We start from the raw sequence: 72089 nt of genomic DNA on the forward strand, positions 1-72089 counted from the left end.
TATTTAGGTATTTCTTTTAACTATGGGGTACCTACTGTCATTTAAGTAATACCTGTATACCTACTTTTACCTAATTACATTCCACCTACCTTAATATAATTATATTGTTTTACCTATTGGAGTAAAATTCTAACTTTCATGCATCTGTTGAAAAAGTGTTTTGGGAATATAAAAGAGTAATATTAAGAAGAATTAACACATTTTTAAATAAATTTGTGTTGTTTCACAATTAATTAATTACAAATAAAATGTGGTATATTTGCGATACGTTCCATATTGGAATATACTCTCTCTTGGCAAAAGACCACAATTCAGAATTGAAACGTTGCTTGAAATGGCTTTAGCCATGTTTGGTGACCAAATCTGAAAAGCCTCACAGCATATTCCAATTAGGGATGCCTTAGTCTCACTGGCTCCGTGCGGTCGAGGAGTAGATGGTACTATCGTGCAGTATTCACTTTGCAATAATAAGATATTATGAAGAAAATTTTGGTTTATCTTCATTGCTATTATTTATTATTTATCTTCATTACTCATCATAAAAATAGTCGTTTTTAAAGATTTGTCTTAACACTGTTGAAGGATGCTTAAGAGGAAGCTACAAGCCAAATATGTGTTTATTCTTGGTATACCTTATACTATAGGTAATAGGCATCAAAATCGCTTGACAAACGGAGTCTAGAAACGTTTGATTTCAAGCACAAAATTGGTTTTTATTTATTTTGTAAATAATTTTATAAGAAAGCAAAAAAGTTAATCATGTGACACTGTCGCAGATAATTTTAGCCATAATAATTTATTTTTCAAAAGTTGTTTCCTTTACGCGTTCATACATTTTTATTGAAAAAACTTTTTTTTTTGTAGTTTAAAAAATCGACCCGTTCCGTAAAACACATCTAATAATACAATAAACCAAATAATGTAGTTTGTCATAAAATATATAGTTTATTAAAACCTCTTCTTATTCACGTATTTATAAAGGTATACCTGTGACTTTATTTTAAATCAAATAAACGAAGAAAAAATGGTTTCTGTCATTTCTTGCCAAAAAAAACCTGGGATTTCCCGGAACGCATCTCTATTCCAATTCATCTCTGTTCGGGTTGATTCTATCCTATCTTATTACTTATTACCACGGATACTTGAACTAGACTGCTTATCTTGTCATTCTTATAGCACACACGGTTTAAACAACACTGCCTACATTAGGGGAGTGATTTATTTATACAAGGAAACTTAAAATTTCTTTTCGTTGAATGTTGTACTGTGTTATTAATTTATTGTATTATATATCGATCCGATTTGATTTTCAACTTTTGGTGAGAGCAGTTGCACTAAATATGAGTTTAAAAAGAGTTTAATCAATCTGTGTGTAATCTTAAATAATCGTCAACAAGTTTTTGTTAGATTAAGATTTTGTGAAGTTTGATTAACATGAAGGTGAGTTTTTTCTGGTTTAACTTCGGAAGACAATTTTTTTAACTGGTTCATCTTTTATGGTGATTTAATTATGGAATATTATGCCGTGTTGCGCTACCTTCTTATTTATAAAACGTTTCGGACAGTATTACAGTCTCTATCATCAGGGCAGATGTGTCCTGATTGTGGACACTGTATCGACACTGTATGGAAACTGTATGGACACTATATGGAAACTGTATGGACACTATATGGAAACTGTATGGACACTATATGGAAACTGTATGGACACTATATGGAAACTGTATGGACACTATATGGAAACTGTATGGACACTATATGGAAACTGTATGGACACTATATGGAAACTGTATGGACACTATATGGAAACTGTATGGACACTATATGGAAACTGTATGGACACTATATGGAAACTGTATGGACACTATATGGAAACTGTATGGACACTATATGGAAACTGTATGGACAAATCTGCCCTGGTGATGGACCCTGTAATGCTGTCCGAAATGTTGGCCTAAGAAGAAGGTAGCGCAACACGGCATGATACCCCATAAATAAATCACCATAATTCTTTTGGCCGTGAAAATCTCAAATCATATCTGGTTTATCTTTATTCGATAGAATTGTAACCAGTGTTCGGAATGCCATAACCGGAAATCTTTTGTTCAATGATTTTAATTTCAGAAAACTTTTAATACATTAGAATTTGATACGGTTTTTGTTAGAAAATCAGGACAAAGTGAAGCTATCAAAAGTATCATAAAACATTATTTATTCATTATAATATTATGCGTTGTGGCTAAAAAAGTGATACTTCAAGAGCAGTTAACATGTGAAGATTTTGTAAAATCCGCTGTTTGGAAGTAATATATATCTCGTATATGTTGCAGTCTAAACGGGTTGTTAGTTAGAACGCATTTTCTCTAGTTAGAATTAGTTGATACTGGCATGTTTTGATTTTTAGATAAAACAAATTTTAAGTTTTAGATAAAAAATAGTGAAAATGCGTTTTGTCTAGTTAAAACTAGTTTTAACCAAAATTAATTTTTGATCAGCAGTAAAATATAGTTATAACAAAAGTATTCACTGTAATCTAGTTTTGACTAGTAAGAACGCGTTTATAATTAAAATTTATATTTATTTCAGTGAAAACCCGTTTATATATCGATTTATGTGTTGATTTACTACTAAAATCTGTAAATACATTACCTTTCTATCGGGTAAAAAATCATTTGTAATGTTTTATGAATAGACTTATTTTTGAGTCACTTTTTTGTCACTTGTGAGCCCTGAGGTGAGAAAATATTGCAAATAAATCATTAATCATAATAATAATTATAATTCTGTTTTAGTTTTGTATGCGTGACATATTGTAAAATATTATATTGTATCACCGAAAAAACAAAATCAATTAGTGAAAAACTTTTCAATTTTCGACGATATCTACTAAATAATGTTTTTTTATTCCTATATATACAGGGTGTTAAGAGACGTGCTTGACTTAAGTTAACCAGTGATTCCTGACATTATTTGGAGTATAAAATGAAAATGAAATTTTTGTCGCCGGTGACTTTTTTGATGTTTTTTTTTTCAAATTTAAATATATTTAAAAAAAAAAAATTTTTTTTCTTCCACATCGACCCTAGCTATCCAATTCTTACTGATTTTCTATGTTTCTGATAGAAAAAAAAACATAAAGAAGTCACCGGAGACCAAAATTTCATTTTCATTTAATACTCCAAATAATGTCAGGAATGACTGATTAAATTAATTCAAAAACGTTCCTCAACACCCCGTATGAATTTTTAAAGATAAAGTGACAAAGTGTAAGGAAATTTAATACTTAAGTCTTTCAAGAACCAAAAGGTTTTTAGCGAAATCAAAACAAATACTTAAATTTTTTATTATAAACCGAACAAAGATTCATGTCATTACGGACCATTATATATAGTTTTTATCTATCTTTTATATTATCAATATGCATAATGTTCGGGATTGCACTAACCTCCCCACATCCTGGGTTAAAAATAAAAATAAATAATTATTATCATAGTATATTAACAATGCTAGTGGCATTAATGGAAAACATTGGACTATGTGAACAGTATTTTTTAGTATTACTAACCGATCAAATTCCTTTCTTCTAAATTTAAGTTAGCCGTGAACCTTAAGAACGAGCGTAACGCATAATCACATTACCGCAGAGGCTCTCAAACATTGAAGTTAAGAATTTTATTAGAAATCTATTTTTCTTTCATATTCGTCTGCCGAAACAAAAAGGGAGATTTATTTTTAATGATAAAAAATGTTTAAGAGACAAGATTATTTATGCATAGCACTAAGAATAATGTCGGCTTGTTCAAAACCCGCCAAATAGCGCAATTGGTAGAGCACCTGACCGGCAATCAGAAGGTTGCGGGTTCATTTCCCATCGGCGCCATGCATTTTTTTTCGGAAGATTTTTTAAATTTATTCAGGCTAATATTATTGCTTAAAAATAATATATTAAGAATCTCTTCAAATTTTTGGTAATTGGTTAAGGGCCTTTAACGAATACTAATTACTCAAGATTTAACAGGAAACCTGTTAATTCATTTGTTAAAGGACTGCCATTCCGTTTTTAACCGGATTACCAATAATTTGAAGAGATTCTCAATAAATAAGGAATACTTAATTTTCTCCGTGTGACAAATCACTCCTTGTCAGGAATTTCAAGAAAGCAAAACAATTTAATATTTAAATAAACCAGATGTTTTTTTCTTATTAATTGAAATCAATCAATTTTTGAATGAAGCACTTAGAAGTTTTCTGGAATATAGCTCCATTATTTGGGCCCTTTCTGAAACCATACCCTAGAAATAGAAAAAGTACAAAAGAGGTTTACGCGTTACCTGTACATGAAAAAAAATATATGTACTACCCATTTCTGTATCCATCCTGGTTCTTAACAGGAATGCTCAGGAATCAACAGAGTGACTCAACTACAAATGATTCTGGATTGACCATCGACATTTTCAACTTCAGTTTAGCAACTATATTTTGACTCATGTTACAAAACAGTTAAATTGCCCCCATGACCTTTTTATACTTGTGAGTACCTAAAATTTGTATTATTTTCCGTAATATATTTGTGAATATTGTTGTCCGCTAAAGCTATATTTTATATAATTTATTGAATATTTATAGCGTGGTTTTTGATTCATAGGCACTCGAATATTTTGGTTCTTAACTAACCCTCAGCCAAGTGGGGGAGTAGGTAGTACTCAAAATTACTATCCTCCTTATATTAGCTTAAATACTTGACATATAATTTTAGTATTTTGCGTATTTTTACGCAAATATATAAGTTACCATTAATAAATGTTGAATAATTGGGATTTCTATAGTTTAAAAGCCAATAAGAGAGAAAATGCATGGGGTCATCGTAAGACCCACTTGGTTACATTTTGTTACGTTTTATTTGGCATATTGGCTTGTCAAGAGTTGAGTAAGATATATATATAAGTTGTGATGGTAACTTTTGCGTACTGGGATCATAGGAACGTGTACATTATATATTAGCTGTTACTTAACGAACTATGTCATAAGTAAAGCAGGAATAGAAACAAACTGATTTGATAATAGAGAAAGAAATTGTTACGTCGCAATTAAAAACACAATTTGGGAACCACTGGCACCGAAAATACCTACAATGACAGCTGATGTCAGGGAAATCTTGCAAGTAATTGTGTTCACACTATTTAAAAGAAGTAACAAAGCACGCGATTATGACGATGCTTTTCAAATGTAGTTTTATGCAAATAAAAATTCAAGGTTCAAAATCATCCGTACTTCCCAAACTCACAATCCAAACGATGAAAGCACTCGCGTGAGGTAGGTTCATTTTGAAAAGAGTAGGTAGGTATATTGTTGTCTCTTGTAATATTACGTCATATTTTGTCATAGGCACTATGTACGTGCATTGCACATCACACGTTAGTACACATGTATATACATACAAGAGTTCGACTGCCTCCGTGGTGGATGGGTAAAGCTCTCGACTAGCAAGCCGAAGTTCGCGAACTTAAATGTTATTATTTTTTTTGTAATTTTCCTAATTTATTATTTAATAAATATTATATTGTATGCTTGCGGCACTTTCCAGAGTGGAAGATACTCTCAGTATCTCCCTAGTGTTAGACCAGCATTCAGAACTGAAACGTTGCTTTAAATGGCTTTAGCCGTGTTTGAGGACCAGATCTGAATAAACTCCACCTTCCTTTTCCTGATCTCCTTCCTCTCCCCACTAGCTTCAGCCTCACAACATACCCCAATTGGGGATGTTATAGTAAAAATATAAATGGAATCCCAAAAAGTTGATCAAATTGCAAAAAACTTTCTACACAGTATTGCTGATTTATTAAAAACCAGTAAAAAACGGGACAGCATGCCGTTTGCTATTAAACTTTTAGAACATTCATAATATATCGAAATACGTGGTCATGCACCTGGGTTGGTTCAGATAATAAGTTCACAATGACGAAATGCGAGAATATAATAATTTTTATGAACACGTGTTCCGACATCGCCATAACACATTCGTGTTTTACTGATAGTTACTGACAGGCAACCTTTCAAGTCATTCGTTAAAGCCCTGAAGTCCCGTCTTTAACTGGAATATGAATAAATTGAAGAGATTCAGAGAGATCAGTAAAATAAGTTTAATCAGTAAAATCCTATATTTTTCAGATCATCTGTAAATTGCATTGGCAGTTCATCAGCACAATGCTTATATTAGAACTCTGCTCAGCTCAGCTCCGCCAGGATTTAGCTTGGTTTCACAATTTGAGAGACATGGGCACCAAAATCATTGGCAGAAGTTCAAGGGAGCCGAAAGTTTTACAGGAAGCCATGCGATGTAATGTGAGTAAGTAATTTTTGTAAAACATAAATTATATTAACAAAACGATAGATAGGGGAAAACGTTAGTTATGTGATTCATAAAATTTACAAAATAGTTATTCGAACGATAATTATATTTAATCGCTAGCATATAAATACCACTTTCTGACTTATAAAACGAAAAATTACCCACGCAAACCTATCCAAATCCTAATTTAACCATATTGACCGGATATATGTAAAAAATATGTCACATTAAATTAATTGCTTTTGATGGCGTTATTTACGCTAAACACCGAATTATAATTTCCTACTGTTTTTTCGGATGAGTGGAAAAAACCCCAGATGAAATGAGTCGTCACTCATTATTATATGTAGTCATTATAAAAAGAATTGCTTTGCTTTTCTATCTAGGTAATATTATAATTGTTAACGCAACTATTAATCTTCCATTAACATTTTCCTCGCAATTTTTCCCATCCTATTTTACCTACAAGTATCTGTCAATATCCGACTGTACCCACGTTTTTGTGTGACATTTTATAACGATAAAAGTAAATGTCAAGACAGTTTATTGATGAAGCCTGTTTGATGAACATCTCTTTGTTATCAGTGCTGTTATTGATATCAACTCAGGGTAGAAGCCTGTGCAGTGAATTTATTCGGTTTCCTCAGTGTCTTTCTTATCCAACCTGAATGTTATGGAAACTTGTGTGTGAAATAAATCAGATCTGCTGTGAGTGAAACCATCCATCAACATCTTTGAAGAACATCAAAGGGTAAGTCGGATTCCTTCCTTACTCCATGTTCACCATCTCCAATCATAGATGTGTCAACCTCAAAATTCACAATTAATTTTTACAGTTCACTCTTGATTCGCCTATTGCGATTACAATAATCGTTCAATATTTTAAATTAGTTAGTAATCTCATAAACTTATTGTTTTGTAGCTTATAATAGTATTTTATCTATTTGAAGTCGATATAAATCTGTAGTAGACTGAATGCCGTGGAAAAGATCTCTGAGGTATGGTAAGACTTTGTATGACTGTAAAAAAATTAAAGATCTACAGAGAATGCAAGGTTGTTTCATGTAAGCCTAATAGACAAGATTAAGAAAGAAACGCTTAGATTTTTGGATATGTAGAGCAAATGAACGAAGAAAGGAATATAAAAAAAGCATCAAAATGATCTCAAAAAGCGAATGTAAGGACCTTGGAGTCTACGTAGATAGTAAACTTATATTTAATACGCACATTTCTTCAATCACTGCTAGATCTTACAAAATGTTAGGTTTCATACTGCGTCTGAGTAAATTATTTAAAAATCCACGTACGTTAGTAATGCTTTATTCCTCACTAGTCAGAAGTACACTGGAATATGCATCGCCTGTCTGGAATCCCAAATACACTTACTATGTCAATAAGATAGAGCGCATACAAAAGAAATTTATTAAGTACCTAGGTTATAAATACAACAATAATTATATCTGCACTCTCCAATCCCTGAAATCCAGGCGAACGGTAGCTGACATGACATTTCTCCATAAAATAATACACAACGAAATAGACTGCTCAGAACTTCTATCCCAAATAAATTTTAACACCTCATCTAAAAGAACTCGACACACCAACCTTTTTTACACAACTAGTAATAATACAAACGCTGCAACCAATTCCCCTATTTCTCGTATCCTTCAAACATTCAACTCAATTCAAACAAGCACAAATACCGATATATTTTTTGATTCTCTCCCTCTATTTAAGAAAAACTTTTTTAGCACATTGAATTCGCCCACATAACACATAAAACCACACACAGACACACATGCACACGTACACACACACAAACACTCACACACACCTCTCTCCTTCCCCAGCACACTAATTAACTTAACTTAAAAATGTAACTTAACCGTAAAATGTATAATATACCTCATATGTAAATATGTCAGCGACATGTCATTGGTACCAATTATTGTACAAACTTTTATAACTTTGTAACTATTGTCATCTATGTAATTATGTACTGTTTGTTTCTGCAATAAACAAAAATAAAATAAAATAAAGAGAATATCTATGGCACGATCAAGCGATTCAAATACTTTAGTCGCGGCGTGTTGTAGAGTCAGAAAAACAGAAGAGCATGTACGAGAGAATATATTAATATTAATGAAACTAGATGTGTGTGCTACGACAGATGCGTTTTGCGGTCTATATACCGTTGGGGAGAAACGGCCTAATGTCTTGTTAGTTAAATCTGCAATTTGTTACCCAGTGAGGATTTTATAATCATTACTATATTTTCCAATATTCAGAGAATCCAGGAAAGAGTTCCTCCATCAACGGAATTTCCCTGCCGTTTCATTGGACCAAAAGGCGCACCGACCAATAAGAAAACGAGAAGTCAATTAGGGTGGACATCGAGCAAGGTTTATAATGAAGAGCTTCCAAGAGCCAGGTCTGAAGTCAGACCAACGTCAGTCCACCGCCTAAGACCAGGAGACATAGACATAGTTGCAGCTATGGGAGACTCAATAACTGCAGGAAACGGGGCGGTTGCATCTAATATTTTAGATGTTTTTACAGAAAATAGAGGCATGTCTTGGTCTATAGGTAATGTAAAAATCGACAGAACCTATTTTTATATCTGTCGTATGTTATAAGTCTTAAGTTTTTAAGTTTTAAGTAATTGATTTATTGAAATGCGAAATTCCACATTGAAAAATATTGTTAACCGGTTACGTGCCACAAGCATGTTTACACAGTGTTAGTGTAAACGTTCGTCGCCGTAAACATCCACCTATGCTACGCGTTCTTTACGCTAGCGTTTGTTTTAACACCTAGCTAATCGTTACTTTGGTTGGAGAGGGTTCTAACTTCACTTTACCTCAGAGATACGAGGTGTCATGGTTTGCAGAGACAAATAAAAAAAACATTCCGAAAAACTCATTATTATTATTTTATTTTATCCTAGTTATGGAATTTTTTTGTTCTTGTGATTGTGACTACAGTATTTCATACCTACGAAGACGTTTTTCAGGTGGTCAAGGGACTTGGAGGGAATATCTTACACTGCCCAACATTCTGAAAGTGTATAATCCGAACCTCATCGGTTATTCATTGGACGATGCTAACGGCTACCATCTAGCCACGCAGTTCAATATCGCGGAGATTGCTGCCAGGTCCACGGATATTATTTACATGGCTAAAGAACTAGTCAAAAGGCTTAAGAGAGATCGAAGGGTTAATATGAAAAGAGATTGGAAAGTAAGCATAAAGAAACACACGACAAACTTTTTTGCTCTGATGACTATTTTAAACTAAAAAAAAACTGGAACAACTTTGTTTTTAAGGTTATACCCATCAATGTAATATATCATTGAAAAATGAGATAATACTAATAAATATAAACGAAACATGAAACAGAACAAGACACAGAAAATAAAAAGATAACGGTAACACCTAGGAATCGAACTCGGAATCTCTTGTCTTTCCGAGACAGCGTCTTAACGACGAGTGACAAGTAAGACACGAGATCCCTGGTTCGATTCCTACTTGTGACCGTTATCTTTTTTCTCTCATGGACGGATCTATCATATGTAATTTTAATTGTAACAAAAGCTCCTGGTTGCGAATGTGTTAATGTTAACACATTCCAATTGGTCCGCCCACGGGAATGATCAGCACTGATCAGTTAAGGATTTTTTTGGCTATTACGAATATATTTACAGTGAAGAATATAAACAATGTTTCGAGAAAACGGTTCTTCAGTAACCGGTGGACCGTTTAAATGTATTTAATGGTTAAAACAATGAATTACCTTTATTTCACTTACTAAATCAAGTCAAAGTGTAACCGTCGTATAAGATTATGTCACAGCAATACTATGAACTTCTCTTATGTTCATCAACATTTTAATTTTTTTATTCCAGCTCATTACAATCTTGATAGGATCAAATGATTTCTGCTCGGATATTTGTTATCGCAAGTCACCGTTCAAGGAGCTCGAGAAACATCGGAAGGACCTGTTGGAAGCTCTCCTTGTTCTTAAGAACTACTTGCCGAGAACCTTCGTGAACTTAGTGCCATCTCCAAGTATGTGGTTAAATTTTATTTTAAAACCCTTCGTCTTCTGCTGCATTCAGACGACCAGCTTAAGGCATAAGTTTTCTTTCATTGTCTTCAGTGTGTCAGACTCTTATGCTCGCAATCATCCGAGGTCAGCAGTTCTCTTTGTGTCGCTAGCTCATTTGATCTGTTGGCGTACTTAATGTTGCAGATTTTTTTCTTCGTTCCCCATACTGACCGTTTGATTCTTATCACAAGATCCAGGTTTGATTACTAATCTTCATTAAAGTCCCCAGCACAGTAAAGATAACATAATTCCTGCAGGATCTCCTCTGTGGATAAGGTTACAACTTTTTTGCATGTATATCTTTCAATGATAAACGTCTTATTCTGTTGAAAATTATCCACTTATCATCACTGGATTTCTTGGAATTCTACTATCGGTTTTATACTGTATAATTCAACCGGTGTGTAGAATAAATTCATGCTTTCTAGACTTTACTAGTGCTGACCGTTTACCCCCAGAATTATAAGCAGTGGCGGCTCGTGACTTGAGTGTTCTAGAGTGCTAATATAACAAAACATATTTTTCAAAAATTCAATTTTTTGTATGACGATTTTCAAGTAATCTCTGCGGCAAAACTGATATTTCCTGAAAATATTCATACAAAAATACAAATTTTCGAAAAAAAAAACAAAACGTTTTCAGCTACAACTACATCAATAATGCCATTTTTTGTAATATTAGTACTCTAGAACACTCAAAAGTCACGAGCTGCCACTGATTATAAGGCTGTCATAAATAAGCTATTTATGAAAAACTGTTTTTTTTAGATTTGGCGGTAATCTTCAATAAATTCACAGGAACTCCCCCCTTATGTGCTTTAACCCACGTGTTGGAATGTCCGTGCTTATTTGGACCCCGAACACATAGACAAATGGAATTGACTGAAGTTGCCAGAAGATGGCAGCAGATTGACATTGAGGTAACAAAAATGTATTTTTTTAAATAAACACATATACGATTAGCTCATTAGTAGTTTAAGTTCATAGAAATAAAAGTAACAATTATGGAATATGTAATTTTATGTTTATTATGTGACCTTTGTTTGTATTTATAAAACAAATATTCCAAGTGAAAACATAACATGTATTTATTTCAAACAAATAAAGGCTAACCCAGGTAAGGTAAAAATACATATTACGTACAGTGTCTTAAAAACGTTAAAATTCAAACTCATTTCAAATTATTGTTCTTATGAGCGGTGATAAAATTTCAGGCTACTCATTTAGTGATACTTCACCTTTGTTGATTTACTAAAGTAACACGTAAGTGTTGGTGTTTTGATAATGACTCTTGTAATTTTAATAATATGTGTATATTCATCAATCAAAGATTTTTTATAAACTATCAAAGAAAGCAAACACTTTGTGGCTTTTCATTATAATGAATTTAATTTATAAAAATTGTACAAATGAAAAATAAGACTTTGTTTAAAACCACTTTTTTTGATTTATGGACGTTGACCGGTTTCGATTGATCTCAAGTTTCATCAGGACAGTAAACATATAAACTAAATAACAGTACTGTCAGTAATTATAACAAAATTAATGATACATAACAACAGAATCTGTAATAATATACAATTCCTCTAAATATTTACATTCTCACAATACAATTGAAGTGAATACAAAAAAAGGCTCATCGTTTTTTTTTCTGATGAGAAGTAATTTCAATGCTTATTTATGCAACCCTCTGCAACATGGGTTTAAACAATGAATACAGTAATCAGAAATCCGCCGCTCGATAATTACTATAATCCGCCGATATATTTACTTGTTTAAAACAAAAAATTACGAACATTTAAAAAAAAAAAAACAAAAAAAGTAATAATTCATTTGTACACGCTTTGCAAGTATTGAAATACCGTGTTATTGTTACTGACGATACTATTGTCCTCTCTTTCCATTACAAGCGTTGTTCACATGGGCTCCCCCAGGGGAAGATGGTGGGGGGCACATCCCCCTCTCGATTGATTGAAAATAGTCAAATAATGTTACTTTTATTTTAAATCACTTTGTGTTAGTATAAAGAAAGTTTGGATAGACAGAACGTTGGCCAGCCTAGAGCAATATCATTGTCAACTGGAAGAATTTTGATTACATACAAGTGGAAATACACGACAGGCTGCACATCAGTTATATTGTTCATCAAAGTCCAGCACGTCACTAAACACGGCTAAAAAAGCCGTGTTTAGTGACTAGATCTGAATAGCCAGGTACTTCCCCACCTTCCTCTTTCCCTTCCCCACTTACCTTCAGCCTCACAACATCCCCCAATTGGGGATGCCATAGTCTCACTGGCTCCAGACGGGAGCAGTTGGGACTCTTGTGAGGTATTCACTATAAAAAAAAAAAAAAAAAGCACGATTTTATTTTGTCTCAATATTTTTTTTTTTTTTTATTTTTTTTTTTTTATTGAATTTTTTTTTATACATACATGGTTACATAAAATATTGAAAAATGTATAAAAAATATTGAAATAAATGTACATAATTAAAAAAAAATCCCACGAAGGCGAAGCCTGAGTGTGGGTATTATAAGTATTTTTATCTTATTTCTATGGTTTAAGTGAAGATACAATATTAAATATAAATTTAAGTTATTTTAAAAGAGTTACTGTAGAGATACAATACAAGAAACTAAATCATGTAACATGTAAAAGTTTTAAAATAACACAAAAAATAAGGTAAATACTAGTTTTTGAAGACATCTTAAAAAGTGAATTAGCAGACAAAGCATTACAAACAATAAAATATATCCGCTGTTTTGTATGTATGTGAAATAATAAAAAATAATGTATACATTGATATAAATGTTACAGATAGCTTTGCTAAAACTTATAAGAAAAAAATATCTAGTTCAGTGTTTTTTAGCCAAGATTTGATGTACTTTTTAAAAGATTGAAGGTTTACACATGTGTCACTTTTAAAGGTTGTACATAAAGAATTATACATTTTTGGAGCAATAAAACTAATATGCCTTTGGGCCAGCCTGGTTTTGCAGTGAGGCACAGCATATTCACAAGCGCCATGTCGTTGGCTGGCACGATTTGAATTTTTAATAAAGTTGTTTGGTCGCGTATAAATAAATTTAAGACATTGAGCACTATAAGTCTGCTTAAGGTCCAAAATTTCAGTTTCTTGGAACAATTGTTTAGAGGGATAGGATTTAGTCTTTTGGTACATTATCTTAATAATTGATTTTTGTGCAATTTCTAGTGGTTTTACATGATTGTTGAAAGTTCCGCCCCAGCCAATTATTCCATAGGAAAGAGATGAATGAACTAGTGAGTCATAAACTAGTTTCATGGTTTTTATATTTACTACATTACTCATTCTTTTAAAAATATATTTTAGGTATCTCAATTTGTTAACAGTTTTTTCAATATGGCTGGTCCATTTAAGTTGACAATCTATAGTTACACCTAAATACTTAATAAGTTTTCCAGATTTCATCTCCTCACAGTTACAGAATGTGTTTGGGTTACAATTTACGTTATGAAACTTCAAATTAAGATTGGTTTTAGGAGCCGACTTCTGTGTGTTATAGAAAGGAATACAAATAGTTTTATCATAATTTAGGGTAAGTAGGTTTCTATCTAGCCACTCTTTGACAATAGTAATACATTTGTTAGCTTTATTAGTAGTATCTTCCCATGATTTTCCTTGGACTGTTATTGCAGTATCGTCAGCAAATGAGAAAATTTTACCAGGTATTTTAATATTACATAAGTCATTTATATATATTAGAAAGAGTAACGGCCCCAATACAGTTCCTTGTGGTACACCATGTTTTACTAAATCAAAATTGCTCAAATATGTTCCAATTTTTGTGCATTGTTGGCGATTCAATATATAATTTTGTAACAGCATGTAATGTTTCACCTTTTTGGGTGTGAGAGTAATTTTAAATATTTCTTTTTTTTTTTTTTTTTTGTTTAAAACAATATAGAATTTTCTTCTCTCTTGGCTATGATCGATGTTTAATTTTTTTTTCTAAGGCTTTGCATATGTGTTCGCAGGGATGGAAAATTCCTCCCCTACAACACATAAGCCTCCATGAAAATTGGACCCTTTTCTTTGATATCTACAGAAAGCTACTTAAAGCTCTCTTGTACTATATATCTTCATAGACATATGTACTCAACTAATTAATACGTTATTTACGAACTTGAACGCAAATAATTTTCGTATTTATATTGTAATTAAATTCCATCAAACGTTGTGTAATTTTTTGATTTATGATATAGGATTTTAATTACCTTCATTTTGTGGTAACCCCCTTGGTTCTGATCGAGGTGTTGAGTTTCACAATTTAATTGGTTTTTCCTTTGCAAACCTAGACTTAAATGAATTCCCTGAATGAGCTAACTTTCCTATTGTAATTATTCTGATTCCCTGCACCCTAACAAAATCGTAGTTAAACGCTGCTAAAAGATATTATACATGTTTATTTGGACAGGTAATTTGATATAACTCAAATGGTTAATTGTTAGTAAATTTGATTTTGGTAAACTCTTGTGTCTGTGGGGCGCCACTCCTTTATGATTCTGCTGCTATAAGGTACATGTAAAGATTGATTTAGTAGGTTAATGTAATTAGTTAATTGCATATTTGACGAACTCGGAATAGCCCATTTGCTGGCATAATTTGGCTCCAAATCCTCCTGCAAGTAAACGAGATGATCGTGAGTCAACAAGAAATTTGCACAATCCTTTGACACGGCTCTTTGATTGATACCTAAGTTATCTCGTCCCAAAAAGCCTCCCACGTCATCATGTGCAGCCTTCAAGTTTCCCCTCGGGTCTCGATACCCCCAAATTCCGACCCCTCCTTGGACTACAATTTACTTAGGGCGAACCGGTTTCGTCCTATATACAATCATATACTCACGGTTGGTGTGGACTTACGGGTCGTGAATCCTCATTCCACGTTTAAGAGAAGATGCGATAGTGGTCTATTAGACCTAAAATGCAAGCTGTATGCAGGTCCGCATCCTCCAGTAAACAGTACATACGAATAAATATATGTATACATACAGTTTGGGAAAGGCTTATAACTCGCAATACGAGGCTATCTACCTCGCATCCCGAGCTCGGATCTCGCGCCAAGAACTCTGCGAAGCTCTAGGTCTGGTAACCGAATATATACGTACTAATAAGGTGATACTAATAAATACTAGTAAAATAAGATCATATTTGATAGTTTGTTTTGGAGAGCTATCGAACTCCAGGCTTTTGTTTGTTTGGTTTTGACGTTTTTATTTAAGAGAATCGCCATCTCTATTGGATTTGGTTAATGGTCTTGTTATAGGAGCGACCACTGCCTCCTATTGATGAACTGTATTTGTTTTAAATTTTACCTCCAGGGTTCAACATTAATTTTTGTTCATCCTATCCCGTGATTTTCCAATTGTTTCAAGTGGTTGATTGCCACATTAGAGAGTACTCGACCCTCAAATATCTCAGGCAACTGATGGGGTTTTGTATGAGCACCCAATCAATAAAATTCAAATGTTTCGTATAATTATTCGATATAAATCTTCCTAACCCGTGATTTTTCAATTGTCGTTTGTGATTGATAGGTATTTGAGCGCACGCAGCTTCCAGCTGGTTCAGATAACTAATAAAAATCTATGCGACTATCTAATCAATGATATTTAAATGTTTCATGTAATATTTCGATATAAATCTGGCTAACCCGTGATTTTTCAATTGTCGTTTGTGATTGATAAGTATTTGAGAACACGCATCTTCCAGCTGTTTCGGGTAATTAATAAAATCCTTTGTGACTAACTAATTATGGCCAAGGTCGTTTTCAAACTATGCGGTTGACCCAATTCTCCAGTGATCCTTTGTTTTGTAAACAAATAATATAAACATCTCCTGACACACTAACCTAAATGTGAGATTTGTTTATTTTAAAATTCCTTAGAAGTCATTTGTGCCTCTTAACTTTTATTGTGCACTATTAATTAAAATATTTTTAAATCCTTTATTGAAGTTAAACTATATATTTCATTTTCCGAATTTAGTAAATTTACTAGAAGTTAAGTGAAAATAATATAAATATATATATATGTACACATATCTCTATTGTCAAAATATGTTAAAAAAGAGTACATATATTAATAAATAAATATAAAATATATGATTCTACATAGTCTGGAATATTAATAAATACATATTTTCTTTTCCAATAATATAGATATGTCCTCGGGTAGGTATTAAAAATCGCTACCATTTCGATGTTTCGATTAATAAATAAAATACATATATATAATTACATTACTCATATATATATTCTTTATATACAATATTTTATTTTATATTTATAAATATATATACAAATATACAATATACATATATTAATGTGTAATTCTTTGTTTTGTTGTTTTAATTTAATATTCAATTGATATACTTCCACTTCACAGCCCTTCTGTGTCTCCTGGGACCTGAAAATTATTTATAAAAGGAAAACTCACCCACGTCAAGGTATTTCCGGTCGGGTAGTACACAACAACCTTGATGAAGAAATCCTACCTAATTAATTGTATTTTTCAACTAATTTCAAAATAAATCTTTTCGACTATTTATTCCTATTTAATATTTTATTCTCGCTTGAATCGTATAAATTAGCTGATATTTAATTTTTCTTCCGAACGAAATCCTAATTCAGAAAACCCGTTGATTTAATAACACCTTTCTAGTTTAGGCTTTTGAATGATAGCTGTTTCAAATTCTTTTTCGAAATGATAGACTGATGATTAAAATTCCGGTTAAAACGACAAACACTTTTAAACTGTCGCTATACGCACGATGGATTTTAATTGAACAATTTATTAATTCTAAATTTCTTTTTATATAAATTGATAAGAAAATTTATTCCGAATTGTGCAAACTTTTAATTAACTTCTTAATAAATTAAAATTTTTTCCTCTTACTATTAATTTTAGAACAAAGGTTTAAACGTTTATTATTATCGAATCCTTTTTTTTTGTTTTTGTGTTTCTTTTAACCTAAGATGAAGTATTTATTACTATTATTATTATTTTTTAACCAAATTGACGTTAAATTATAATCTATTTTTAAATATCAATACGCGATCACGTTCACTTTAGATTAACGATAACAAACTCTTAAATTTAATTTGAATGTTTTCACTTTGAATGAAATAATTATTTTTAAATTTTTAATTAATTCACAATTCACTTTTTGCACTTCACTTAACACTTTTAAGCACTGAGTTTAAATTATATTTATTTCCACTGTTTAACCAAATTAAACTGATCTAACAAAACTTCACTGGTGGGGTTTTCAGAATTTAGAAACTGAATTTAAGACTTCTTACAAAACTTTCTAAGTCCAGGTACTTGTTCAGAATTTAACACTTAGATTATTTCACTAGAATTTTACCAATAGACGTAGTACTGCCATGTAACAACTTTTCAAACCCTCGGCGCGACTGCCTCCTGACTGATGAGTTCCATCTTTTATACCCCTCTCAGGTTCCAAAAGACGTATCTGAATGTCTCTTGATGCTTAATTCTATCTCCTATCAACTCGTAAATCCAAACACCCCTTCCATCAATATCGAATGTGCTCCCATAAGATGTTCTGCTTTCCGGCTCTGGGCGGTAGTTAGTTTTTATCTCACAAATCTAAGTCGATAGGGTCCGAATTGGGTAAGTCTGTGTTAATCGCCCAAGCTTCCTTTGTCCTGTGTTCATACAAAATGTAGTTAAATTCTCATGATTTTGTGTTCCTTTTTTTTCTCAATTTGCGATAGGTCCGTCCTCAATAATATATATATACATCTCAATTTTACGCATCTCGTGTGAAAAATACCTAAATCCATGTTGAAATCCCTACTATGCAGTTTAGAATTTCGATTTATCTAAATTCTACTCAATTTTATTGTCACCTATATGAGCTTTTCCATTTTCACCAGTACTTTCTCTCTTAATGCCGCAGATTTGAATTTTTCCTTATCTTTTGGATTTTCTTTTATCCGCGACGTTTTCTTGCACAATTTTCTTCTTTATTCTTATGTCATTTCTCATAACTCTTTAACTAGTTATTTTCCAAGTCGTATTTATTTATTTCACGGATAAATTTGAATTGTATCACTTTTCTCCACTTGGATTATTCTTTATCTCCGTTCTTTACCCTTTCTTTCATCTTTTCTCCACTTTTCCCGATGTGTGTGGTCTCCAGGAAAATTTCATACTTCATCTATTATTAATTAATATATAATTTTCCACACTTCTATGGGAGATATACCTAATTAGACTCTGGGATATCTGTCATTTTTATTGCCTGACCCAATCTCCGCCCCATCCTCCATCCCTCACTTACAAGATTTCACATAAATTATATGTCTGGACACCTGTTTACGTTTAAAATTTTGGTACCAGACTCGTAAATTTAGTTTAATTTCAAACCTATTAATTTTTATCTCTTTTGACTAATCTAAATACTTCATAAGACCAACGTTAAAGTTAATCGCTTTTCCAATCGTTTATTACCTTAACGTAAATAAAAATCATGTTCGGATTTCGATTGTTTATTCTTCAAAATATACATGAGACCGCCAACCTTTTATCTTGGTTCGATCCCTCCGTAATATTGGGTAACTCTAATATATATCTAACCTAATAATCATGAAAATGTCTACTTTTCCTGAATCTAATCTATCGATATATGTTTAATTTTACTGTCTTCTTCTAATACTCAATTTTCACGTCCCTAGAACCTTCGTAGCAGCTAAAATCTCTGTATTATCCTTCCATTCGGTCGCCGCAATTTTCTAAAATGTCTATTTTTTTTGCGAGATTTTCATTCAAAATTGATTTACCAATATGTCCGTTTCATCTTAAATTGATAACGATTAATTTCCATTGTTTCCAACACTCACTCCTCTCTTTAGTACGATTTTTATCGAACATGACACCCTCCTTCTATCATAAATAATTGCACTACAGTTGAAATTCCGCCAGTAACTTTCCTTCGCTTTTCCCGCCCCTTTTTTATACTATCACGTTTATAAATTTTCCATTGCATTTTCGTGCGTGTGTTTTTCAATTTGTAAAATCTTCAAAGCACTCGATTTCAACGGTTCGCCATCACCTAAATGTCTCGGTTATTGTAAACATTTCCTAGAGTTTGTCGCCTTGAACGTCAGTGTTTATGCCATAGTGCGTTCACCTCTAATTTTTGTGGGAACGGAAATGCAATTAATTATCTTTTTTAATGTCGGGTCCAAGGTTCAATCCTTTGTCTTTCGTAGACACACCCCCCTTCGTTCACTGATTGGTTACTCAAAATTTTTATAGCTCTTTGTTTAGATCTATTGGTTGACAACCTTCATTGTTTATTTTTAGGCCTAGAAAAGGGGAAGCCCTGTCTAGTCCTAGACGATTTTACGACCTCTCTGCTTTCGTCTTAGAACCTCGATATAATTTCAACTATTACAGGAGCCTACCGCAAGCAAGCTGGATCAATTCTTTCTCCGCCAGATGTCGTTAGCATGTCCGTTTTCATAAATAATTTGCATATTTTCTTGCAGCTATGGTTTATCTGTTTTTCTCTCACTGTGATTTAAAGCCTTTCATCACAGTTCCCCCCTCTGAACTCAATTTGCTGTGGCTAACGTTGTATACTACTTTAGACATCGAAATTGTGTTCAAAATGTAGTCTAGCTTTTCTCCCCCCTTCGTTCTGTTATTCCCTATCTCTCTTTCCATTCTGTTATTTCCTTTCTCTACCTCACTCTATCATTCCCTATCTCTCTCTCCATTCTGTTATTTCCTTTCTCCCCCCCCCTCATTCTGTTATTCCCTATCTCTCTTTCCATTCTGTTATTTCCTTTCTCCCCCCCCTCATTCTGTTATTCCCTATCTCTCCTTCCATTCTGTCATTCCCTTTTTATCTTTTCATTCTGTTTGGATTGTTAACAACCTTGACTTTGAATCACATTGTATTTTCTATTTTTTTTTTCGCGTAGATTTTATTTTATGGAATTTTCTCTAATTTTGATAAACTCAAAATTAATCTCTTTTTTTTCTGGGAAAAAAAACACGCCCCTCGACTCGCGTGTTTAGGTGGTCCTCAACCTGGTTGGACTAAGACCTCCCTCACAATGATTCATATAAAGATTGTTTGCAATCTCGCGGTCTATTGACCAACTGAAGGGCGGGTGGTCTCTTGGTGTGCAAATAATTGTTTGTTTTGGTTTTGTAAGTATTATATTTTTGTGAAATGTATATCTTTGCACGACCTCACCCAATCCGACAATCAGTGGTATACATGTTTCATTTAAACTTTTCCAGCATTTTGTTTTTTTTTTTTTTTTTTTTTTTTTTTTTTTTCTCTTATTCGCTAAAATTTTTTTTTGTGTAATTTCTAATTGTCTTTTCATAGATCATTCAAACAAGTTGTTCTAGCCTAGGTGTTGTCCATCCTAAATTTTTTTTTTCATAAATGTTCTTAACTAACCTCCAATTTTCTCATCGTTCCTGTTTCCTTTTAATTTTTTTTTTTTTTTTGAAAATTTAACCTAACCATATCGTAATTTCTAATGTTCCCTTTTTATCTTTACCTAATGTCTACTCTAAATCTATAGATAACCTTATTTCAAGTTTTCAAAAAAGTTCTAACTCTATGCATTGTCAATTTAAAATCTTGTTTTATAAAACGTACCCTATCCTATTTATAATATATATATATATATTTTTTTTGTTCCTTTTGTGGGTATATAACTCCCATACGCTTTCCTTCTGTGTTCTTACTTATCTAACAAAATTTTCCTACACACTAACACACAAAATTTTTTTCTAAACTAGAAAATCAATATTATCGAAAAATTTTCTCTTACTCTATTAGTAAATTAGAATATGATTGTCGCTTATTAAAAAAAATTGTTCACTCAACCTTAAAGACTTAAGGACGACCCGCCCCTCACAAACAAACTGATAGTCTAATATTTTAGTAATTTTCTTTCTCCCTCCCTCCTTAAATTATATCGTATCCTAACATATTTTTATTTGTATTTCTCAATCGTTTGTTTATTTAAAGTTTCAAATATTTGTAAATTTCGCATTTTATTCGTTGATTTCCACTATCTCTAAACTCGGTTTTCGTTCCTTATTACATGTATAATATTTCGCTAAATGAATTGCGCTATAATCTCCTTTTATTTCCCGAGTTACCGGATCAATTAGCGTATACGTGTTACTATAAACTTCTGACCCAATTACATAAGGTCCATCGTAAAGCAGATTGAATTTTTTTATTTCTTTTTTGAGTAGGTTTGATTGTGTAAATTTTTTCAACTTGACCAGAGTCCCAACCTCATAAGTTATTAATCTTTTGTTGAGATTATAGTATTTCTGTCGATTTGCAGCGCTTTTCTCTAAATTTTTCCGTGCTGCTAATCTTATTTCATTTATTGTTTTCGTAGATTTTCCGCAGCCTTGAGTATACCTGTCTAAACTATAAGTTGGTGATTTCCCAAAAGCTATTTCATTAGGTGAGAATCCTGTTGAACAGTGTATCGAATTATTGTAGGTTTGTTCTATTTCTTTAAGGAAAGCCGCCCACTTGGTATGTTTTTCGTGACAATAAATACGGAAAATTCTACCTAATTCTTTATTCACGCGCTCTGTTATGTTCGGTCCGGGATTTCGTATTGAAGTATGTACGATTCGTATGCCCATCCTATTTAAATTGTTTTCCCATTTCTTCGACGTAAATTGAGATCCGTTGTCAGTTAACAAAGCATCTATTTGTATTGTTTTATTAAAATCCTCTACACAATTTAACACGGTCTTAGTACTTGCTATCCTCAATTTATATAATTTTACAAATCTACTGAATGAATCTTGGATCACGAAAATGAATTTAACCCCTCCTATTCCTCTCGGTAAAGGTCCGTATAAATCTGCCATAGCTAATTGTCCTACTTCTTTGGTAATTATGGATTTACTCGGCCCTACAGTTGGTCGAATTTCGCGCTTCGCCAGCTGACATAGGTGACACCCTCTCACTATGCGTTTTATATCTCGGTGCATGCCTGGCCAATAATACCTATCTCCCAAAGCTGTCCCTGTTTTAAAAACTCCTCCGTGTCCAATTTCTAAATGTATCATTTTTATTAGTTCTTCAGTCAACTCTTGTGGTACTGCTAACACCGTTTTGTTTAGTCCTGTTGTGTAATATAAAGTCTTGCCTATTTTTTTGTAATTTTTCAAATACCTATTAACATCTTTTGTCGGCGGCCCAAATTTTCCCTTGCGCAAATATCCGGAAATTTCTCCCAAAAATGTGTCTTGTTTTTGTAGTTCAGTTATATTTTCTAAGTGTTTTCGAATCTGTTGTCTACCTTTCACTGCAAAAGCTGCTATCTCTGGGCACGTGTTTTTCTCCTCCTGTACATTTTTTGCATCACAAGAATAACGAGATAAAATATCAGGCCCTATATTTTCCTTCCCTTTGACGTACTCTACAGTGAAGTTAAATTGATTTAAATACAAAATCCACCGTGTTAGGCGGCCACTGTACATCTTCCAGCTCTTTAAAAATGTCAATGCTTGATGATCCGTTCTAATTATTAAGTGTACTCCTCTTAAGTATGTCTCAAATTTATGTAAAGCATATATTATCGCCCATAACTCTTGTTCTGACGTGGTCCATTTCAACTCCGGTCCTCTTAAAGCTTTGCTAATAAATCCAATAACGTGGTGATTCCCTTCCTCATCCAACTGATATAATTCTCCTCCTATGGCGAACCCCGAACTATCTGTCTGTAAATAATAAGTACTATTTGGGTCATGATGATGTAAAATAACTGTCTCTAAAAATAATGTTTTCACCCTCTCGAATGCGCGCTGTTCTGAGTCACCCCATCGCCAGGTTCTATTTTTCTGAAGTAAATCGCACAAAACCCGTGTTGTTTCCCCATATTTATTCGCGAATCTACGGTAATAATTACAAAGTCCAAGAAAGGCTCTAACTTGTTTTATTTTCTTGGGTACCGGAAAATTTTTTATGGCGTCAATCTTTTCCGGATCCATTTGAACTCCCAAAGGCGTTATAATATGTCCTAACATACGTACTTCTGTGAATAAAAATTGACATTTTTCGAGTTTACAAGTCATGTTTGCTTCCTTTAACCTCTCAAGCACTGCGTTTACATGTTCAAAATGATCTTCTTGACTACCACACGTATATATTATTAAATCATCTAAGTAATTAGCGCAGAATTCCCTCACCCCTGGTCCTAGAATTTTGTCCATTCCTCTTGAAAAACTCCCTACTGATGTTTTTAACCCCTGCGGTAATACCTTGTATACGTAAGATTTTCCATTGTATACAAACCCAGTATACTTGCGACTTTCTGGACTGATAGGTATTTGAAAGTAAGCTGAATTTAGATCTATTGTGGTTATGAATTTTACACCATGAAAACGCTGTATAATTTCTGAAGTTAATGGTGGTTTTTCTACTTCCGCCTGCATTCTGGTGTTTAAGAATCTAGCATCTAAGAGTATCCTAACCGTCCCATCTTTTTTCAAGGTAAATGTTAGAGGACTAGAAAACTGCGTGGCCTCTCTACTGATGATTCCTAATGACTCCAATTCTCTAATTTTTTCATCAATCTTATCTCTGTAAGCAAATGGTACTGGGTAGGATCGCTTAACGAAAGGCGTCTCGTCCGTCATTCTTATTTCGTGAGTGTACAAAGTAGTTAGACCCGGTTTGTCTATAAATACATTCTTATGTTTAATTAAAATCTTTTCTAACCCTTCTTTTCCTTTTGAATCTAAATTTAACTCGGACACAAAGGTCGTTATTCTACGCTCGAGGCACGCCGTATTATTTATTTCAGGGTTTAATTCAATACTAATTATTTTTCCACTTGTGAAATTTTGATTTCTAACCTCCTGTTTAGGTTTCCTATGAATTACGGATGAATTTACTAACTCTATTTCCTTCTTCCCATTTCCTGTTTTTATTTTTAACTTTCTGTTCTCTCCACATTTAAATTCAGCTGTATATTCGTCTAACCAGTTGATACCCAATATAATTGGCCTAATTAACTTTGGTATTATTAAACACGGCGTATTTATTATAACATCTCCAAATCGCAACGGTACTAGAACCAACCTAGATATTCTCTGACTTTTGTGTCCTATCGCTACTTTAATCTGTATAGTCGTTACAGGCATAATAGGATAAATTGTTTGATCATTTAAATAATTTTCATAAAACTCTTGAGAAACGCACGTGATTTGACTTCCGGTATCTATTAAACAGTGAACTTCCGTGTTATCTATCTGTGCTTTGGCTTCCGGTAATAACGGTAAAGTGCTACCCTTTTCTACTTCCTCATAATCTCTGTCTTCGAAAATGTTGTTGAACCCACTAATTTCCCTGCTTGTTTTCTCTTCGTTCACTTTCAATTGATTCCATTCATCCGTTATTTGTTGTAAAGAATTGACACATACTTCCACATCTATTTCCGCTTCCGTTCTCGTTTCTTCCGCTCCATCCTTTCGTCTTCTCACATTCTTTTCTGCTTTTATTGGAACAGTCATCCCTTGTTCATTTCTTCCCAGTCCTTTCATTGGATTCCACCCCCATTTCATCATAATCTTCAATGCAGTGTTGTGTTTTGGTGCCGGCGTCCCTCTCCCTGTGTGAGTCGTATTCATGAGGGCTAATGAATCAACCCTCGGCCGTTTCCCGAATTGTTCGCGATGACTAGCTCCTTGCCGCTTGTAGTTATTGTAGAACCTCCCTTTGAAGATGTCGTAGTTTCGGCACACTTGCTGCAGCTAGCGCCTCCTTCCACACTCTCTATTGCGTGAATTCTCTTCTTTATAGCGTGGTAACGGTCACGGTATTTGTCCTTCTTGGCGAACTCCTCCCCACTCCTTTTCTTTGTATTCCGTTCTTCCGGTGTGCAAACCATTGTATCTAATTTTCGAAGAAACTCAGCAGCGACAATCTCATCTCCTGACTGCCCTGAAAACCATAGCGATTGAACTTCTTTAGGGTAATGTCTCATAATTTCGTCAACTACGCTTAACGGTGCCTCTGTGATTTTTAATGCTTTCGCTAAATCCCAATAATTCGCGAAATGAGTGAGCATGGATATATCTCTCTTGGCATCATATACCCCTTCTGCAAGACGACGGCGAACCTCATTCTTCTTTATGTCTCCCCAATAGGTAGCTAAAAAATCTCTTTCGAAATCCAACATTGTTTCCCATCGCTTGTTGTATAGTTTGGCCCACGTTTTTGCTTCCCCTTTCAAATTCTCCCGCACGACAATTAATGGATCTGTACGTTTCACTTTTCTAGTGTATTCTTTTATATCTTCTAAGAAACTTATGGGGTTTTGATTTCCACCGGAAAATGAAGGTCGTTCTTGCTGCGGTAGCATTTCCACTACTTGGAGAACGTTTTTCGGCGCACTATCCTCTCCTGTCACCGCCACTGTTGTTGGTCTTCCTAATTGTTTCTCAAGTTCCTGCATTTTATCAACAAGCGGTGCTAAAGCTGCTTGAATTATTGTAGTAATATCTCCGATGTTCACTGCTGACGTCCCAGCTGTAGCATTTTCCTCGATTGCCGTCACTAAAGCTTCTGTTTGCCTCCCCATTCCACGTTTTCCCGCCATTTTCTTAGCTCTTCCGAGTGTTACCGGCTTATGTATCTATATTTTTTTCTTACTAAGCGACAACCTTAATATTCCTATTTTAACTTCCTTAATTATTTATATATATGTTGCCTTTCTTATTCTTTATATCTTTTTTTTCTAATTTTCTCGTTTTTCTTATTTTTTTTGTTTTTTTTTTTGTTTTTCTAGATTTTTTTCTGTGTTTTGTCACCTGGCTGTTCCTGTAAAATTTCAAGTTCGTTTATGATTTTCACATCACTCTCTTGTATACCCTCGTCTTGTTTGATATCCGAATATGTTCTAGCCTCCCCCTCTGACTGACCCATATTTTCAGGTGCCTTCAAATTCTCGACTTGTAACGAACTTTTTCGCGATCGTTTGAATATTTCTCTTAGTTCATCAACTATAGGAACTGTCTCGGTGCTTACCTTCGCGTCATCGAGTTTTCTTTTCTCTGCCATATTTATTTATTGTTGAGTTCAAATCTATATTCAATTTGCAAAATTTGCAAATTCTATTATGATTTTTTTTGAAATACCTAACATGATTTTTATAATACCTATTTCAGATGTTTCCTCTAAATAGGTATATATATACACATATATATATCTCATCATAAACATTCGTCAACGACATTAAAATCTCGAGCCAACTCTGAATTGTTTTTTTTTTTCTTTGAAATTGAAACTCGAATTCTCAACTAACACTTTGTCTTTTCAAAACAACGTTTATTTGTTTGGCCTATACTTGAATTCTTTATCGAATCCATTGACTGAGTTCTCTGTGTCTTAAAATATGTTTTAATAGTCAACAACCTGATCCGAATGTCAACAAAATTATCATGAGTAAATCTTACGTTATTTCAACTTACCCGTTTAGATGGTAAATTATATTATGTAAGATTAATCTTACCTCACAAAACAAAACATCAAATGTTTCACCCTCATTAATGTCTCTGCCGATTATCGAGATTTGTGATCCTGACAACAAGTATCTACATTGGCGGCACGTAGCGCGACCATTTGAATCTAACACGTGGTCCTAATGATTAACTATGATGTAATACAATTACACTTTTCTATTTTGATATTATTGTTATTATAGATCTATCTATCACATGATATGGGTGTAATATTTCCGCTATTTATTATGTTATAACATGATCCTAATAGATTACACCCCAACATATCAAAATAATTGTTTTTCTTTTGTTTTATAATGATATTGATGTTAATCAAAAAAATATATATATATTTTTTTTTGTTAATCAATTGATATTAATCAATTTTATATTTTCCGTAATCATTATTTTTGCAAAACCAATGATATCTAGTAAGGTACATTGGGTGTTGTAAAACATTAATCAATTTAATTTCTCTAAACCTTTCTATCCTCCTCATAATTCTGTCGAATGTCTAGCGATGAAATAATAATTTCTTTTCCTGACTTTGTGAATAATTTGTTAAGTACCACGGCCCGCCGCTGGTCGGATATAAGATAAACAATAATTGTTTACGTTAATACTTCACGATATCCAAATGCAATGTTTATGTTATATTTGTTCCAGCTATCTCGTTTTGTGTCATTGTTTATTTAATCTCGACGTTTGTTATTTAATTTTTTGTTCCTCGGAGTGATACGTATTATTCAACGATGTTTCCGACTTTTTAAAATCTCGATGTTTATCTTATCAATTTTTAGATGTTCTTTGATGTCCCAATAAGTTCGATGTTTTTCGGGTTTGTCTGTTTATTAAACTTGCTTTATATCAACATTCCGATTTGTTCGATGAACCCAAAACATAAACAATGTTTTTGTTTACGGAACGCATTCCTCTCGAGTGAATGACATCATTAACCTACTTCTTTCATATTGTTTATATTATCGTATGAAAGGTATTTTTATTGACTCTAAAGTTCACGGTCATTTGAATTAACACATTTTTATTTATAAGGACACTTTTTGTATTATAAGATTTATTCGTTAACACTTTCTTTTTGGATTTATTGTTTGTTTACGTTAATCTATTTATTTTTAAATTTCACTGTATATTTATGTAATGTCGCACTTTTCTGATAATTTTTTTTTTTTGTTTTGTTAACTCTTTAATTAATTTCGTTCTATTTATTATTATTATTTTCTCCGTTTTTGCAATAGGTTGACCAATAACTTTGTTTTTTTTCTCTCAAAACTTATAAAACCTGAACCTCCTGGACACGGCTATGCAGTTGTAATGTTTCACCTTTTTGGGTGTGAGAGTAATTTTAAATATTTCTTTTTTTTTTTTTTTTTTGTTTAAAACAATATAGAATTTTCTTCTCTCTTGGCTATGATCGATGTTTAATTTTTTTTTCTAAGGCTTTGCATATGTGTTCGCAGGGATGGAAAATTCCTCCCCTACAACACATAAGCCTCCATGAAAATTGGACCCTTTTCTTTGATATCTACAGAAAGCTACTTAAAGCTCTCTTGTACTATATATCTTCATAGACATATGTACTCAACTAATTAATACGTTATTTACGAACTTGAACGCAAATAATTTTCGTATTTATATTGTAATTAAATTCCATCAAACGTTGTGTAATTTTTTGATTTATGATATAGGATTTTAATTACCTTCATTTTGTGGTAACCCCCTTGGTTCTGATCGAGGTGTTGAGTTTCACAATTTAATTGGTTTTTCCTTTGCAAACCTAGACTTAAATGAATTCCCTGAATGAGCTAACTTTCCTATTGTAATTATTCTGATTCCCTGCACCCTAACAAAATCGTAGTTAAACGCTGCTAAAAGATATTATACATGTTTATTTGGACAGGTAATTTGATATAACTCAAATGGTTAATTGTTAGTAAATTTGATTTTGGTAAACTCTTGTGTCTGTGGGGCGCCACTCCTTTATGATTCTGCTGCTATAAGGTACATGTAAAGATTGATTTAGTAGGTTAATGTAATTAGTTAATTGCATATTTGACGAACTCGGAATAGCCCATTTGCTGGCATAATTTGGCTCCAAATCCTCCTGCAAGTAAACGAGATGATCGTGAGTCAACAAGAAATTTGCACAATCCTTTGACACGGCTCTTTGATTGATACCTAAGTTATCTCGTCCCAAAAAGCCTCCCACGTCATCATGTGCAGCCTTCAAGTTTCCCCTCGGGTCTCGATACCCCCAAATTCCGACCCCTCCTTGGACTACAATTTACTTAGGGCGAACCGGTTTCGTCCTATATACAATCATATACTCACGGTTGGTGTGGACTTACGGGTCGTGAATCCTCATTCCACGTTTAAGAGAAGATGCGATAGTGGTCTATTAGACCTAAAATGCAAGCTGTATGCAGGTCCGCATCCTCCAGTAAACAGTACATACGAATAAATATATGTATACATACAGTTTGGGAAAGGCTTATAACTCGCAATACGAGGCTATCTACCTCGCATCCCGAGCTCGGATCTCGCGCCAAGAACTCTGCGAAGCTCTAGGTCTGGTAACCGAATATATACGTACTAATAAGGTGATACTAATAAATACTAGTAAAATAAGATCATATTTGATAGTTTGTTTTGGAGAGCTATCGAACTCCAGGCTTTTGTTTGTTTGGTTTTGACGTTTTTATTTAAGAGAATCGCCATCTCTATTGGATTTGGTTAATGGTCTTGTTATAGGAGCGACCACTGCCTCCTATTGATGAACTGTATTTGTTTTAAATTTTACCTCCAGGGTTCAACATTAATTTTTGTTCATCCTATCCCGTGATTTTCCAATTGTTTCAAGTGGTTGATTGCCACATTAGAGAGTACTCGACCCTCAAATATCTCAGGCAACTGATGGGGTTTTGTATGAGCACCCAATCAATAAAATTCAAATGTTTCGTATAATTATTCGATATAAATCTTCCTAACCCGTGATTTTTCAATTGTCGTTTGTGATTGATAGGTATTTGAGCGCACGCAGCTTCCAGCTGGTTCAGATAACTAATAAAAATCTATGCGACTATCTAATCAATGATATTTAAATGTTTCATGTAATATTTCGATATAAATCTGGCTAACCCGTGATTTTTCAATTGTCGTTTGTGATTGATAAGTATTTGAGAACACGCATCTTCCAGCTGTTTCGGGTAATTAATAAAATCCTTTGTGACTAACTAATTATGGCCAAGGTCGTTTTCAAACTATGCGGTTGACCCAATTCTCCAGTGATCCTTTGTTTTGTAAACAAATAATATAAACATCTCCTGACACACTAACCTAAATGTGAGATTTGTTTATTTTAAAATTCCTTAGAAGTCATTTGTGCCTCTTAACTTTTATTGTGCACTATTAATTAAAATATTTTTAAATCCTTTATTGAAGTTAAACTATATATTTCATTTTCCGAATTTAGTAAATTTACTAGAAGTTAAGTGAAAATAATATAAATATATATATATGTACACATATCTCTATTGTCAAAATATGTTAAAAAAGAGTACATATATTAATAAATAAATATAAAATATATGATTCTACATAGTCTGGAATATTAATAAATACATATTTTCTTTTCCAATAATATAGATATGTCCTCGGGTAGGTATTAAAAATCGCTACCATTTCGATGTTTCGATTAATAAATAAAATACATATATATAATTACATTACTCATATATATATTCTTTATATACAATATTTTATTTTATATTTATAAATATATATACAAATATACAATATACATATATTAATGTGTAATTCTTTGTTTTGTTGTTTTAATTTAATATTCAATTGATATACTTCCACTTCACAGCCCTTCTGTGTCTCCTGGGACCTGAAAATTATTTATAAAAGGAAAACTCACCCACGTCAAGGTATTTCCGGTCGGGTAGTACACAACAACCTTGATGAAGAAATCCTACCTAATTAATTGTATTTTTCAACTAATTTCAAAATAAATCTTTTCGACTATTTATTCCTATTTAATATTTTATTCTCGCTTGAATCGTATAAATTAGCTGATATTTAATTTTTCTTCCGAACGAAATCCTAATTCAGAAAACCCGTTGATTTAATAACACCTTTCTAGTTTAGGCTTTTGAATGATAGCTGTTTCAAATTCTTTTTCGAAATGATAGACTGATGATTAAAATTCCGGTTAAAACGACAAACACTTTTAACACTGTCGCTATACGCACGATGGATTTTAATTGAACAATTTATTAATTCTAAATTTCTTTTTATATAAATTGATAAGAAAATTTATTCCGAATTGTGCAAACTTTTAATTAACTTCTTAATAAATTAAAATTTTTTCCTCTTACTATTAATTTTAGAACAAAGGTTTAAACGTTTATTATTATCGAATCCTTTTTTTTTGTTTTTGTGTTTCTTTTAACCTAAGATGAAGTATTTATTACTATTATTATTATTTTTTAACCAAATTGACGTTAAATTATAATCTATTTTTAAATATCAATACGCGATCACGTTCACTTTAGATTAACGATAACAAACTCTTAAATTTAATTTGAATGTTTTCACTTTGAATGAAATAATTATTTTTAAATTTTTAATTAATTCACAATTCACTTTTTGCACTTCACTTAACACTTTTAAGCACTGAGTTTAAATTATATTTATTTCCACTGTTTAACCAAATTAAACTGATCTAACAAAACTTCACTGGTGGGGTTTTCAGAATTTAGAAACTGAATTTAAGACTTCTTACAAAACTTTCTAAGTCCAGGTACTTGTTCAGAATTTAACACTTAGATTATTTCACTAGAATTTTACCAATAGACGTAGTACTGCCATGTAACAACTTTTCAAACCCTCGGCGCGACTGCCTCCTGACTGATGAGTTCCATCTTTTATACCCCTCTCAGGTTCCAAAAGACGTATCTGAATGTCTCTTGATGCTTAATTCTATCTCCTATCAACTCGTAAATCCAAACACCCCTTCCATCAATATCGAATGTGCTCCCATAAGATATTCTGCTTTCCGGCTCTGGGCGGTAGTTAGTTTTTATCTCACAAATCTAAGTCGATAGGGTCCGAATTGGGTAAGTCTGTGTTAATCGCCCAAGCTTCCTTTGTCCTGTGTTCATACAAAATGTAGTTAAATTCTCATGATTTTGTGTTCCTTTTTTTTCTCAATTTGCGATAGGTCCGTCCTCAATAATATATATATACATCTCAATTTTACGCATCTCGTGTGAAAAATACCTAAATCCATGTTGAAATCCCTACTATGCAGTTTAGAATTTCGATTTATCTAAATTCTACTCAATTTTATTGTCACCTATATGAGCTTTTCCATTTTCACCAGTACTTTCTCTCTTAATGCCGCAGATTTGAATTTTTCCTTATCTTTTGGATTTTCTTTTATCCGCGACGTTTTCTTGCACAATTTTCTTCTTTATTCTTATGTCATTTCTCATAACTCTTTAACTAGTTATTTTCCAAGTCGTATTTATTTATTTCACGGATAAATTTGAATTGTATCACTTTTCTCCACTTGGATTATTCTTTATCTCCGTTCTTTACCCTTTCTTTCATCTTTTCTCCACTTTTCCCGATGTGTGTGGTCTCCAGGAAAATTTCATACTTCATCTATTATTAATTAATATATAATTTTCCACACTTCTATGGGAGATATACCTAATTAGACTCTGGGATATCTGTCATTTTTATTGCCTGACCCAATCTCCGCCCCATCCTCCATCCCTCACTTACAAGATTTCACATAAATTATATGTCTGGACACCTGTTTACGTTTAAAATTTTGGTACCAGACTCGTAAATTTAGTTTAATTTCAAACCTATTAATTTTTATCTCTTTTGACTAATCTAAATACTTCATAAGACCAACGTTAAAGTTAATCGCTTTTCCAATCGTTTATTACCTTAACGTAAATAAAAATCATGTTCGGATTTCGATTGTTTATTCTTCAAAATATACATGAGACCGCCAACCTTTTATCTTGGTTCGATCCCTCCGTAATATTGGGTAACTCTAATATATATCTAACCTAATAATCATGAAAATGTCTACTTTTCCTGAATCTAATCTATCGATATATGTTTAATTTTACTGTCTTCTTCTAATACTCAATTTTCACGTCCCTAGAACCTTCGTAGCAGCTAAAATCTCTGTATTATCCTTCCATTCGGTCGCCGCAATTTTCTAAAATGTCTATTTTTTTTGCGAGATTTTCATTCAAAATTGATTTACCAATATGTCCGTTTCATCTTAAATTGATAACGATTAATTTCCATTGTTTCCAACACTCACTCCTCTCTTTAGTACGATTTTTATCGAACATGACACCCTCCTTCTATCATAAATAATTGCACTACAGTTGAAATTCCGCCAGTAACTTTCCTTCGCTTTTCCCGCCCCTTTTTTATACTATCACGTTTATAAATTTTCCATTGCATTTTCGTGCGTGTGTTTTTCAATTTGTAAAATCTTCAAAGCACTCGATTTCAACGGTTCGCCATCACCTAAATGTCTCGGTTATTGTAAACATTTCCTAGAGTTTGTCGCCTTGAACGTCAGTGTTTATGCCATAGTGCGTTCACCTCTAATTTTTGTGGGAACGGAAATGCAATTAATTATCTTTTTTAATGTCGGGTCCAAGGTTCAATCCTTTGTCTTTCGTAGACACACCCCCCTTCGTTCACTGATTGGTTACTCAAAATTTTTATAGCTCTTTGTTTAGATCTATTGGTTGACAACCTTCATTGTTTATTTTTAGGCCTAGAAAAGGGGAAGCCCTGTCTAGTCCTAGACGATTTTACGACCTCTCTGCTTTCGTCTTAGAACCTCGATATAATTTCAACTATTACAGGAGCCTACCGCAAGCAAGCTGGATCAATTCTTTCTCCGCCAGATGTCGTTAGCATGTCCGTTTTCATAAATAATTTGCATATTTTCTTGCAGCTATGGTTTATCTGTTTTTCTCTCACTGTGATTTAAAGCCTTTCATCACAAGCATGAGACATTTGTGTTGAATTCCAATGTTGGATATTTTCTTTAAGAGAGTTCTATGGTTGACTGTGTCAAAGGCTTTCTTTAAATCTAAAAAAATGGTTAAAGTTTTGATGTTTGAGTCCAGGTTAGAATAAATGTTTTTGGTTAAATTAAATAAAGCATCATCAGTACCTAGTTTAGTTCTAAAGCCATATTGGTTAGGTGTATTATTTCGCAGTACTCTGTCATACTGGAACCAGTTACTCAGGCTGTTCAAGTTGATCTTCCAGAAGTCCAACTGCAAGTTCAAAACCTGTAGTAAAACTTCACCGAGGTGATTCCGATAATTTTTTCAGGGATATTTTAAATAGATAGAACTGATTATTCCAAGACAAAAAATTTACATTCCATACATAGATTCTCTAATTAACTCAATGAATAGTCGATTTTGTGAAGCCAACAGTGAACAATTTAACTTAGCGTTGCTACTCGTACATCCTTCAAAATTATGCGAACTGAATCGTCAATAGTTTAAGGAGATAATGTCTATTATTAATCAGGTATACCACATTGATAATTTTGAAACTGAAGCCTTGAGCTGGTTTGATTTTTGTAAAAAGCAAGAATACAAAAATATCCAAGATTTCATCAACTTTTTTTCACAAAGTTTTATCCGAGTGTCAGGTATGCCTTGCTAGTTTTGCTAACATTACCGGCAACAACATGTACGGTGGAGCGATCGTTCAGCACATTACTTCGTGTAAACACATGGCTAAGATCCACAATGTCAGATGAACGTCTGTCTGGATTGTGCATGTTAAGCGTACACCGAGTCAAAGTGAACTGCAACAAAAAAGACTTTATGAATAAAATTGTAGATATGTTTGGTAGCGATAACAGACGACTCCATTTCTTGTTTAAAGAATAAATTATATTTTAAATTTATTTTGTAATATTTTTTGTTAAATACATATTAATATATTGTGTTAATAATTTTTTTTTGCTACAGTATACCCTTCATTACTACAGTGTTTTGTCCGTTCGTTCACCATACGAATACGCTACAGTAAATTAAAACTACATTAAAACATTACTAAAAATATTTTGCCCAACTCTAGAAAATTTTCTGCGGGCGCCCATGGTTGTTCATGATAAAGGTTTCAATCAGTAGCAGTTAGTAGGGTAAAATGAGGAGGCAAAAACATTTTGAACATATAGGTACCTAAAAATTACTCTGAATACCTAATTCATAATTATAATAATACAAATGTGCAAACGTGATCAACTTTATTACTAGATACATAAACACAAGAAAGACCATAAAATGTATATTATTAAGTACCACTGCGTACATTATCACATATCACAAAACGAAACAAATCTGTCACTAGAGCTAGTCGTAAATGTTCAGTTCTAGTCCAGAAGCGTTCGTTGTTTGAGGCGCGCCTCAAACTAAACGACGGGCGACCATGTCAACTTCCATTCCATGTGACTTCGCCACCTCCCTATCTCTGTCTCACTAGCGTGTTATTGTATTAATTTGTGTAGTAGCTGGTATTGCTATTCGTATGATGAGTTCCAGTACTAGAGAAATTCAAAAATTGGGTAGTATTTAAATTGAAATAACCTAAAGGTATATACAATTTATAAATTCACTGTGTTTATGTTGAAGTTATTTCAAATTTTGGATGGATACGTGCATCTATTTCTCACTTTTCATCTACTTTTTTAAAAGAGGCACAGTCCCTTGCCTCATTGCATGAACCGCCACTGGTTGCAATAGATCTATCAGCGGCATAAAATAAAGTGTATTTTGTTACAGATGGAAAACGCCCCAGAACTCCACGATAAAGAAGACTTTACCGTAGTCCTACAGCCATTTGATATTGACCTCACTTTACCTCACAAACCTAATGGGCTAACAGACTTCTCACTGCTTTCTGCCGATTGTTTTCATTTTAGTCAAAAGGGAATGGCTTGGGGTAAGAAAAACTATATTTTTTACTTTGCTTACTTAGAAATGATCAAAACAAAATAAAATAAAATAGTATGACCCCGATGAGACCAGCATGGTATACAGGGTGTCCGGGGTCAAAGTGCAGTAACTTCGGGAGGTGATTCTACATGATGGTAGGAGCAAAAAAGACAAATAACTTTTTCCGAAATTCCAAATTTTTTTTCCATACAAAAAGACATACCTTCTAAAAATCTTTAGTGGAGGTACAAACTTTCCTGATAAATTCGCTGTGTCAGGCCTTCAGGCCCTCTAACCCATTATCGAGTTATGTAACCCACATATATAGTGAGTACATGTGAGGTATTTGTTTATAATATTTATTTAAAGTAAACAAATCATAGCTAAGCTGTTACCAGCTTTAAGCAGCGGGAAGGTGGGTAGCGGGTGTTAGTTATAGGATCGGCCGGTCGATTTCAAATGATCCAAAAGCAATAATAATGCAGTACGCACACGCCGGCGCAATTTTTCGTTTGTAGCTGAAAAGTACATCTAAAAGGTGAAATTTAAAAAAAAAGTTATTTATCTTTTTTACTTCTACCATCACGTAGAATCACCTCCCGAAGTTACTGCACTTTCACCCCGGACACACTGTATATATTTAGGCACCGTTACTTAGAGCAGTGCTCCGCAACCTTTTCTCACCTAAGTCACACTAAAATTCTTCCTGGAATTCCGCGGCACACCAAAAGCTAAAATATATAGGTATTAAATTAATACACATTTTTTTTTTGTTTTTTTTTATTTGAATTATATTGTATACATACATATAACTATAAAATATTAATTAATTATTTAATAATTATTATAAAATAATAATCAATTAATGTGATACCTGCACATTTCAATGAACACAAAAGTTTTATATTCGTCTTGATTTTTGACAACACGATATTTAAGCATGACCGCATCATTTTTAATTAATACAAACGTTGAAAACTTTGTTCACTTAAATATGTCGTTGAAAATGGAAGTCATGCTAAGATTGCTGTGTCGAAAATGCGAGGATATTCGTATAGGATAATTTAAATCTAGAAAACATCTAATGGAACTTCGGAGAAGTGAAGTTGTTAAGACATGTCATTATATAAATCTGTAAATTCCTCTCCAATTATATAGAGGCAGTGCTTACGTAAAAATTATTGCATTGGTTGCAAAAGGATTTCGAATCCAATCTTATTGTTCCGTAATAATGTAACAAAAATACAGATCAAATTTGTGCTGAAGCATACTTAAATGTTGTTGGGCCAGATCCACAATTAATTGCTTATTTTCAATTGTACTATGGTTGGTCCTTTGGTTTAAGTTCATTCAAATGCTCAAATATATCAGCCATGTATGCAAGTTCAATCAATCAGTAATCATCATTGAGGCGCTGATACAGTTCATGCATATTTTGATTTAAAATAAACTCACGCACCTCATGACAAAGCTCAAACAATCTAGCCAAAACTTTGCCTTGGGATAGCCAACGATTTTCAGTATAAAACAATAGGGATTCATATTCGGTTCCCATTTCAGTATAGAATATTCCAAAGATTCTATAATACATTTTGAAAAAGAGACAATATTATGAAATATAATTTGTCATTGTGTATTATATACATAATGAAATATTGTAAAATGTCAAATACATTGAATTTGACCGCGGCACACCTGTAACCAGCTTACGGCACACCAGTGTGCCACGGCACACCGGTTGCGGAGCACTGACTTAGAGTATACATCAAATATTTCATAGATGGCGCTAATTGAATTATTTTAGGAAAAAAATACTTTTTGCAAGTTATGCTCTATAACATTTAGATGAATTATTGTTTGCGCCCGTACATACGCAATATGAATTTCAATAAATAGTAATCAAACTCGATTTTTTTTTATTTATATTAACTCCACACAGGAGGCCCTGAAGAAAATAATTTCCCTCAGGGCCTATGTTCTTTGGGGATGCTGTGTGGAGGGTCGATTCTTTTGAGGAAGGCATACAGATCCAATATTGCATCGGTGATTCAATTTAATATTGTATTTGTATGCCTTTTTTTGAAAGAATTGAGTTTGTATACGTACAAAACTATTTATTCATATTCATCTTAATATTTTGAAAAATCATGATGTGCCAAAAGGGGTTTTCCTTTGCGTAGAACAAATTATGAATTATTTTAAGAATACCTTAAGACTGAAAATCTGATAAATATTTGAAGTGAACAGTGGGAAAAGCAAACACATAAATCATAAATACATCGTGCCACAATTTATTTTTATTGAAAGAGGTATTTTTTTACACTCTTTTTACGGTTTGCTTTTTAAAAAATAAATGAAATTCGTACTTTTTGGTTTTGTTTTAGAAATTAATAAATAGCGTAGTACTAAATGTTGCTATATTTATTTGAAAGCATACAAAGATATGTTGCATTACCCATTTGTTGTTTTTCTGTTTGTTTTTCATAAATTTTACTCGTTATGATTAAAAAATCATCTACATTTAAGTCAATTCAAGGCCTTATGTATTATGGCTCCTTAGTTAATAAAAGAAGAATAGATTGTTTTAAAAGTAGATTTGTTAGAGAGAGAGAGCAAAGTTTACATTTCACAGGAGTAAGTAAAAATAATGCGTGACTTATTTAAGCCCCCGGATATACCGATTTATAACAAGTTAACTCCTTTAAGTTTTTAAGTTCCAAAAAATGTTATTTTCGAAGATAATATCCATACACTTGTCATGCCGAAACGCTAATTATATGAAATTCCCTCGATAAAAAAAAATCGGAAAGTAAGCTCCGAAAATTATTTAAAACTCGTTGTGTTCTGTTATTTAATATTTTATAGGCATCAAATCGCAGTTTATCTTTAAATGAAACTAAAGCATTTGTCGAGAGATTTTTGCTCTATTTAAAACGAGAAGTGTTATAAATAATATATAAAAATATTTTCACCATTTTTGCTTAGTTATTATCATTCTTTTAATATTAGCGCGCTCCCTTTAACATTCGTATTTACATATCTCCCTTTCAAAGCATCTTTGAACGCTTACTACGGGGCCTTAAGAAAGAGAAAAAAATCTCTACACGGATGTCTTAAGTAGTATTTGAAGAAACAAGAACAAGACGTGTTTTTTTAATAATTTCTTGATTTTTTTTCAAATCGTAAACGCATAAAGAATATATTTTCAAAAATATTTCTTTTTTTTTATAGCTTAAATTCTTAAAGTGTTCAAAGGTAGTATGTATGTTATAATGCTGAGTCTTAAAAATGTGTACCTAATAAATCCTTACTGTTGTTGCTACCGATATTTTATAGAAATAATGGAAACATGGTCTTACGCTAATTATTAAAATATATCATTTTTTCAGCTGCTAACGCTCTATGGAACAACATGCTACAACCTCCTGGGAAAAAACAACGCACATGGAATGGAACTTTCACTAACTTCCTTTGCCCGACTGTCGCATTTCCCTACATATATACATCAAATAATGTCAATGACTTCAAGAACACTACTTAATGTACGAAAATAATTCGAATACAATTAAAAATAATATGTGAGAAAAACAATCATTTACACAGAAAAGTGCACGCCTGTATTTAAGATGTCTGCAATAGTCATAACATGTAGTTCAAGTAGAAGAAAAATGAAGGCGTTGAGCCCTGCATGCAGTTTGGTATTTTTTGTTGATTATTGTTTACCTAGCATATCGATAATTCTATTCATACTATTGTAGAAAATCACACTAACTGTGCATATGTTTAAGTTTTATGTATTTTGGTAGATCTATTTTCTACGGCTTCTAGAAAATATTTTAATGAACTCCGTGATAAAATAGCGACATCTGTGGTTTCAAAGACAAATAAAAATAATTTAACATCTAATGCAGGTGGTTCTACACAAGTATAAATCACTATACAGGTTTATTTTTTTTGTTTATTTAGGAAACAGACTTGTAAATGTGAATTAATTTTACATTTAAGTTGAATATAAAAAAACCAATTAATTTCCATTTACAATCTTTTTATTGTTACAGGTTAGGAAGAAAGTAGATATTTAAAGTTATTGGTTAAAAAAAAAATTGAAAAAATAATAGACGAACAATAAAAATAATCGTTTGGATTTAGGTAAATTGTAAGGTTAATTTTTTTAAAGTTTTTAGCGTACAGAGGAAAATATTAATATCTCTTAGGGTATAAGTGCAGATACGTCCGAGTAAAAAGTTTTGGGCGTACCTTGATTGTAAATGTTGTATGTAAAATAAGGTATTCGATCTAGTATTGGGTCCGAGGATTCCAGATGACCGATGCAAACTCGAAATGAGATCTTATGTATACCATATATAGTTGTTCAAGTGTAAAAGGTTTATTGAATGGTTTCGTGATGCGTAGAATGAAGGCCATTTGTAAGTGGGCTTTTTGTAAGATGTGTTAAATATGACATTTAAATAGGAATTTAGAGTCAACTAATACTCCAAGGTCTCTCATTTTTTCAACTCGTTGAAGAGGAATGAGGTTCAGGTGGTAAGTATGGATGATTGGGTGATTTTGACGTGAAAATTCTATCGCATTACATTTATTTATGTTTAGAAATAATTGATATTCAATGGTAAATTCATAACTTTAAATAATAACCTCTTAGAATTTTTTTGCAATCATCTACTGAGCATATGCAATGGTATATTTTGATATCATCAGCGTAAAGAATAAAATCAGAAGGACTGATGACATGTTTGATGTCATGAAAGTACAAAGTAAAGATCAGGGGCCCTAAACGGAAACCTTGAATTACTCCCGAGGGGATACTAATTATCTGTGACATGTATCTTTTTAGGGCAACAGCATGACTATTTTTTATGTAGGATGAGAACCATCTGAGAATATTTCTACATAAACCAATTTTTTGGAATTTATTATCATGATTCACCTTAGAAAAATGAGTATAAATAAAGCCAACCTGTTTCTTTTTATCCATAGAATTAAGACAAAATCGGTGAACTGCCCTAAATTTAATTCTACAGATGTGTCTTGAAAAAAACGTGTTGTTGGGGGTTGAAAATTATGTTTTTACTTAAATTGAAGTGATGGTCATGGATGTCACTGAAGACGGGTAGTTTTGATATAGGCCAATTTTTTAATGGTTCCATGATAACTCAACACAGTGACTATTCAACACACGTTTAACAATTGATATAAAGTCATTGAAAACGACGAATTATTTTTTTGAACCTAACCTAACCTTACCTAACCTAACCTACTTAACCCAATTAATAAAGTTTTTGTTTCATCACTTTCCATGACTTTATATAACTGATAAGATGTGATAAATTATCACTTTGATGATTTAGCCGGTCACCACTGAGAACATATTCCTCTCTAACCTAACCTAGACTAGTCTAAACAATTTGAAGTAGTTTTTTCGTAACTTTTCATGATTTTTCAAAATTATTCTTATTTGTCTCTGTTCTGTATTATTGGTGTACAATGTAGGTGCGGGACAAACATATATAATTCGAACATTGCTGATGGCTAGCTGTGGTTTTAAACTAGTTCAGTATGTATACAGCCAGACACGTTCCAACATTCCCATTGCAAATCCTTTCGCTTATCACTTACAGTATCATAAAATTCCTCAAAATATATTGAGCCACACTCCGACTGGCACCTGGCTGTAAGGACATTACCTAAGCCATTTTAACACCACAAAAAGGAGAATTGTAATGGGATTAATTTAATTATTAATTTTAATGGTGAGCACAATTAGTCTTTATTTTGGTACAATCAATTTGCAAGTATGACATGTATTTATAGCCGTTCAACAATAGTAAGACAGTGTAACAAACTTAAACAACCACTCTATTGGTTCACTGAGAAAACAAGTCACACCTGTATCGTTCCTCCCAACGGAACGTAATATGTTCCCTTCTCTTAACCATTTGTTCTACCTAAAGTGGTTTCAATGAGTATATTCCATCTCTGATCTGCGAAGCCGACGATTTATGAAGCGTCGCTGGAGTCAGTCCTGCCAGAGGTAACAGAGCTTAGGTAACTTAACTTTCTAGAACAAAATATGAACTTTTATGGGTCATCACCTCACGAATCATGGTTAAAGTAAATCACGTCCTTTAACACCCTGTATATTATTTAAAAGGTAATAGGTAGCTGCTATTAAGAACCATCTAATCCACAAGTTTGATTGCAAAAATACTCGATGGATAGTAAAAATGCAGTTTTATATCGGAGTTTCGAAAGAACTAATACATAAGTAACAAGAGATGTGAACGTAATAAAAATACGAGATTATCTCACGATGCGACCTCTTTTGAAATGGGTACAAAAGACGTTAAGAAAAAAACAAAACAAAAAATTATGTTTTTTTTTCCTTTAGCCAAAACTGGTGTTATATTATATAACATCAGACCTCAGGCATATTATTTAAAGGTGACTGACTAAAACTCATATTAGATGATATTTTGTGAACTTTTTTCTTAGATTATGATCGCATTGTTCAAATATCAAATGCTGTTGGAGAAAATATTTTATAAACTTGTAGCCTACTTAAAAAAAACAACGGACTACTTACTGTTTCATGATTTTGCATCTAATTAGATTTTTTCTGAATCTGACATTTAGTAAGAAATTATAAAAAAAATAAAAAATTACCAATTCTAAGGACAAGTTGTTTCGGAGAATTTGAACAATTCATCAAATTTCAACGATCGTTTTCGGGTTCTGTGAAAATCTTTTTCAAATTCTGTTATTATATCATTATAGGCTAATTGCTCGAAAAAACTGAAATAATAACAGAACTTAAAAAAACTTTCAAAAAATTTGATGAATTGTTCAAATTCTCCGAAATAACCCGTCCTAAGAGTTCATCCGAACATTTTATTTTCTGTTTTATTTTTTCAACAGGTCTTTCAGAGCGCCTCTGTCGGCACACTTTACAAAGAGGCAGCGTTTTTTAGTATTATTTTATACACATTTCAAAAGTGCCCCTATGAAAAAGTGTTGATTGAAAACGTCATTTTGGAATTCGATTTTGCAACAAAATATACGTGAAATATTTTGTCTACATAACCACTGCAACTAATTTATTAGTTTTAATATTATGCATATTGTATTGCAATGAAATCCCACATTGATTTAGGTTTTTAAATAATTTGATAAAAGAATGTGTTTATTAGGCGGGTATGTTGTAACTCATTTTAGATAACTCAGTTAACCAACATTTTGTTTATGTTTTATTAACGTGAAAAGATTGCAGGAAAATAACTGAATATATATATTCCAAACTGGAAGCTATAGTTTGATTTTATTGGTTGTCACCTATTTAAAAAAATTGTTGAGTTTACAAAAAAAAGTTACCCCAGAACCCTACAAACATAATGGTTTTTGTTGTTGAACCACACAAAAGCGTCGTCTGTACGGCATAAAGACAGGGGCGCGTGTCGCCAGCCTGGAGGACAGCGTCGTGAGTCGCGTTAAGGTAGGGACTATAGGAAGGGATTTGTTAAAGCGGAATGAAGATGAGTGGATTGTATGCAGGACGAAAAACTGTCAATTAGCGCTAATCGTCGAGTAACGCATATTTTCTGTTTCACCACCGCGAAGTATCACTACCAGTCAAATAAATGCCTGGTTTTAACTAAATTTTAATCCTGTGATTAAAGTTATTTGATGAATTTACTCAAAGGTGGTGAAATAACCTTCAAAAAAACAGAATGCTGCATGAAGTTGAAGCGACCGATATGACATTTACACCAAATGGCTTTTTTAAATGTGAAACTGCAGAATAGCCTCATCTGCTCCCAACCGTATGGAACCAGTGAGACCATGGCATCCCCAATTGTTGTACATTGTGAGGCTGCAAGTAATGGGAAAGGGAAGAAGATGGGAAAGAGAATGGTGAGGAAGCACCTGTAAATTCATATCTGGTCACCAAACACGGCCAAAGCTATTTCAAGCAAAGCATCAATTTTGAGTGGTGATGGTACTTAGAGAATCTTCCACTCTGGGACGTGCCGCAAATATACTATATATTAGTTTAAATGAGTAATTCGTGAAATATTTCAAATTAATCAAATAAAATTTACTTGCGCACGCCTTGATTTGATCTCGCGACCTTCTGCTCGATTCAAGAGACCGCTGAGACTCTTTAAATGTAACTCACCTTAACTTACTAAAGTGCGCACTTCAACTTAAAATTGAGATCAAGTCCAACACAAATACGAAATAATTATTTTAGAGAGGCGGTCATATATCTACATCGGAACAACAACAATCCTCAATCAATCCATTTTTTATGTTTTAATAGACAAATAAATGTAGGTATTAAAGTTAAATAAAACTTTGATTATACGAGTTAATTTTTTAGAACCGAATTTTGTTTTAGAACTGTATTATGCCGTGTCGTGTAACCTCCTTCTTTAGCCAGCATTACAGTGTCCATCATCAAATGTGATGTGGCAGAAGGAGGTAGCGCAACACGGCATACTACCCCAAAAATAAAGCAATATAATACTTTTTTTGGCTTTGAAAATCATAAATCGTTTATTATTATGGGAGTTCACTGCATAACAGAACAGGATATACATAAAGTCTTTCAATTCTAATAAATAATTCAGATAAATCATAATAGTGGCGCTTCAGCGGTTAACAGTGCGAGCGTGTAAACTTTGGGAATCTGCCATCAGGTATGCAGCGACTACGAGTATTTTGCAAGAATCAATAGATTTTACGTTCACAGCATTCTTTGACTTTGCCATTTATTGGATAACCAACACCTCTACCATAGGTCACCCCAAATGGTTCGCTGCGTTTGGTGATTTAGTAGGGGTGTCCGGGTTCATCGGGGGAGGATTACCAGCTGTGTGGCTTGCCGGATCGGGAGAGGCTGGTTTGGGGAGATCCTTTGACCTCTACAACTGGTCTCTTTTGACCCATCACCTTGCGCCGCAGTAGAGGGGATCGATTATAAGTCTGTCACTCCTGGACACAATGAAGTATAGATTCCTACCCATCCCTCATACTTTTTTCTTCCCAGATCTTCCTCTCCTTCCTTTCCTTACAAAGACTTTGGAAGATGACTTGGCCCTGAGGGAAGTTATTTTCATCAGAGTATTGTCATTATTGTCATTGTCATTCCCACTAGCTCCGAGTAGTTGAGACTCTTGTTTATCTTGTTTAGTTTAAACTAGAATTTACGGCCCATATTCAACAAATTGTGAATAAGGGTATGAAAACATCAGGTTTTATATTAAGAACAATTAAAAACTTTGAATCTTTACAAATCATAAAACTATTGTACATATCCCTTGTTAGAAGCCTGATAGAACATAACTCCATAGTTTGGTCGCCCTTCTACAATGTACATATTCATAATGTTGAAAAAATTCAAAGAAAATTTCTACGCTTCGTCAATTTTAAACTTAACATCCCTTTAGAACACATAAATTACCTGTCATTATTGAATCTTTTAAATATTCCGACATTAGAAAACAGAAGAAAAATAAATGACCTAACCTTTTCATTAAAATTATTGAATTCGATTGTTGTGAACTCCTGCATTTAATAAATCTACACATACCTACACGAACAACTAGGCAAATATCAACATTTTACATACATACATTTCATTCCAACTATAGTTTTCACTCTCCAATACAACGTTTACACAGTCTTGGTAACAAATACTTAAACAATATAAATGTATTTGACAATAATTTGAACTTGGCAAACTTTAAACGGAGTATGTGCGAACTATTTTTACCTAATTTGTAAACTATTGTTATACTTTCTTATTATCATTATGGTTGATTTGGAGGATTTTGGCAGATTTTATATTTTTCGTCTCACTTATTTGTACTTTATCCATACCTATATTTTTTAAACTTTTATATTTTATGTAACATATTTTGTTAACTCTGATATTTTTTTATGTAACCTGTATTTTGTTAACACTGTTTTTTTATATAATCTGTATAACTAAAAAAATTAAGGTGTACATTATTATAAGTAAAAGCCCAATGGGCGTTTAAATACAATAAAATAAATAAAATAAAATCTTATTTATAGAACAAGGAGTAATTTTCTTGAAAAAACGCAAGCAAAGTTTGGTTGTGTTTCTGAAATAGTTTCATAAATAAAACCAAACATGTTTTTCATAAATATTAGTGTAGGATGATGAAAAGTAAGCTGAATTACTGAATGACCAAAGAAAAAATATATTTAATGATAATTGAATGCTTCAAAGGGTCCAGAGCACAGTAGCTTTCAGCTATTCATTTGAGGTCATTGAATATTATAATTAGGTTGCAGATACATGTCTGAATAAAAAGTTACCATATTTGGCCATCTTCCGATTTTTTAGCAAATTAAATCAGAAATCCGGTCGCGTATCACTTCATTAAGTAAGAAGTCGTAAGACCTAACGATTATAGGCTATTTCATAACTCAAACTCACCTATTCCAACATATACTACCTAACCCAGATGACTTCACCGGAATATTCATATTTTTGCACTATTCATAAAATGACACAATTATTTTTACGATCTTGTGTGTCACGTAGGTATATTATTTAGTGTTGGAGAACAGATACAATCTACCAACTCTGCCTAGTGTTATAAATACCTCAGTCAAACTATTCGGGAAGTTTTACTATTAAATAGTAACACACGCTAAGTGACACATATTTTAGTAATTTTTCAGTAAACATCTCGAATTTGATCATTTGATTCCAAAACTATCACAATTACAAAAATAAATAACATTTTAAAGTAGGTTCTTTGTTGGATTGGTTTCGCCTAGTAACTAACGTCTTATCTTGAAATAAGGCAATATAATAACTGATATAATCTTCGTCAGCTGATATGATTTTCGAATGCATTGACATATATTTTGATTTGTTCGTTTACGTCTTCCTAAGATTCCAAATTCCCTAACATTCCAAATAAATAGAACTGTGTTCAAATCGGACGTTTACCTGGAAATTTTATCATTTTTAAACATTTATTGAGTGCAATACTGAAAAGTGATGAAAGATTTTTTTAATATATTTTTACGAACCCTGCGTTAATTCGTTTCCTAATTTTTTTTCATTAGCTCCACACAAGAGGCCCTGAGCATTTTTACCCTCAGAGCTTATGTCACATTTGGGGATGCTGTGTGGAGGCCTTTTTATGGAAATGAAGTAGAGAATGTTCCGGGAAGTGAAAAGATATGAGGGGTGGGTAGGAATATGGGGTCAATATATCCAGGAGTGACGGATGAATGAAACCATCCCTCCAACTACGGTGTAAGGCGATGAGTCGAGAGAGTCCGGCTGGATAGGTGAAAAAGTCTCCCTCTACCAATCTTTCCTGACAAGGCCAGCCACACAGTAGGTGGGCAAACCAATCCACCGCCAAGACCTAGATAGAATCCTGGCTAAGTCACCAAACGTAACGAACCACTTGGGGGGACCTATCGCATCGAAACCATTAAATTCCATTGGTTCAACCTGCTTTTAACTTCATATCGAGTGGCAACATTGTACACTATTTGTAAAGGCACTCAGGTAATGTAACTCAAGAATACTTCCTTACAGATTTAAAACATTTCCGTGTAACTAACTAAGTAATGGTAATGGTAGGTACTGGAATGGTCTTATATGATAACATCACTTGGCTAAGCAAATTGGTTTTAGTTCCTTTGAATGACACTTCGGTAAATTTTCTCTTTCATATTATTTTCTACCTTTATTTGATATTTTTATTACTGTCTTGCTCTGCTATAATATAAGTTAGTTAATTTATGTAAAACATATTGTTAAAACTTCGTTTTTTTACGATTTAACACGATATTATATTATTATATAAAAAAATATTTATGTATAGTATATATTTATTAGTAAATAAATTTGAAAAGGAATTGTTCATTTATGAATAAATATTTAACTAAATAAGATTTTTAGGAAATTAATTTTTTTTGACATATTTAAATAAATTTACGAACTCCGCAGTCAAGCAGTTAAGATCCTCGAATATGAAACCAGAGGTCACGGGTTCAAATGCGTGCACAAATAAAATGATGTCGTAGATACTCTTAATATCGCGTTGGTGAAAGATCACAATTCGGACTCGAAACCTTACTTTAAGTGGCTAGCAGTGTTTGGTGGCCAAATCTGAATAGCCAGGTACCTCCACACCTTCGCCTTCCCACTCTCTTTAATCTAACACCAAAACTCAAACACAATGAATTGGGACAGTCGGAAGCAGTCAGGATTTGGGATATATTCACTTAAAAACAAGTTTCTGTAATTTAAATAATATATATTTGACCCAGTAAGATTTTTGTAAATGTTAAATTTTTTGAGGCACTGAAATAAATACGTCCTCGATTTCAGGCCTAAGCAGTGTTGCCAACTCAACTACTACAAAATATGCTAGAGTGATGGGAAAAATATGCCAGAAATATGCTAAATTCCTTTAAAAAATGCCAAAAAAAGCCAATATAAATTTAACTTTGTATTTGTTGAGAAATAGAGTGATGGGAAAAATATTCCAGAAAAATGCTAAATTACTTTAAAAAATGCCTAAAAAAAGCTAACATAAATTTAACTTAGAAATAAAATCAGTGAAATAAAATATCAATATCTTCATATTCATCTTCTCCATTAACAGCAGCTGATGTGGAAGGCTGAGAGACGGAGTCGTAACTTTCTTTTGTCCCAATGCAGCGTAGTACTTCGTCAGGAACAGTGAAAGAATAACAGCACTTTCCTACTCTCTTTAGGCCAAATCTCACGTACAAAAAGGCATTCAGGGTTCTCACCGCCAAACGATTTCGAAGTTTTGTTTTGACCAGACTCATTTGGCTAAATACGCGTTCAATGTCCGCATTTGAATGCGGCAATGTTAAAATAGACATTTGCAAACTGACATAAATCACCGAAGGGGTTATTATTAACTGCATCTTTATATTGCATGACTTAATTCCAAAACTCTACAGTGGAAGTCAAAGATTCCCATTAAGGCTGGCCGCATACATACGTTTTTCGTATTCGATTTCCGAATTCGTTTTCCGTATTCGGACATCCGAATGCACGGAATCAGTAGAAAATACATTAACTGCCGCACACGTTCGTTTTAGTTCCGAACGGAACAAATTCCTTACGCACGTTCCGAATGCGAGCCGGCGCGTTCGGAGAAACCGAATGGAAAAAACCTAATGACGTCATGTGGAACGCAGCTATTGCATACAGTTTGTTTGTGCCGACGCAAACGTACGGAAATTCCCGTTCGTAATTCAGTGTTGCCAACGGATCTTGACCTAATATCGCCGTTTCTCATACATAAGGTAGCGTAAAGTAGCCGAATTTGCTGTTAGGTGGGACATGTTTAAAATTGATGTTTTTACGTGAAAATAAAAATTTCGTGGGGGAGGGGTGGCTAGAGAATTTCAAAAAAATAAAATTTGTCCCCAGAAAATAAAAAAAATTCATGGGGGGGGTGGCTAGAGAATTTCAAGAAAATATAAAATTTGTCCCCAGAAAAATAAATTTCATGGGGGGGGGGGGGGGTGGCTAGAGAATTTCGGGACATGTTTAAAATTGATGTCTTTTTGAAGTAGCTTAATTGGCGACCAGTCACCTTTTAGATTTTTTCGGCGCCGATTCTCGCTCTGAGTAGCCTAAATGGCGATATATCGCCCTTGTTGGCAACACTGGTACTGACGTTTATACATTCCGAATGAAGAAAAACGAACGTTTGCGCTAGTCTCACGGAATTCCGAATACGGAAAACGAATTCGGAAATCGAATACGGAAAACGTATGTATGCGGCCAGCCTTAATGTGAACTATGTTTCTCCATTGAGACACCAGTTTTTCAATCGATATCATTTTTGTTAGTTAAAAAATTGGTTATTATTATTTTCATGTTTTGTAAAAATAAGCCAAATAAATATGCTATATGCTAAAAGCATAATAGTTATGCTAAACATTGAGTAATTATACCAGATTTAGCATATAATATGCTAACTTGGCAACACTGGGCCTAAGCACTCACAAATGTCATAATTACTGTCTTCGAGACTGCTTATTACTGTTTCTGTTTTGAAATAACGGCACAGTTTCAATATTCAGAAGAATCCAACACATTATTGTCTCTTACGCCATGGTTTTATCCAAAAGTTTGCAATGCATGTGTCAATATATGGTTTAGTTAGATGCCTGTGGGTAACATTATGTAACAGTTTTACAGCAAAAAAATATATCGCCTGTTGTTTTGCATAATTTTTGACCCGACCTTCACGGACATGAAATGAGGTTTAAAATTATTTCATGTTCCGCGGCTATTGCTAAGTTAGTTGCAAACCTAATTTTTCTATTAGTCATTATTTCATCAGGTTTGTTTGAGAAGTTAAATTAATATGGTATTCATCGCTTTAGCGTCGGTGTGATTGATAAATTAATTATTCTGTTTAGCTACGCATAGAAAAGTAGCCATATCTTTCTTTTTTTATCTTTCGGGTGTCTCAATTGCAACATACAAATGGTTAGACGTATAATAATGATAGAATAATTGATTTTTTGTTTTAAATAATAATGGAACACTTAATTAGAGTTGTTTCACAGAATTTGAAAAATTAATCAAATTTAAGTTAATTTTAAGTTCTGTGAATGTTCAGTTTTATTAAAGTTTTGTGAAGCAATAATAACAGACTTTGAATAGGATTTTCACAGAACTTGAAAATTAAAATTGAAATTTGATGAATTTTTTAAATTCTGTGAAACAATCAGTTCTTAATGTGCTGAAGTAGACATATTCGTCGATAGTTTATACAGTTTTAGAAAAAATGTCTTACTATTGTTCAAAAATGTGTTACAACTGTTGGGATGATTATATTATGTATCACTTGAGTTTCTGTGTGTGTCTTTTGTGTATCTTGCTTTTATTTGTATTATTTGTCATTTTAGAGAGTTTACATAATTTTAGTTTTGTAATGTCTTAAAGATATTATGTATCCTTTGACCTAGAAGGTTTTTGTGTTTAATGTTATGTACATATTTACATGGTTTAAAGTCAATGAATCAACATAGATTTCACCACCCATCCCATATTTTCAGGTATTAAAAATTTGCCATATTATCGCAAGCGATCGCTCATTTTGTGCGATCTAACATGATATTTTATAACACAAATAAATTACACAGTTTAACCACTGTCAACAGTGTTCTTTTATAACTAATTAAAAAAACATTATTTTTTGGAATTATTATTTCAGAAGTTTTTTTTGTTTGTTTGGCATCTCTGGTAAGTAATTTGTTATTTAAAAAAATACTAAACGCCTTAGACCTAGATAATAAAAAAATACAATGAAAATAAAAATAATCTTTACAAATGGGAATAAAATATTATGAGCGTTTTTAATGTACTTATTTATTGTTTATAAAAATATGTACAATTTAACTTAAAATGTACTTTAGTAATGGGAATATACTGTTATTATTTAATACAAGCATTTTAAATGTACCTACTTATCTATTCTATTTACAAAAATAAAAATAAACTCTACCAATGGAAATCCAAAATTGTTATTAAAAATAAGTGTTTTTAATGTGCTTATTTATTCTATTTACAAAAATATGAAAATTAAAATCAACCCATCAATTGGAATTCAAAACCATTATTTTGATACGCGTTTTTAATGAGCTTATTTATTCTCTTTACAAAAATATGAAAATTAAAATCAACCTTATCAATTGGAATTCAAAACCATTATTTTAAATAAGCGTTTTTAATGAGCTTATTTATTCTATTTACAAAAATATGAAAATAAAAATAAACCCTATCAATTGGAATTAAAAACCATTATTAAAAATAAGCGTTTTAGTATATTTACAAAAATATCCTACGAAAATAAAAATATATATTCTTTACGAATTGTAAAATGTAACTTAAGGCGACACAAGACGGCGGTGTGCTCAAGGCTCACATTTTAATTAATTCCGACGAATTCGTAACGAATATATATATAGACCGATCCAGACGGATGTAAGTTATTTGTATTTGAAATAAAATAAATCAGTACCTTACCATTAAAATATTTTATATAAAACGGTGAAAAAAATTTAATAAAACGTTTTTCAACTATAAAATTAGCGGTAAGTACTAGATTTTATTTTTCTAGACAATGAATCAGTAACTTCCTGATGGATTCCTCTAGAAACATCTGAGATTTTAGTCATACTTTCATCGGAAATAATTTTAAAAAACCCAAGGAAAGACCGATTTTCTAAGTCTGCTAGGTTAAGTACAACCGTAGGTCCATCCATTACTCCGGGTAGTGCGTCGAATATTGTTTATACACGACTTCATCACTTACGTCTTTAAGATTCCCATTTCATTCGCCAGTAAATGAATGTGTGACACATTGGCCCAGAGCCAAAGATCTTATAAGTGAAGGAAATGTGGGACAGCTGAATAGACTACACAGGTACTTACTTATGTATGAATTCGAAGCACGAAAAAAGGAACTTCGTAACCGTTTTTCAAACAATCTTATTGTGTGCAGGATCGATCAGTCTTTATAAGCAGAACTGAATTTGAGTCCTTACACAATAAATATATAACTGGTAGTTTCTACCCGGCTTAGGTCGAGTTCCAAAACATTTAAAAAAAAATCATTCAATAATAAAACAATGAAAACAGAAGAAACAATTTATTATTGTGTTTTATTGGCATTAAAACTATTAGTATTTCAGGATGAACCCAGCATTAAATTCAGAAATAAAAAAATGCATAAGCTAAAAAACTACAGTTAACAGTATAATTAATAAACAAATACTACGATGTTGTTGATATATTTAGTACGTCAATTTCAATATATAAGCATACCCTATTGAAGTTTTTTCATCAAGTAGTGGAATATTTTAATAGAGGTATTTAATTTGATTTGACTAACATATAATAATTTTGTCAACTGAAACAGAAAAAAATATTTTGGATTTTTTATGTTTTGTGCCTGCATACTGTGTATATCAAGTTCAGTGATATTTTGACTTCATAGTTATTTTTCTGCAATTGTTTTAAATAGTCGTTTTCTGCACTATTTTCATGTATAATTTCGTAAATATTTTTTTATATATATGTATGTAAAAGCCTTAATAGGCGTGAAATAAATAAATAAATAATACAAAAATTTCGTTACGAGTTTTTGCAGCTTTAGCATTAATTAATTCAGATAAAAAAGTGTTGTGCATGTGAGTGCATTTTTAATAATTATTATTAAATTACTTGTATTACTGCATGCGCCGTTTTTGTTTGATTTTTCCTACGAATTAGAACATCTGTATATTATATATATTGACATTTCTTTCGTGGCAGTCATTGCGATTTACACAAAAAAATTGCATTGCAAATTTATGTTTTCACATAAAATTTATCACCCTAAAAAAGACTTTATATGTAGTAAATAATTGCCTCTCATGAAAAAAATATTCGTTTTCAATAAAAGTAGATTTGATTAGGTTGAGTTTTTAAATAAACCAATTAAGTGAATTAAATATTGGAATGCTCCGCAAAAGAAAGCGATCGATAATATCCGATTGATCAATTGAAATTAGCAACGGGACCCACCGGGCACGTAATGATGAGCCGCGTTCGATTTAGAGGCGAAGCACGCGAGGTAAAAAAGCTAAACGGTGTCGCAATTGAGTTAATTATAATTTATAGTGCGTCCGTCATTTCCGATGCCCAAATACTGTATCACTTTCGCCACAAGTAGCGTTACGAACCGTCGGTCGCACAGTGGGCCAGGGAATGTATTTAGAAGAAAATAACTACTAAATGTTTATTTTGTTTTAAACTCTAGTGACTATCAAACTAGGCATATGCCCGTGTTATGGGAAGATAAACACTAAAATTTAAACAGAAAACTAAGTAAAACTAACTATTTGGTTGAGAGGAACAGTCGTCAATTAATCATTATTTGTGATATTTTCCCCATTTTCTGTCGCTCATGGATGAATGCTTAATGGCTATGATGTTATATTGTTAAATATGAGATTGTTTCTTTAAAATAAACATATTAATTTTATTTATTTAAACATTAGATAGTGGTGTATACAAAGTTATTTAATTGTATTTTATTAATTGAAGTTGGTTTTAATTTGTTTCCACTTAAACATATATTAAACCTATATCAAGTGCAACAGTTGGCAAATGTGTGACGTTTGAATGCTTACCAAGTGTACCACAGAGAAAAAATAATCTATTAATTGGGATGTAGTTTCTATAGCACCATTTGAAAAAATATGTATTATTTTACTAGTAAGAATTTTCCCCTCTATTTAGAACTCGAATTAGATTATTCTCTTATGAAAGCTGAAAATTCTAACTAAAAGTACCATAACTAATTTTATGTAAAATTTACCCAAGTTACTAGTCAAATAAAACTTAAGCAATTTGTTGGAGTCTTTGCACTAATGAAGATTTATTTTCATAAGGTAGAAGGCGGCTTTTCCGACTGCAAATCTTGCAATTTGACCCACTGTGCGTTGATTGACTTATAATAAGGATTGGTTGACTTATACGGTTCATGTACTTTTCTAGGGCGAAATACGTTTTTTCACGTTTCACATAACGAGTTTCAACTGTTCGTTCGAGGTGTAATATTGCCTGTGACCGGTGTGTAAACAAATTTGTTGAATTGCGGTTGCCCTATTATACACTAAGGATGGGTTGTTTCGTAGAATTTGAAGAATTCATCAAATTTCAACGTTAATTTGCGAGTTTTGTGTTTGTTCCTATTCAAGTTCTGTTATTATATCTTTATAGGCCAGTTACTTAACAGAACTGAAATAATAACAGAACTTGAAAATTAACTTTGAAATTGAAGAATTATTCAAATTCTCTGAAACAACCCGTCCTTACATATCTCGCGATCATTAGAAAAAAATCATAAAAATTTAAAAAATATTTTTAATAAATTGGTACATGTTTTATAAAATTCTCAATAAACTGTGCAATAAAGAGCCGGGGAAATAATCAAAATCGATGTAGTTGTTAGGTTTGAACTAATAAAAAATGTCTAAAACAATATGCGTGATTCAGTAAGATTACTCGAGTGAGTCACATAGTTTTTTTTTATGTCTGGACTTTTGAGGCCAACACAATTGCTTTCAGAAATGTCATTTTCATTCAAACCTACGAACATTTTTTGAGATCTTCAATTTTTTTCTGTTTCACTCGTACTTTTCAAAGGTTCAAAAGATTTGCATTATTATTTTTTTAAACTCTGTCACTGCTGGGTTTATGGTACCTACCTATTATTGCTTAGGTAGGTGTTGTTTCTATTTTTCGGTTTTACAAAATTTATTTTTTAAATTGTTTTGAGACAATACCACACTTAACAAATAAAATAAGATTTAATAAGACCATTAGAGATTTATTTTCAATTTATATCTAAAATATTGCCTAAATAAAACAACACAAAACATTTCCATAACTTTCATTTTTTGTTAATAATTCTAACATCGTTAAACGTAGAAATGCGATGGATATCTGCACAGTAACAAATTAATTTTGATTATTGAATACAATATTAGCAATCACTAAACGAATATTTGAAACAGAAAAATCAGAAAAAGATACGGTTACATCTAGGACTCAAACCAAAGACCCTTGCCTTGCCGGAGCCCAAATATTCTTTTAGAAATTATTAATATTGTTTTCAATATTTAAATATTACAATTTGAGGTTTTACTCATTAAGTTATTCCAAAAAATAAAAATAAAATAATGTTGATTCAAAGTTTACAAAAAAATGTTCACTTGCTATTATTCAATGGAAACATCAAATATTATGTGCATCGATGAAGAGAAAACCATTTCTTATTATAATTTCCGTAAATGCCTTTACATCATCGCATTATAAAACATCTAACAGTAGATGATAATGTTAACCCACAACACGTTTAACAAGTTCCCTTTAGAAACTTTAGGTACTGCTGATACGATCTATAATATAGATACCTACAATACATACCTCCATAACTTTCTGCCATGGTTTTGAAATAACAAAACTATTTTTGGAAGATTGTGGTCAACCTAATAGATGTGTGGTTATATATAGACGCACGGTTTATTCACACTGGATACCATGTTTAGCGGGTAAGTGACATTGCAACAATATCACTTTCAGCTTTCAGTATAGCCCTGGTGAAAGCCAAACCATTCAGAACTGAAACATCTGAGGAATTCCTAGTCTTACTAGATCTTTTAAGTAGGAACTCTTGTAATTCTTTCATACCTAAAAATAAATTGTATGAGCAAGAAAATCATTATTCATTATTGTGAAAAATTACGCATTTTGAAGTCACTCAAAAACAAATACAAATTTATTTTTTGGAATAACTTTATTGAAAATTTTTTTGAGTAAAACCTCAAATTGTAATATTTAATTATTAAGACAATATTAGCGATTTCTAAACGAAAATCTGAAACAGAAAAATTCATAAAGATAGTTGACAATAAATAATGTGCGGTGAAAAAAAATGAAGACATTGTTTGTAGTTCTTATTCGAAGTATGATACAGTTAAAAGTGACATAGGGTAACATTAGCTCAGTGGATAGGGTACCATTAGCTCAGTGATAGATCGGTGCCCCGGCAAGGCAAGGGTCCTGAGTTCAAGTCCTAGATGTGACCGTATCCTTTTCTGATTTTTCTGTTTCAGATTTTCGTTTAGAAATCGCTAATATTGTCTTCAATAAATAATTTTTTTTTTTTTATTATTGATACATTTTTTTTACAATATTTTATATTTCAATTTAGTAATGTTGGCCTCACTGGGTTGTTTACCCGTGCTGAGGCCCCCATGTTATAATTTAAGAATTTATACATTTAAAAAAAATAAAAGAAAAGAAAAACAACATTAAAATAAAGATAGATTTAAAATAAAAAATAAAGATTAAAAATTAAAATATAATTATAACACTAAAAGAAAAATATCAAAAGAGAATGTAAATCGGCATTTATAATGATATATGTGTTTGTGTGTGTTGTGTGTTTTATATTTTTTTTTGTGTTGCGTGTATATGTTTTATTCTTTTATGTTATAGTATTTTGGTAATAATGTCTTTTTGTTCTTTAATCCATTTTTTTATTTTGTGTTTGAATTTATTTTTATTTTCCTCAATTTTTGTTTCAAGTGGAAGACTGTTGAATGCTTTAATAGCGTGGTATTTATGGTGTCTTTGTCCAAAGGTAGTGTTTACCGTCGGAGTTTTTATGTTTTCTTTGTACGCTTGTCTGACTGGTCTATTAGTGATATTTTGTGTTTGTTGGGGTTTGTTTTTTTGGTCGAAAATGTAGTTTAGTAGTGTTTTAACATATAATTGGCGTATATATGCCCACTCAACCACGACCGGTCAGTGGTTGAGTGGGCATAGCGCTTGGGTCTCACCCGAGCGTCGCGTGTTCGATTCCTCGGCTGGCTAAGTCCTCCATCACAACACAAGCAACATTTTCGGCTTTCTGTGGTGGTAGTAGGAGATTTTCAAACATTGTTGGGTTATTCGTAACCTGGGAATGTTTGTCTTTCTTTAAAAAAAAAAATTAAAAAAAAAAAAAAAAAAAAAAAAAAATTTAAAATTTATATCAAGTACGTCACAGCTTTTAAATATTTGGTCTGTGTCGGTTAGTTTATGTTTTTTGAGTATTACCTTTAATATCGTTTTCTGTGCAATTTCTATTTGAGCGATAGCTGCGTTTGTCGCTCCTCCCCAAGCAATTATTCCATATTCTATTATTGATTGGCATAGTGCAAATACAAATGTTAACACAATAAAATAAACAAGTTTAAAGTATCGCGTTCTGCAACGTTATTCTATGCTTACAGCAAAGGTTCTCTAACTTCTGGGCCCAGTGCGCACTTTTAAGAATATTTTTCTTGAACGCCCCCCCCAATTCACAGTCGCGTTGGGAATCACTGATTAGAGTGATAATATTCGAGTACTGTTTAATAGTTTCGTCTTTCATTCACGTGGCTAATGAAAGGAAAAGGTGCTCATAGGCATGTGTACGTTTTTTACAATATATGGTGGGATCAATTCTTAATTGTAAATTCTTTAGTCCAACAAATTTTTTTTTTAATTGTTGATGAAATCTAGTTTCAAAACCTCAAAAAATCCGATTTCCTCTTGCTAACTTTTAACACCATTTAGCATATCTATTTGCAAGCGGGTGGTGTGTCATGCTTTGGTATGAGTATTAGGTAGTAAAGAAAAAATCTTTATGTCTCATCATCCCAAAAACAATGTTGATGGAGTTGTTTCATTCTAAAACTGTGCCACACCATATGTCTGCAACATGTATTACTGTAAGAACCTTAACTGCAGAGATATATACATAGGTACAAATGAAATGGATATTGACAAACGTTTAAAGCTAGCAAAATGCTATTCCAATGAATGAGGAATGTGTGTGTTCGATACTATTTCAGATTTCATTGAGGTCATCCAGCTCACTAGAGGAGCGGAAAATGAAGAACATTTTGTAAAAACTAATACTAAGGGCTTATCACCTTTCAAAGTGCTTAAGATAAACTTAAGATAAACTTTTCTGCAATGTAACCAATTTATGTAATTATGTACCGTTCAAATTGTATCTTATGAGTGTATAAATGTTGTCTCTATGTCCCTGCTGACAAACTACACAAGTAGTTTAGCGGGTTTAAATGTGAATAAATAAAAAAAAAAAAAAAAATAGCATTTAAATTTTTTATTACAGTTAGCACTAAAATGATTCTTTCACGGAATCTTATTGGTTCACACCAACATGCAAAAATTTGCAACTTTGGTACAAGATAAAAAAGCCTTTCTAATATTAAAATGCTGTAAATTAAGTTTCAAACGAAAACTTTTAACATTAAAATTGGTACTATAAATATAATTTATGCATTGTTGAAGATAATTTTTCAACATTTCAACAATTTAAAATTTCTTAACAATAATTAAATTTATAAAAATAATGTCTGATAAAATGTGATTTAAAAAAGAAAATTCAATTTTTGAATAATCCAGAAATTATAAATGTCATGAAAATAATAATATTCTTCACAAAAAATTACAAAACTGTTTGACAAATAGTTGAAAATATAATGTAGATGATTGATGATTAATTGAGAAAACTTGTTGATTAACAAATACATTGTTGATAAAAACGCAACAGGCTTAAATAATAACAACATCTATTATAGCAACTACTGTCAGTTCGTTATGTCGTTTGTATCCCGGTTAGCGGCCCTTTGAAATGTAGATATATTGCAAACAAATAGGTACCTACCTACTTACTGTGAAACTACAAGGTTGATCGCTGATTTTTCAATATCTGTTCATTGCGCCCTTGAGGTGATTTTCACGAAATTTAAAATGTATTCAAACTAAGAACAAAAGCTCACAGGTGTGTAATGTTCACAAAATATTGCATACATGCAATGTGTTCTGAAATCAAATAAGCAATATGCATATTTAACAGCATATTATTAATTAAACAGCAACTTTTGCAAAAATACGTAACATTCAATTGTTTTCTGAAATATCACAAGAACGCCTAAAGTTTTGTGAATAACCTTTACTTTCAAAGCTCATCGTTTTTTTTTTGTAAAAACCCATTCGAAAATTCCCGTCGCATGTGTATATTTGATTGTCTGCTTAAGCACGAAACGTATTCTTGGTAGTTTCGTAACTCTAGTTGTGATACTTACCCCCGTTAGCGAGTTAGTATGCGCGGGAGATGTGAATATTATTTGAGCTGCTAACAGCGTATTGATACCGCAGTAGTGTTAGCCCAACCTGTATGGAAGACGGGCCACGCGCATTCTCTACGCGCATGTTATGTCGGACACTTCTGTCGACTGCGGAATCTATTGTGCGATACCGAATTTTCGACACTTAATAAAAAGAGATTTTTTTTTCGAACATTTTATACATTTTTTTCCGAAGCTAAATACAAAAAAGACAAAAAAAAATAATTGCGTTAAAAGTGTTATTTTTTTATGAAAATATTTTTTTCATTGTAAGTTACGTTTTAGACAAAAAATCAAAAGTTCAGTGTGCATGATACAGTATGCGTTCATTTTTCGTTGTAGCAAATTGATATTCATGGTAAGTGAAATTTCAGAAATTATATTTTTTTAATCTATCGGTTATGAATAATTATAGTCATTATCAATTATTTTTCGGTTTTGTAAGATATCACAAAAAAACAGAATTTATAAACGATGTTAATAAATAATTACATCGATGCAAACATAAGGATTACTTGCCAAGTTATGTATATCAAGGTTTTAATAATGTGATAATATGTTTTGGTAAGACTTTGAAATCTTTAAACTGCATACGACGATAGTACCTATATTTAATATCCACACAATATCTATATTTGTAAAGCGTGCAATATTGTTATAATAACACCATAAAATTATTATGCTATTACAATAATTCCTTTTAATATTATTATATTCACACTCAACAGATGTATATAGAACAAAAGACTTCAAATTATAATGATTTATACTACGGATTTACAAACCAAATATGTAATATTTTTTATCACTGCAATCTTGTGTTTAAAATTGTAACAAACTCATTAGAAATTATGAAGTAGTTATATATATACACCAAAATACCAAATAAATCTTATAAAGAAATAAACATGACACTCACAGACTGTCTAGTTTTACAAATAAAAATAAATAATCAGGTTGCACGGCTCGAAAACTCAACAATTTATTGAGAACTTCAAAGATGTAATTACAAAATAACATAAATTACCCCTATAATTTGGAAAACTAGCATAAAGGATCACTATACTTGTATTTGATAATTGGTAAAAATATATACTTCTTAACATGAACACATTCAACATTGAACTTCTGGAACAAAAATTGAAATTAGAGGACGGGCAGAAAATCTTAAGCACCAAAGATAGCGAAAAATCTTCTATCACTTTCGAAAACACACTTCGCGAATACACGAAATGCGACTTAACTTAAAAATGCAAACTCAAATCAAAATATAGAAAAATAAATACTTGAATAACCCATGGAATTATTATATCAATAAGACACATAAAATGTCTTCGATATATTCAATTCAAATTGAGACAGCCTGTAATTGATATCTGCTATAATACATTAATGTCTGGTCTAAATCTACTACTTCTTTCTACCCGGCGAACTATTAATGACATTCTTATACTTTTTAAATTACTGAACAATCTCATAGACTGCCCTCAAATGTTAAGTGTTATAAATTTTCGTGTCCCTGTTAAATCAACTCGACTCCACCATCTTTTCCACAGTGACAATCATAGCACTAACTATTTGTATCATTCACCGTTGGCGCGTTTTCACCGCACTGCCAACACGTATACAGACCTTTTTGATATTTTCAAAACCTCACCGTCTTGCATCAAGGCAAAAATACTTGGTTGTGAATGTAACTGATATGTTTGTGAAATGTTTAATGTCTGTTTGTACTGCATCATACTGACTGTTGTGTTCTTCTTTATGTGTAAGATATATATGGTGTTCTATACATATACATTCCACATATATACATATATGTGAAATGTATATGTATAGCATCAATAAAAACTGCTTGCGGATGTATTATTTTAATGAAAAATGCTATTTCTAATTGTCAAGTCTCTGACAGCCCTGAACTGTGTACTTATAATCCAATGTTTCACATTACTGTAAAAGCCTTTTATGGCGTTTAATAAATAAATAAATAAAGACTAAAGAAAAACTATTTTACCAAATCTGAAACAACCTAACGATTTTACCATATTAGAATTATAGAAAAAACATTACAAACTTGATAAAAAAAAACAAAAGAAAAAAAATTGAAGAAAATGGTAAAGATAACAAAAATAGTCTGGGCTTCAATCAATAACATTATTGGCAAAGGTAATAGAAATAAACAAACAATAAAATAACATTAATAACGAAACATTAATAATAACAGGACTTGTTTGTTGATATTATGTATTAACTATTTATTCAATAAAAAAAAATAAAAATAAAAAAAAAGTGTAAAGACAGCAAAAGAACAAGCTAAAATTGGTATTAAACATTTTTAACAACTACTTCGCTAAAGTTGGAGAGAATCTAGTAAAAAACAATTGACTCTAACCATCCCAAAAACACTACAATTACATCCGCACAAACTTACCTAAATGTTATTGAAACATTTGAAAAATGCAGACGAGTAGAAATAGAAAAAAAAATGACTTACGAGTATCCGCAAGCCCTTGTTGCGATCACGGTTAATGTTTTAAAACAAATGAGACAATTATTATGGAAACCAATTACACGAAATTACAAGGAATTTTCCCAAAAATATAAATATACAATAATAAGCCCGATATTCAAATCAGGAGTTGCAACCGACATCTCAAACTACCGTCCCATATCTACTCTATCAAAAATAGCTAAAATATTTGAAAAAGTTGTAAAATCATAATTAACATATATTACAATTTACATTAAATAATCAATGATAACCAATTCAGCTTAAGAGAAAAATTAGACACACAAGATGCAATTGCAAAAATAACCTCAACAATTTATAATGCTCTAAACTCGGGAAATAAAATTAAATGTTTAAGTATATTGATCGACTTACAGAAAACTTTTGACAGTATTTGCCACAGAAAACTAATAAATAAAATTAGAATATTGGAATCCATGGAACGGTAAAAAAATATTTTTGTTGTTTGTTTTTGGGGTGTTATGCCGTGTTGCGCTAACTCCTTCTTTAGCCGACGTTTCGGACAGCGTTGCAGTGTCCATCATCAGGGCAGATCCAGTAGATCCGAAGATGTCTTCGGATCTACCGGATCTGCCCTGATGATGGACACTGCAACGCTGTCCGAAACGTCGGCTAAAGAAGGAGTTAGCGCAACACGGAATAACACCCCAAAAACAAACAACAAAAATGCTCTTGGCCGTGAAAATCTAAAAACTTACCTGGTAAAAAAATAGTTCGTAAGTTATCTATCTAAACGACACCAACATGTAAAAAATAATAATGTATTGAGCGAACCCAAAAATTAAAAAATTGGAATCCCTCAAAGAACAGTCCTAAGTCCAATATTATTCATCATGTATATAAATGAAGTGCTATCGATTCCGGAAACTAGATAAATAATATTTTTTGACGACGACACAGTTTTTATCATACAAAAAAACTGGGGAAGAAGCATATCATAGAAATAAACAGGTTATGGTGACAATTACCTATCCTTAAACTCGGACAAAACTTACTACATAACATTTACACTAACGGTCAAAAACCTTTCAACAAAAAAATCTAAATTATTGTTCATAACTCATATAAAAATTGTTCTGACAATTGAATCTTACCAAAATGCTCAATACTGATAATTAAAAAACAATGCAGATTTAATATGCACTAGTCCAATCATTTCTCCAATACGAAATAATAGGCTGGGGAGAAGCATATAAAACTAAATTTGCCCCACTGGAAGTAGTCCAAAGAAGACTTTTTAATATAATTCTTAAAAAATCCGTCAGATTATTCAATTCCTGGATTATTCTAAGAATTTAAAGTTTTAAAATAAAATAGAATCTATCAACACATTACATTACTTCAAATCTACACAGATAAACTGATAATAGAGTCATTGGGAACCACGGGACGAATAATAATCCTTAAACTCAATACAACAACGGCACCACGTCATTATTACACATACTCGGCCATCAAATGTTTTAACAAACTACCCAAGCTGAAAAAAATCATTAAAATTTTAAGAATAAACTTAAAATACACTTTATTTCAAACTTATTTGGTTGTGTGGAGAATTATTGTAAAAAAAATATATGTATATATAGACATGAATATTTTCTGTAAATTATTGTTCATTATTATTGCAGTATTTAGCGTACAGGAATCTGTTATTCTTTACACAAAAGTTCATAATTTCAAAGTTTGTATGTATTGCAGTATTCCTACAATTATTTAATGTTAAACACATAAGGCGATACTCCCCCCCCTATAGGGAGGTATAAATTAACAGCTTGGAACATATGTTATACCCAAATATGATTTAAGATTTTCACGACCAAAAGTATTTTTGTTATTTGTTTATGGGGTGTTATGCCGTGTTGCGCTAACTCCTTCTTTAGCCAACGTTTCGGACAGCATTGCAGTGTCCATCATCAAGGCAGATGTGTTATTTAAATAACACATCTGCCCTGATGATGGACACTGCAATGCTGTCCGAAACGTTGGCTAAATAAGGAGTTAGCGCAACACGGCATAACACCCCAAAAACAAATAACAAATATGTTATACCATTCTGCAGGACATTTGAAATAACGTACTGTTGTACACCGTCGTTTGACGGTTGGTATAAATACTTTGTAATTTTTAAATATTAACCCTCTGTCTGATGTACACTTTCTGATTTTGTTACTTACTTCTATCAATAGGTTTTATTTGTTATCACTGTTATAAAATATTTTGTTTATATTGATTTCAATAATAACTGATGCTTAGAGATTTAAAAATAGCATCAGATCAGAACAGGTAATCCTTAATATGACGTTTATTGCTTGCCAACAAATTGCAACATCGTCTATTTTATAAAAATAAAAGTTAACATATTCTGTCAATAAATAATTATTGTGCAAATCTAAATATAAAACGTGAATTCACTTTCGATGACACTAATAATATTATAATGTATTCTTGTGTTACTTAACAAGGCGATTTCAGCGAACTGAATATCCCATTGAAGGCGTTGTTTTGAAATGAAGATACAATGAATTATTTGTGAAGTCGACCATGAGATTAAGATTATAACATATTATAATATGGGATAAGGGAAAGGTTGGTCAAGGTTAGTTTATTGAATATTCATGTGTGTGGTTTACCAACATTAGAATTCCTAATTTCGTATAAATTATGACTTTTAACTGTGTTGTATTCTTGTCAAAAGTCACGTGTATTGAACAGTTTAATGATGGAAGGATGAAAAAATAGTTTTTTTAATCGTTTTGAGTAGAAAATTATTTTCAAAATGAAAGGGAAAATTAATCGTTCTTGAGTGTATTATTGGTAAAATTCAATAATATTACCTTTGGCAATTTATAGCAAAGGCGCTTGTATGAATCAAACTAATTTGAAAAAAAAGGTATGCAACAATCATGAATAATTGTATGCATATACGTGTGTACACACTTACTTCTTATATTTTATGATTTGTTTTATTTACAATAACAGGTCCTACTATTTGGATTCGATGTTAATCGTAGTATTTAGTATTTATGTTAATTTTTTACATAGTTATGCTATGTGTACTACATACTACACAATACAATAAATATGGTGACCGGATAAATCATCAAAATGATAATTCATAGCATCTTTAAAAAGTTATATAAAGTCATGGAAAGTGGTGAAACACAAACTTTATTAATTGGGTTAAGTAGGTTAGGTTAGGTTAGGTTTAAAAAAAATTCATCGTTTATAATGACTTTATATCACTTTTTAAAGGTGTGTTGAATTGTCACTGTGTTGAGTTAACATGGAACCAAAAAATATATATCTATAAATCAATGAATGCAGCTATACTTACATACTGTAATAAAGTCTTAATTTCTTTGTAAAATCGCAATAGGGCGTTATAATTAATAAATAACTAACATCCACAACAACTTAAGCGAAAAGTTTTTTTTATATTCTGTAAAAATCTATGCTGCACGGAAAAAAATACTGTTTAAAAATGATGTCATGCCAATTTCCTGATAAAATATTAGCCGTTTAGAAAATATGGTGAACACGTGTTCTTTTCCTAGTAAATATCAGTATGTAAATATCAACATCAGTATTTTTATGAACACGCCGTCCTAATAAAACACTCGTATTTAACTGATACTTTGTTAGGAACTCAATTCATTCGTCAAAGGCCTGCAGTCCCGTTTTAAACAGAAAAACGAATAATTTGACTAGCATTTAAATTTTTTTTACAATATTTCATATGAGTAAGTGTTCTCCGTGTGTTTTGTCGAAAATAACACAAGCAAATGATACCTTAAAATGAATCACACATAAATGTATTATCACTCAAATATATACGACAAAAAAATAAACCGCAAAAAATAACTCTTCTTTAGTAACATATCTGGAACATTTTTTGTTTGTATCCTAGATTAATTTTTATGTAAACCGTTTGTAGGAAATGCTAATGAATAATAATAACCCGTGATATTCACGACTTTGAGCCAATTCCTAAAAATATTAATTGAGCACTTATTTATTTAACATTTAGCATTTGGCAATATATATCTCACCTAGAAAGAATCATGTTCGGAAGCATGAAATTAAATGCACATTCGTGTTCATATAAACAAAAATATGAATAATAATTGCTGGTAATAATCGTGTGAAAGATTTATCAATCGATTTGACGGTGTTAGCAGTTATTTTTCATTGTTATAATAAACATAATTATTTGATTTTTATGCCGTTGATAATAATTATTGTGAACTCTTAAAAAATTACCATGAAGGTGTTGAAACATGAACTCCTGCGCTAATTATGAGAATACACAGAAAACAACACTTTGTTAATTTCTACGATTTGTGTAATTTGGAGTTAATAACTCAATGAACCTTTTGATAAAGGTTAGATTAATTGGAGAAATTCATTAATAACAATCGTGATTTATGTCCAGAACTAAATTTAAAAAAAAACTAATTACATAATAACTTAAAAACTAATCATCGCGCAGTTTACCCACAGGGTTAGGCAGATGAAATAGACCGTCATTCAACTTCGTCATGGCAAATATTCCTTGCTTCAATCACATTCATACATAATCTTCATGGACATGGCCCTCACTCTTGACAGTGCCATGTCTTCCTCGGGTGTCCCCGACTTCTTCCATACACTTTCGCGTTATTTATTCTCCTTATACTCCTTTCTTCATTCATTTGATTGATATATCTGAACTGTCTAAGTGTACCTACTTAATCTAATCTTTTATTTAAGTGGTGGTCGACTTGCAAAACCCACTTTGGAAGTTTTTGCCGGTTTTTATACATTCATAAAAGGTGCTTAAAGAAATTTGAAAATACATAAATTATTAATATTTATCGCCAAATATCAACAGAATAATATATAATTTTGCTTATATTTGCATAAAAGGTATATTCAAGTTATGCAAACAGTTTTTCGTGAATCTACAGATTTCAATTCAAGTCGACTACTCATTTATTTTTCAGAGCTTTGCATTATTTCCAGAACTCCACGTTTTTAACATGGCCTTTCTCGGTTTTACCACATTTTTGACATGGCAATACATGGTTTTACCACATTTTAACGTGGTAATTTATAGTTTTACCGCATTTTTACGTGTTTATTATTGGTCTTACCACATTTATAAAGTGTAAATTCATGGTTTTACCACATTTACGCCTTAGGGATCTCATTTCTCATTTCAGAAGAAAGTATATTAAGTAATCTACTTTTATCTTTCCTCTGCCAGTTCAATGCATCACTGCCATAAATCGGGAATGGTATAATCTCCATTATGGACAGCTAATTTCGCTTTTATTAATCAATAACACGGTAATACTATCAGTCGATTTAAATTTAAATACGAATGTATTGCAATATAGTGTTTAATTTTTAAATGATTTTATATGGTAGTTGTATTTGTGTCCAAGTTGTAATGTAAAACGAAATAATCGTAACCTTTGGTAGATTGCTCATTTTTTAAAAGTCTTAAATAATTGTATGTTTATTATTTTACAGCATGCATTAGCGCCCAGCGCCCTTGAGGTGATTTTTCACAAAAACGGCGCTCTACAAATTATCCAATTATTATTATTATTATTATTATTATTAGAAAATTGCAAGTGATGAATCACAGAAGAAAATGGTTTTATTTTATTTCTTGTGTGTTAAAATGTGAATTCAAAGTATGTCACATAATAAAAGTTCCAAACGCGTGTCTGAAATTATAATGGTTACCTAATAATAGATACTATAAAAACTGATTTTTTCCCCTCAATAATTCATGTGCATAACAAATTTATCAGAAATCTTCATATACGGCAAAAATTTGGAAGAACTATTGGCAAATAGTTCTTCCAAACTTTTGCGAAATTTCTAATAAGGTATCTCATTTTCAGTAAGAATCTGTTGCGCAATAAAATAATACAGATAAAAAAACATTAAAATTGTTTCCACTTTATGAATTAAAAAATGGGCTTTCATGTAAACATTGTGTAATTTATAAAATTTCTTGTATGACAAACTGGTTTTTCACAAAAAAATAAGTGTTGACCATTTGTTAGAAACTTTCGTTATATAACCAAGTTGGTACACGAACTCTTTCGATATGCATGTGTATAATATTTTCTGGAAACAGCGTTCGATGATACTTTTGATGAACAATTGATACCTATTATAGTGGATTCTCGCAGAATCTCTTGACTCAGGTTTTCAGCTAATTCGCGCGTTAAAATATTTTGTTTGGAAAATGTTTTTTATTATGAACACTGGCAAAGTAATGTATAGTGGAAAGTTATTTATTTTTATATTTTTTCATATGAATACCGCACAAGATTCCTAAATGCTCCCAACCGTCTGGAGTCAGTGAGATTATGGCATCCCCAATTGGGCAATGTCGTGAGGCTGAAATTTGTGGGAAGGGGAAGGATATGGGGAAGAGGAAGGTGGGAAAGTTCCTGAATATTCAAATCTGGTATCCAAACACGGCCATAACTATTTCGAGCAATATTTCAATTGTGAATGGTGGTTTTAAGGCGATGCACTACGTCGTGTAATATTTTAAATTGAGCCGCAATCAATAACAACCCTTACGTAGATGGCGATAAGGTTTAAATTCCCGCTTAACACCATCCGCCTGTTTTGATTTATGGAAGAAAAAAACATGACCAAAAAGTGCCTTTTATTTTATTTTGTGGATGTTCAGGCATAAATATTTAATTTTTTTCGATCATTTTATAAATAACTTAATTTTCGAAATTATACAATAAAATCATAACCGAAAATGGGTTCGTAAATAGGAGATTTTGAACTTTAAAGCAGTTTTCATAGGCCTTATACATTATTTTTTTCTGGGCTTATAAAAAGACGTATCTAAAAAATACTCGATTGTTTAAAAGGCCAAGATGTATTCTACTCGCAGTATTTAATTAAAGCATCTGAAACATTTCTAGGCGACTAAATTTTCAAACCAAAAACATATGATTTTGTATTACTACGTATGGCATCGCCTTAAATCAACGCGACATCGAGAGTATCTTCAACTGGAACTAGTATCTGGAACTTGCCGCAAATGTATTATATATTATTTTTAATTAATCAATTGTGAAAAAACACAAATTTACTTGCGCACGCTGGGATTTGAAACCGCCGAAAATTTATAAAAAGATAACTGGGTATTTACAAAATATGCATACTAAACGAATGTGAACAGTATATTGAATTACATAATATATTTCACAACAGCAATGTTTAATACACACCTGGATCAAGGCTTCCCCTGAAGGTGATTGTGGATTTGATTCTAAATACAAAAAACCACCTCGACCATTGATTTGTTGGTCAGGATGGTGGATGTAATAATACTGCTTATCACAATACTTGTATTGAATTACCATTGCTTTATGATAATTACATTCCAATATTATAACTAAGGAGTTGAGAACTGAATAAGATTCCTCATGCCCAATCAAAACTTTTTCTGGCTTATTTTAAATACGACAATTTTTTCAAAATATAAATACAAAAATGGAAATTTTTGCTATTTGTTTTTGGGGTGTTATGCCGTGTTGCGCTAACTCCTTCTTTAGCCGACGTTTCGGACAGCGTTGCAGTGTCCATCATCAGGGCAGATCCGGTAGATCCGAAGATCAAGACACATCTTCGGATCTACCGGATCTGCCCTGATGATGGACACTGCAACGCTGTCCGAAACGTCGGCTAAAGAAGGAGTTAGCGCAACACGGCATAACACCCCAAAAACAAACAACAAAAATGCTTTTGGCCGTGAGAATCTAAAAACTTACCAAAAATGGAAATTGTTTGCTTACAGACGAAATAATTATTTAGTATAGTTAAAATGCCTTGGTTGTTGAAAAACACTTAAAAAATATGTTTCAATGGTTCCATGTCAACTCACGACATTGAAACTTCAACCCACTTCTGAAACGTGATCTAAAGACACCCTAAAGTTTAAGTTTCGACTTACGGAATTTAATACTTCGTTTGTGTGAAAGCACAATGAAACAATACACGATTATTACTTCAATGGTGTAAACCAGAGATGAAAAAGTGATTAACAAAATGTCCCATAAACCTTATTTATAATAATTCATCGAATCTAGTTTTATTCATCCCTTTTCATAACTTTATATCACTTTACAAGAGTGGGTTAAAGTTGTGAATTGCCACTGTCCTGAATTGTATGGTTATTTTTTCAATATATGTAAAGAAAAAATCGCGCAAAAATCCTTTGATGTGTGTACAATAACATATTTGACATATCTTGTTGGTCGGCCAACGTTTGTGGTCAATGCGTGCAACGACCAATATACGGAAAGTAATCATGTACATGTTGGCCCAACGCATTGGCCTAATGCGTTGGGCCAACGCGTACTAGGGGCATAAGATTTTCTGTATCTTTACAGAAATGTAGTTTGTGCAATTTATCTTGTTCCTGTAAATATATTATGATATAATAATGAAACAAAAATGTACAAATGAAGAAAAGTTTGTCAGTGTAATTATTTTATTATAATTCAGGTATTAAAATTGTTATAGCATTTTTGCCTTTTTTTTTGGCAAATATAAAAGGATAGGTAATTTAATTTTATCGCAGTTACTAATTTTGTATCTAGTTCTTCTGATGTAAGTTATGAAATTACTGTCAACTCTCATGAAAATCACGAACCACAAAAAATATTGGTGTTAATCTTATGGATCATAAAAGAGTTCAAACGATTGAATCAGAATCGTTTTGAATAAAATTATAATCAAATCTGATGACTATGGCTACAAAATTAATAAAACAAACATTGTTGGATGATAATCGTCTTTTCAAATGTTTTAATAAAAACTAAAATATAAATAATTTTTGAAAAAAAAGGTGAAGGTCAATTATTTTTCAGACTTTACCATGCATGGATTTTAGGTGTTGTAGCTTAAAAAATCTGCTTTTTGAAACTAATCTAAATCTCTCGATTATACGCTATGGCGTTATGAAATTAGAATAAAGTATAACACATGGAATTTATAGTCAACGCAACTACTTACAGTATGCAACGCTATTTCTATCAATATTTTTATTTAATATTCTTCAATCCTTAATATATGGCAAAGATCAGTAGTAACTGGTAAATATCATTCATTATTTGTTAAAATTATGTAAATTTATGACGCAAGGGGAAACCAACGTTAGAGCATTGGCTGACTAAACAATGTCAGCCTATCGATTGTTCCGGAGGAAGTTACTACATTTTTGACCGTGAGGTAACCATACTACGTTTATTGTTGGGTTTTACTTTTAAAGTGTGGTCACTTTTAAAGCATGCTATAAAGTTTCAAGAATCATTAAAATTATAACTTAAATTGTAAAAACTACCATAAAATGTAACACATCGGAATTTGGCGAACAAAGTCCACAATTATTTTTAAGTTCATATTTTTATTTTTATCTGCTGTGTAGTTATAAAAACGCCCTACAGGTATTTCGCTTTCTGGAGGCAAATCAAACTGTGGTAAAGCCACGTATAGACGATCATAGATCAGGCAAAAGGAAAATGAAAGTAGATCGAATGCTGTAAAAGTGAGATTCCTGAGGCGTATATTTTAAAACAATTTATGTAAAACCTCATAAGAGTCCCAATTGCTCACAATGGCCTGGAGCCAGTGATACTATGGTATCCAC

At 32.1% G+C, this 72089-nt stretch overlaps 1 protein-coding gene across 1 annotated transcript; it reads left to right on the top strand.

Moving 5' to 3' along the window:
• Positions 1-5131: 5131 nt before the first annotated feature.
• LOC149423050 (phospholipase B1, membrane-associated-like) lies at positions 5132-39607 on the top strand. Its single transcript, XM_089633039.1, has 8 exons — positions 5132-5161; positions 6169-6342; positions 8638-8935; positions 9363-9589; positions 10255-10417; positions 11225-11376; positions 35914-36073; positions 39456-39607. The coding sequence occupies exons 1-8, from the start codon at positions 5132-5134 to the stop codon at positions 39605-39607; spliced, it is 1356 nt and encodes a 451-aa protein (XP_089489165.1).
• Positions 39608-72089: the final 32482 nt, after the last annotated feature.

This window comes from Hesperophylax consimilis, chromosome 6 (genome assembly GCF_061612785.1).
Source record: "Hesperophylax consimilis isolate HC1 chromosome 6, BYU_Hcon_1.0, whole genome shotgun sequence".
Lineage (NCBI taxonomy): Eukaryota > Metazoa > Arthropoda > Insecta > Trichoptera > Limnephilidae > Hesperophylax > Hesperophylax consimilis.

What these genes read in the sequence shown, in the direction of transcription:
- LOC149423050 (XM_089633039.1), top strand. Translation starts at nt 5,132, where the DNA reads ATGACAGCTGATGTCAGGGAAATCTTGCAA. An exon ending in AGGAAGCCATGCGATGTAAT is followed by an intron (nt 6,343 to 8,637) that starts GTGAGTAAGTAA and finishes TCCAATATTCAG; the next exon opens with AGAATCCAGGAAAGAGTTCC. An exon ending in ATATGAAAAGAGATTGGAAA is followed by an intron (nt 9,590 to 10,254) that starts GTAAGCATAAAG and finishes TTTTTATTCCAG; the next exon opens with CTCATTACAATCTTGATAGG.